The 60,948-nt window shown below is 40.8% G+C and overlaps 1 protein-coding gene across 1 annotated transcript; it reads right to left on the bottom strand.

Moving 5' to 3' along the window:
- Positions 1-29,167: 29,167 nt before the first annotated feature.
- NUF2 (NUF2 component of NDC80 kinetochore complex) lies at positions 29,168-59,702 on the bottom strand. The gene is made up of 14 exons (XM_083357557.1): positions 59,518-59,702; positions 52,405-52,528; positions 48,953-49,027; positions 47,770-47,846; positions 46,729-46,790; positions 45,855-45,952; positions 41,184-41,257; positions 39,527-39,623; positions 37,614-37,676; positions 34,019-34,156; positions 33,177-33,317; positions 31,823-31,998; positions 30,912-31,047; positions 29,168-30,080 (listed from the first exon to the last, which is right to left on the bottom strand). The coding sequence occupies exons 2-14, from the start codon at positions 52,525-52,527 to the stop codon at positions 29,961-29,963; spliced, it is 1,380 nt and encodes a 459-aa protein (XP_083213683.1). The 5' UTR covers position 52,528; positions 59,518-59,702; the 3' UTR covers positions 29,168-29,960.
- Between the last annotated feature and the right edge of the window lie 1,246 nt (positions 59,703-60,948).

The following is a 60,948-nucleotide window of genomic DNA, read 5'->3' on the forward strand; positions in this document are numbered from 1 at the left end:
TTTGAAAAATACAATTTTTTTCCTTCTCTCTGTGTATATGCTAATTTTTAATAACTCTTAGGCATGATAGCAATTACTGACAAGAGTCAGCCTCCATTTATAGTTTATCACAGTTCATCAGACAGCCTTTGTCAGAGAAAGCATTTTGACAAGTCTGAGGTTAATTAAAATCAAGGAGACAATAAAATACACATAATCAAACATTACAGGTACAGAAATCAATTTTCAGACTTGTGATTCTTTGTAATTTTCCATACAATGTGCTAAAATTCAAAGAAACTTGCCTCTATCTCCTCAAGAGAGTGTAATTGAATTTCTCATTGAAATTACCTTTCAATGGTAACATAATTTGGTAATTTACATATAATAAAAGTCTATAGAGGCCAAAAGAATTATACAAAAACCTACACACAGTCACACACAAAAAACACATGTACATGCAAAATATTTCCCTATTATCTCATATTTTCAAAAGAAGTTTGGAATCAATAGAATGGCAAGGAGTAGGTCAGATAGGGCTCAAGAGATATACATTCCTACAAGACCTGCACTGGGTTTAAAAAAGAAAAATCCTTGGAGGAATCATCTAATCACAGCAAGAATTCATCAACTGCCCTTACCTTAACCCTAGATCGATGAATTTGTAATCAGTTTTGATTACAAATTGATTGTGCATTGAAAACCCATCTCAAGATTGAAAATGTACTTTTTATACATAATGTAGTTTGTTTGAACTGACCTAATATTAATAGTGAACCAACCTGCTATAGTTTGTAAATGATTTGTGCTTATATGCATTGTGTGAACTAAATCTCTATAGCTTGTTCAACATGGCTTAGTGTGATTTCTGAACTTTTGAATGTACTCTTAATTTATACACTTTTAGATTAAGTCTTAGAAGATGAATGAATATCATATCATGGTTACTGAACTAACTGGAGTTTACATTATGAAATTTAAAAATATATTTTCTCAATCCTATTGAGAATGGATTGTTGGAATGTTCTCTTTGAAAACTTGCAAGACACAATCTGTTGGAAATTCATACAACCAAGTGCCATATTCAGTCCTGGAATGATGCCAATTATTCATATGAGAACTTGCAATAGTTTCCAAAGCACAAACCTCAGGCCAGTGCTTATTTTCTTAATATTCTATCTTAAGCTTCTTTGTTTGCTTAATTGTAGAACTCAAAGCTCTCCTTTAGTCTTCCATAACTAGTTAGAAATACACCATCACTTTGCTCCTCCACTAGCTTTAACATAACAACATTTTTAAATTATTCAGATTGCCCAGGTTTTCTCTGAGGTGTCTTCTCTGAGTTATGGCTACCATTTATTTGAGACAAATTTGGATTATTGGTGGATTCCAGATGCTCCTACCCATGAAATTCTCAGTGGCTCTTGTCTTTTCTTGAATTATTTTCTCAGCAGAAAAGGAAGAGAGTATAGAGCAAATAAGTATAGACTAAAAAAAAGTGTCAAGAAGTTCTGATTCAAATAACTGTCCTGTCTGAATAAAAATGTAATTATTTGGCCTGCATTAATAAAAGCGTTGCACATTGATCCTGTGAGATAATAGCTTTGTTGGTCAAGTGTCAGATAGGTTGCATTTGAAGTCCTGTGTCCAGTTCTGTGTATTGTCAATTAACAGGTATGAGGAAGAACTGAAAGTGGTTCTATAAGGAATGGTTAAAGGAACTCATCATGTTCACCTTGGAAAAAAAATCTCAAGGAAAGATATATTGGTGGTCTTCTTCTTGTTGTTGTTGTTAGCTGCGAAGTCGTGTCCGACCCATCGCAACCCTATGGACAACGTTCCTCCAGGCTTTCCTGTCCTCTACCATCTTCTGGAGTCCATTTAAGTTCACGCCTACTGCTTCAGTAACTCCATCCAGCCACCTCATTCTCTGCCCTCAATCTTTCCCAGCATTAGGCTCTTCTCCAGTGAGTCCTTCCTTCTCATTCGGTGGCCAAAGTATTTGAGTTTTAGCTTCAGGATCTGGCCTTCTAAAGAGCAGTCAGGGTTGATCTCCTCTAGGACTGACCGGTTTGATCGCCTTGCAGTCCAGCACCAGAATTCAAAGGCCTCAATTCTTTGGCGCTCAGCCTTTTTTATGGTCCAACTTTCACCGCCATACATTGCAACTGGGAAGACCATAGCCTTGACTATACGCACTTTTGTTGACAGGGTGATGTCTCTGCTTTTTAGTGTGCTGTCTAGATTTGCCATGGCTTTCCTCCCGAGGAGCAAGCGTCTTTTAATTAATTGGTAGTCTAGAAATAGCCAAAGAGCTACCATATGCATGGGGGAGGTACAATCACTTAGCGGTTAAAGATGTTGAGCTTTTCAAGCCTGGCTCCGAGACCCAAGTGCCACATGACGGGGTGAGCTTCCTTTACTTGCCCAAGCTCCTGCCCACCTAGCAGTTTGAAAGCATGCAAGTGTGAGTAAATAAGTAGATATCACTTTAGTAGTAAAGTAAGACATTCTGGGCACCTTGGCGTATAGTCATGCTGGTCACGTGACCGTAGAGGTATCTTCAGACAGCACTGGCTCCTTCAGCTAAGAAATGAAGATGAGCACCACCGCCCATCAAGACTGACTCGCACTTTCACCTACATTTTGCTTTTCCCGCAGCTTGACAGTAAAAGGGAGGGGGGTGGAATGGAATGCAAGGATAAGGGGAATGAGATTCAAGCAACTGTTGGCTTTTGTGAGACATTGTTTCCATCTCACCGACACGCCGAGCAAATGTCCCAGCGTGGCTTGCTCCCATAACAAAATGAACAGATGTGATTGGTGGACATAATGGACTGTGGGTGGCCTGTAGGAAAAGGGAAAATTAACTATGCTTGTTTTTGCATGGGAAACCCAGAGCTGGTTTTGCTTCTTCTGTGCCAATGTGGTTTATTCAGTAAAGTTTTATACTCTTGGTAAAATAATGTCCCAGGAGTTTATTTTTCTGAATTCACCAACTGCACAGTTGACACCACCCCTTAGAGTCAGACACGACTGGACAGGTCAAACCTTTACCTTTATGCAAGAGGGAATGACCTGCTCTCTGTTGAAATTTAACTGGAAAGAAGGACTAAGTTGTTGAAATTAAAAGAAAGAAAATTGGGGGTAATAATTAGGAGGAATGTCTTGTTGATAAAAGCTTTTAAGCTGGTGACCAGTCTGCCTAAAACAATGCTAGATTCCCCTTTGCTGGAGGTTTGCATGTAGTGACTGGATAGGTACTTTTTGAGAGGTTTCAATGCATTCCTATACCGAGCTGGGCATGGACAAAATGATCTGGAAGGGCCCTTTCATCTCAAATATTCTATGATTCTATAGTTTTAAAAATAGCTTAATCCATTCAAAAAATATTTTGAAATGTGATTACATAAGCGGCATACTGATAATCCTCAACTTACAACTATTTGTTTAAAGACGGTTCAAAGTTATGAAGGACTCAGCAAAAGCGACTTATGACCTATTCTCCAAGTTAACAATGGCTGCTCCCTACCCATGGTTTACCTGATTGCAATTCAGGGGCTTGGCAATCAGCTTGCATTTGCAACAGTTGCAGCATCTTGGGGGATATATGATTGCGATTTGTAGCCTTCCCCATGGGCTTCCAACAAGCACTTAACAAGGGCATCACTTTGCAACCCAAATTCTAGTTCCAACTGTAGCTATACATTATAATTACCTGTATCTAGGCTCTAGTTTTATAGTTATTAGGGCTGAAATCTAAGAGTGAAACATAACAGCCAATTTATTTCACTTTACCTGCTTGGATTATCTTCTGGCAGTTCCAGTAGTCAGAAGAAACCTCCACACATACAAATGCCTTGCCATAGGTGTAACCAGTAACTGAAAAGTATTGTAACAAGTTTGGATGAGCCAGTGGAATTGGCTCCTCAAAGGGGGAAATAATAAATTTATGAAATCCAAATGCTTTTTTTTTGTTATTTTAACATTTTGGATAGGGGTTGAGTAATGTTTTTAAGTCCTTCTAAGAATTGGTATTTTCAGCATAAATGTCGTATTTTCATAACAGAATTGACTGCTTTGGAACCAATGACATAAGTGTAGTAGATGTGTATCATCTATTGTTTGCATCAGGCACAGATAAAAAGCAGAAAGAAAGTAATTTGAGGAAAGTCATTATTAGTTAATTTTCGACTAAAGCAACATTTTGAAATTAATTTAGAGGATCTTGTTTGAATGGAACTCCTTGAAACCTTAAACAATAATTGCTTGATTTCTGAGAAAAAGTGCTAAAACTTTGAGAGAAGTTGGAAATGTGTATCTGGGATGTTTGAATCTGATGAAATATGTCCTTTTCATCCAGTGATGAAAGAGACGTGCTTAAAACTTTGCATCTTTTGTAATTATCATCACAATTTGTTCATGTTCCTCAATAATGGAGTGAAAAAAACCTAAAAAGCTCACCTCTGTGCTCAAGAATGAGGTTTTTTTTAAAAAAAAAGTTTCCAAATGCTCTTCCCTTTTCTGCACTAAAATAGAAATTCATAATCTAACAATTCATAAATATTATTCCTGTCATTCACATGAAGAAAAGTGGAGATAGATTTTAAAAAAATGTTCCAAGGAACACAAGGAATACTGTTTGCATATCAGAAAAATTAATCTCTATAGAAAAATGTGAGACCCGGTAATTCAGAAAGCGAAGAATTAGGACAGTTCAGCAAAGAATAATTTTCTACCCAGTTAATTTAATTGCATAAATCATTTCTTTGTTAGCAATAGATATAATTAAAATGAGATCGCTTCTCTTTCCTATTCCCTGGAAACTAAAGAAATTGAACTTGGGGCACACATTTCTAAATATAGCTCTGCAAAATTACACATACTTTTTTTAGAATGGTTATTTTGTGTTTATGTTACAGAGAACTTCAATTAATTGTAGATCTTCCATATGATCTTAAAGAAATAATTTATTAAATGCCCATTAATACAAAGCTTGCAAATAGGCCTATATATCCTTCAGATAGACAATGCTGTGATTTTAAGGAACAAGTCAGAAAGTTTCACTGATAGGCAGGGCTTTTTTTTGTCATAGAACGCTCAGAACGGAGTTCCGGCACCTTTTTTGGATGGAACCTTGTAGGGTAGGCAAGGTGGGTTGTATGGCATGTGTGAGTTCTGGCACCTTTTTCTTTTACAAAAAAAGCACTGCTGATAGGTGTCATGAGAAATGTAAGATAACACAGCTGTTACAGAAGTGTGGTCTAGAACAGGGGTTACCAACCCCCAGGCCACGGCCTATTCAGAACTGGGGCGTGCATGTGGTGGGTGAGCGCCCGCACACAGCTCCACTTGCACAAGTGGCAGGTACTTGCGCTCAGGCATGAAGCTCCACTTGCACAAGCAGTGGGCATGCATACCCACCGCTTGTGAAAATGGAGCTGTATGTGCTCACATGTGTGCCTGCTGCTGGCATGCGCACCTGCTGCTCACATGGAACCATTCCCTCTCTCTTCCCACCCCCCAGCTGGGCCACTAAGCCAGAAAGATTGGGAACAGATAACCTTTTTGCTAATCAGTTAGCGAAGGTGTAAAGTAAGCACACTACAGTAGTAATGAGGGATTTAAAATCTACCCTGACATCAACTGAGAAACAAAGTCTGTACCAAGTGGGAGTTCAGACAAGTTCCTGAAAAATCTAGCTGACAACTTTGTCATCCAAAAGATAGTGGAACTAGAAAAATCATCTATAAAGGACTTAATTCTTACTAACAGAAATGAAATGGTAGAGGGGGTTGAAGTTGCAGGAACTTTGGGGAGAGTGACCATGTCATACTAGTATTCAACAGAGTGTAGGTACAAGTAATTGAACAAAGTCAGACTACTGTTTTAGACTTTAAGAGAGATGATTTCAACAAACTTTTCCTATCAATGAGAACAATTAATCAGTCAACCGGCTTGCCTCCGGAAGTTATGGGTCCTCCATCATTAGAGGGTTTTGAGAAGAGTGTCAAGCTAGGAAGAATGCTTATGCCGTTTCATCCATTACTGCTTCTTAGCTTGCCTAAAGATTGAGGGGGGAGGGGAGGGAAGAATGGAATGCATGCTTCAGGCATCAGACTGCCAAGCCAAGAGAACCAAGGTCATCCAAGAAACTGTTTACTCAGAACTAAAACACTTTCTCATAATAATTATCTCACGTTTTATGGGACAATGTGACCTGCAACATAAGGGGGGGGAAGGGAGACTCTATACTTTTAATATATTGATTTTGATGCCAATTAACCAGAGCTAGTTTTCCATTCATCTGTGTCAAAATGCTGTACTCAATAAAGTTTTGCATTAGAGCCTGGATCGTCTCAGCTGTGCTTGCTTTGTTGGGTTCATCAGTCGGAACATTGACAACCTCTGGAATGATATTATCGGGTCTCCTACTTGAGCAGAGGGTTGGATTAGAAGACTTTCAAGGTCCCTCCAATTCTGTCACATTAAGTTCTGTGTTCTTTTTCTATCCGTACTGTTTTATGCGTTTTGCTTTTAATTGCTTTATGTAACTTCATTCTTATTGTTACTTATATAAAAATCTCTAATAAAAATTATATTTAAAAAGTGTGGGGCTTTCTCTGTTATGGCATCCCATTTTTGAAAGATGGAGCGCAAACCAGAGAAGCTTTTGAACTGGGCATTTGAACCTTAATAGCCAGAGTCATGCCATTGACTCTTGTGGAAATCTCTGCCTCCTTATTACTTTATTTTGATGGTAACTGTTTCAGTGTTTTCTTTTTGCTTCCTTGTGATACTTTCTTTCTTTTTTTTGTACAAGTTTTATTAATTTTTTAATTTTACATTCAGGTATTTATGAAGCAATACGGTGGTTGGGTAGTCAAAAGTAAACAATAGCAAATAACAAAATCATTTGTAAATAGCTCAAGTTATGTCATCAAAGATTCCCTCTCCGATTCCCTTAGTTATAACATAATCAAATTAATACATTTCTAATTGTGACATAATCAATTAGAAGAATTTTCAATATATTTTCACTTATACATATCCATGTCCTGTTTTTAAGCTTTACCTAATTGCAACAGAATATTCCAGAATAGCCTATAATACATAAAAGAAAGCTTAATTTTCTGGTAACCCACATTTCTCTATTTCATTAAAAAGTAATTACCCTGTCTACAATACTTACATTGTTCATTTCAATACATTCTTATTTTTTGCAAGTAAATTCTATTTACCTTGTGATATTTTCTGCATTTTATGGATTATAACCTACTCTGAGATTTTTTTAGAATAGTAGGTACATATATTAATATACTTTAATAAGCAAATAAATGTATTATTGAAAATTGACACTTAAGCAGTAGAACAGCTTGCCTTCCTTCAGAGGTTGTGGGTCTTTAACCACTGGAGGTTTTTAAGAAGAGACTGGACAGCCACTTGTCTGAAATGGTATAGGTTCTCCTGCTTGAGCAGGGGGTTGGACTAGATGACCTCCAAGGTCCCTTCCAGCTCTATTCTGATTGATAAAGAAGCAGTTACCAAGTCTTGGGTTTGAGGGGATTTTTTTTTTAAATGAATGGAGGCAGCCAGTAAGTTCTGCCATGAAAGCTGCATTAGGTCCTTTATTTCTCGTTAAATTCATAAATGATCTGTAATTAAGAGATGGGCAAAGGGGAAATTAGATTTGTTAAAGTAAATAAAAGGGAAGTATAAAAACCTCCATCCTGGGCAATACAACAACTTGCAAATAGAATCAGCATAAACTGATAGAGAGGAGGGCAAATTAATATAAGCTTCACATATACATATGAGACATGTGTTGACTGACTAGGAAAGAGAATTTGAGGTGATTAATAACTCAGAGAGATATATTGACAATTAAGAAAAGGAAGTCTAGTAGGCTATAGTTCATTAGAAAGGAGAATTCAAATAAAACCAGCTATATTATGTTACCTTACAATAAATAAGTGGGACCCCACTTAGGATACTGTTTTTATTTCTAGTTGCCACTTCAGAAAAAAATGATATTAAACAGTTAGGCCAAGGGCACAGAAGTAAACAGATTACTGCAGTAGCCAGTAAAAAGTTTTGACAGTGTAATTCTGTTACCATACTATTAATAAAATTTGAGAATCAAGATGTGTTCACTCTTGTTATCCACATTAGATTACATTAGATTAGACCCGCTCAAAAACATTTATCATTTTTGAAATGTATTATAATGTGCTCTTCACTTTTGTAATAAACAGTTACATGTAAAAACTAGTTGTGTTTACTTATTTGATATTAAATTTTATTTTGTATAATGCAAGCTATTATTTCCAACATAGTGTATTTTATTACACTTCAATTGCATTACACCATTGTTCAAGAGGCAATTGGAGGAATAAATAAATAGTATTTATTAGTTGGAAATAATAAATAATGTCACAAGTTCTATTTCTTTTACTAGAAAATATGTATTTCTAAGAAAAGAAATAGAAACGAGAACATTATTTTGTTGCATAATAATAAGCTATTTTCAGTGTAATGTTTATTTGTTTTTTTATTTATTTTTCACATTTTTGAACCTGGTTCAAACCTCACATTACCTCACATTATCCTGATTTTCTTTCAAGAACTTCTCATCCTGAGCACTTTATCTTAAAAGTATACTATATGTCTTAATTGTATCCTTTTCTTGTACTGAAACTCAGGCCTATGGATTCAGAGAAAACTCACTCCTAGCTGTTCTCACCCCTGGCCAACTTTCCAGAGATGCTGAGTATGCTTTCAGCTGTTTTCCTTTTTTAAAAAAAATATATATTTTATTATTTTTTACAATAACAATCTTTAGTGCCAGGTAAACAACGTGTTGTCTGGGTTAATATTTTTAACAATATTCAATAATAGTTAATTTCGATGATTTCACAATCAACATACGAACTAGTAATACATTTCCTTGATCTTCTCTTCTTCCAATAATATTTTCCTTTTGCCAACATTAACTACAATTCTTAGCACTTTTGATACATACAAAGTTGAATGTAAACATTTTTCTAGTGTTTATACAAATAACATTAACAACAGTGTATAACAACTTTTCTAGTCAGCTTATGTTTCAGTTGTATTTGCAAAGAGTCGTTTTATTAAATCACTATAGGTCCTGTTTTCAAAGTTCTTTTTTATAGGTTTTATTAATTTTTAAAAATTACAATCTTTAGAGCTTAGTAAACAACATGTTGTCTGGGTTCACATATTTAACATTAACTTCTTCAATATAAATCTATTCAGTACTGCACAGTCCAGTATTTTTTCCTTGATCTTCCTTTCTTCCCCATATTTTTTCCTTTTCGCCTCATTAAACAATTACAATTCTTAGTACTATTGATGTATACTAAATTAGCTATAGACAACTTCATCATATTTTACTAATATTGTAGAAATAACAATAATATCGATTCATAAGTCAATATCTCGTTTTTCGTGCTCTTATTAAAGTTTGATTTCCATCAATATTTAAAGTATCTTTGTCAGTTATGATTTTCTCAATATTAATTACATTTATATAACTGAAAAATTTTATTCATGCCAATCTTCCTCTTATTTTCAAATTTCCCATATCAAAAGCAGAAAAAAATGCTATTTTAATTCTAAATCATATCTTCCCTTATAAAAATCTAGTTATATCCAGGGCTTTCTTTGTCATAGAACGCTCAGAACGGAATTCCGGCACCTTCTTTGGATGGAACCTTGTAGGGTAGGCAAGGCGGGTTGTATGACATGTGTGAGTTCCGGCACCTTTTTCTTTTACAAAAAAAGCACTGTTTATATCTAAGGGTCATCCGTTCTTTTAATCTATTCAAACAGGTATATTAAACAGATAGTGCCCCCTCTGATAGATCAAATCCTCTGTTTTTAAGTCTAACTCTCGCTTGCTTTCTTTGCCAAGCAGCTTTCCAGGCCAAGGCAATTAAATCGCCCAAGAATATTCTTTCTATTTTTGTGAAAGCTGCTTGGCATGAGAAGGACAATTTAGGTAGAGTATTTGGGGGGAGGAACTTTGCCCATCCACATTCCCTAAACATTTCCACTGCCTGCTCTATGTTCCATTTTCTAGAATCTTCTTCCTTGTCATCAGGTATAATTTGGAGAAAGGAGTAAAGGGTCTTTTGTATTTTCATTGTTATAGGTGGGTCTTGCAATATTTTATTTGTGTATGGCAGTCCATATTTCCCTTCTCCTATCTCCTCCATCTCTAGGTCTATTTTTTCTGCTTCACCCTCTGATTTCTGGTTTATTTGTTCATACTTTGTAGTCGTTGTCTGGGAGCTTTCCAGTTATAGCTTCAATTTGTAGATTTGGTCCTTTATATCATCTAGGTTATTTTTAGTCTCATTATGGTTTCTTTTTATGTCCTCTTTATGTGCAAGAATTGTTTGATAAATTTGCTGTAGCATAAAGAGTATTTCCTTCTGAAAGGTATTTGCTTTTTCTCGAGGCATTGTTCCTAGAAATCCTCTAGTTAGTATCACCAGTCTCAGTATTTTCTTGTGTTTTCTGGTCTTTATATGTAGCCTTTATAATCCAGTCCAAATAGCAATATTTTATAGTAATCCTTTGTCTCAAGTATCCTGAAAATTATCAGTCAGGCAAGGTTGTAATCCACAATGTTTTCAGTGTTCAAAATGTTCAACCTCCCTGCAGCCAGATGTACTCAAAAGTCATTTTTTTTCTTTCTCTCTCACTAATTCTTTAGATTAAAAGTCCAAGCTCAGTAGATATTTATAGTCCATGAAGGTCAGGATGATAAATATGCCAAAATATTTTCCTTTATTGCCAGCTGTTCTCCCTTAAGCTGAAAGTCACCAAGCATCCAAGGAGCTAGTTATAATACTGTACTCAAATCCACCACTAGATGTCATTCAAAGTCCATTTTTATTTATTTATTTATTTATTTATTTTATTTAATTAAATTTTTATACCGCCCTTCTCCCGAAGGACTCAGGGCGGTGAACAGGGCATATCATAAAACTACAAAAATACAAAAGTTAAAAAAGAATTAAATTATTGCCCACAATAAAAACAATAAAAATATATATAAATATTAAAACCCTAAGTAATTCCCCATCAGGCCAGGCCAGCTTGTTCTGTTGTGACTCAGGGCCAGCCTGTGGGCCCGACAGCCGGGTCCGATGTATCGGAGGACTCAGATGTGGGGGAGGAGGGAAACGAACCGGCTGATGATGATTTGGAGACTTTGCAGAGTCCTCAGCCGGGAACCTCTTCTCAGCTGTGTGAGCCCGAGAGTGCGGAGGATGATGACCCACAGCTGGCCCTGTTCAAGGACGCCCGACGCAGGAGGCAGACGAGCAGGGACAAACAAAGGAAGGCTATGGGACTCCTCGGGAGGAGGCACAGGGAGACCACGCCCTGAGCTCTCTATAAAAGAAGTGTTTGGGGAGGGGCTAGTTGCTGAAAGCAACTTTTTCTTTGAGAAGTCAAGCTCTTGTATTTTTGTAACAGTGTAATTAAAACTTGGCAGAAGCCTTTTGATCTTGGACGCTTTCCAGACTCTTCCTTTGATTAGGGGTGTGAGAAGAGGGCTGGTTTAGAACAGTTTGCTTTCAGCCACCCACCCCTTAATACTACGATGGAGCAGCTTCTTGCCGAGAATGTCCAGCTCAACCAGCAACTCACCTTGCTGGCCACTCAGGTGGCACAACTGCAGGCTCAGGTACATGCTGCCCCCCCACCCAGGAGGAAATGTCAGATAGCTATGCCGGATAAATTCGCTGGTAATCCAGAACTGTTTCCTGCCTTCCTGGGACAATGCCAGCTTTATATCAGCGTGAAAGCAGCTGATTTCCCCACTGACCGAGATAAGGTGGGATTCGTGTTGAGCCTTCTGTCGGGAGATGCAGCTCGTTGGGGCACGCCTCTGTTGGCACAGCCTAGCCCTTTGTTGGATAACTTTGGGGGGTTTTGTGACCATATGCGCCTCATGTACGAGGACCCGATTAAGGCACAGACGGCCACCCGACGCCTGAAAGCTTTGAGGCAGGGTCAGCGCCCTCTACAGGCCTATATCAGCGATTTCCGGCTGCTTAGCCAGGATTCCGCCTGGAATGAGGCTGCGCTCGTGGATGCCTTTCAGGATGGCTTGTCAGAGGAGATGTTGGATGAGCTGGCCCGCGTGGACATTCCCTCAGACCTGAATGGGCTGATCCATCTTTGTCTGCGGATCGATGCCCGGCTGCAGCAGCGTAAGAGTCGCCGTGCCACCCCACAGACCCCTGCCGCCCCTGTTGTGCGTGAGCCCCCGGTCCAGAGGGAGGAGCCAATGGAGCTGGGTGCCGCCAGGTCCCGTCTATCGGTGACGGAAATGGACAGACGACGATCGGAGGGGTTGTGTTTTTACTGTGGGGACCCTGGACATTTGGCTGCTTCTTGCCCGAAGAAGCGTCAGCGGGCGTCAGTGACCAAGCCTGCCCTGAGAAAGTCCCCTGCTTTGTTATCGGGAAACGGCCCGAGCCCGATCTAGACGGTGTGAAAGATCGGGCGACCCACAACATCCACTCCGAGCGACGCCGTTCCAACGGTGCCTGTGAACCTCCACGGCATTTGATTTTGGAGGCACGTCTGATCCTCCCTGGCAAGTCAGAGGGGATTCCAGTCCATGCCTTAATTGACTCTGGGGCTACCACTAACTTTATGGATTCGGCCTTTGTGGCCAAATGGGCTGTTCCCCAGTGTCCAGTGGATCCGCCCATGCTTGTGGAGACCATCGATGGTCGAGTGCTCCTGTCCGGGCCTATCACGGCCGCCACGCAACCCGTGTGTATGGCCATCAGTACCCATGTGGAGGCCATTCAGTTCTACGTCACTTCGGATCTGCACTTCCCCGTGGTCTTGGGACTGGCGTGGCTCCGGGCGCATGATCCACAGATCTATTGGTCTCAGAACTTGGTCACCTTCCCAAGTTTGCAGTGCGTGGACCACACCCGCCATATCTGTGCCGGCCAGGTGGAGGGTTCCTCAGGGGTTTCCTTGCCTCCCGAACTGTCCGACTTTGCTGACGTGTTCAGCGAGTCAGAGGCGGACCAATTACCCCCGCACAGGCCCTACGACTGCTCCATTGACCTAGTCCCTGATGCGCCTCTCCCAGTGGGGCGTTTGTACTCCATGTCGGAGCCCGAGTTGGCTGCATTGCGGGACTTCCTGACGAAGAACTTGGCTCGTGGTTTCATCCGGCCCTCGTCCTCGCCAGTGTCTGCGCCCGTGCTCTTCGTCAAAAAGAAGTCGGGCGAGTTACGGCTTTGCTGTGACTACCGGAAACTCAACGCTATCACGGTGCGTAACCGCTACCCGCTGCCCCTCATCCCCGAGCTCTTGGACCGACTCCGGGAGGCTAAGATCTTCACGAAACTGGACCTGCGTGGAGCTTACAACCTCGTCAGGGTTCGGCCGGGTGATGAGTGGAAGACGGCGTTTGGTACTCGCTATGGACATTTCGAGTACACGGTGATGCCGTTTGGCCTGACCAACGCCCCCGCTGTGTTTCAGCATTCTATGAATGACGTCTTTCGGGATCTGTTGGACCAGTTTGTTGTGATTTACCTGGACGACATCCTGATTTACTCCCCGTCGCGTGAAGCGCATCATCAGCATCTCCGTCAGGTCCTGCAGCGCCTCCGGAATCATCGGCTGTTTGCCAAGTTGGAGAAGTGCCAGTTCTACCAGGTGACCATTGATTTCCTGGGTCACCGCATTTCTCCTGAGGGCATCGCCATGGAACCGAGTAAAGTTGAGTCATTGCAGAGTTGGCAACCCCCGCGTCGCGTGAAGGATATTCAGCGACTTCTTGGATTTGCCAACTACTATCGGACATTCATCCCTGGCTTTGCTGCCTTGACAGCCCCCCTCACCCGGCTCCTGCAGAAGAAGACTCGGTTCCAGTGGAACGCCCCCGAACAACAGGCGTTCCAAGCTCTGAAGGACGCCTTCATGAAGGAGCCCATCTTGAAGCATCCTGACCCGCAACGGCCATTTGTCGTGGAGGCGGACGCCTCCGACATTGCCATTGGGGCCGTGTTACTTCAGGCAGCGACGCCCAACGGTACCCTTTTCCCTTGCGCGTATCACTCACGGAAATTGAATCCCTCGGAGCGCAACTATACCATCTGGGAGAAGGAGCTGCTGGCCATCAAGGCGGCGTTCGAGGCTTGGAGGCATCATCTGGAGGGGGCGCGGCATCAAATCGAGGTCCGGACGGACCACAAGAATCTGGAAAGCCTGCAGACCGCTCGGAATTTGAACCAACGCCAGATCTGGTGGTCCCTCTTCTTTGCGAGGTTTGACTTCCGGGTGCGGTACATACCAAGCGGGCACAACCAGAGAGCGGATGCTCTGTCCAGGAAGCCCGAGTACACCCGAGTGGAAGACAAGCTTCCGCCCAGGACCGTGATCCCCGTCGAGTCTTTTGCTGCGGTGCGGGAGCCGGTGGATATACGGGCTCGGATCCGGGAGGCGCAGCAGCAGGAGGCGTGGGTGGCTCAGCGGAAGGAAGAGGTGGGGCCAGATTCGCCTTGGTCGGTCACGGATGGACTCCTGTATTATCGTGACCGGCTCTATGTTCCAGGAGGGCCACTCAGGGGACTCGTCCTCAGCCAATGTCATGATAACCCGGCTGCGGGGCATTTTGGCCTGTTCAAGACTCTGAACCTGGTCTCCCGTACATTCTGGTGGCCCCGAGTCCGACACGATGTCCAGTCTTATGTCACCTCCTGCGTCCCATGCAGGCAGGCCAAGTCAGCGACAGGGGCCCCGCCTGGTTTACTGCAGCCTTTGCCAACGCCCAAGAGACCCTGGGGGGCTGTGTCCATGGACTTTCTGACGGATCTACCCCCATCCTCCGGCTTCACGACAGTGTTTGTGGTGGTGGACATGTTGACCAAGATGGCGCACTTCATCCCCTGTCGCGGCTTACCGTCAGCTCGCGCCACTAGTCGCATGTTCATCCAACAGGTGTTCCGGCTGCACGGCCTTCCCGATAGAGTCGTCTCCGATAGGGGGGCCCAGTTTACAGCCCGCTTCTGGCAGGAGTTGATGCGGGCGTTGGACATTAAGGTTTGCCTCTCGTCCGCGCATCATCCTCAGACCGACGGGGGTACCGAGAAGGTCATCGGCATTTTGGAGCAGTATCTGCGCTGCTACGTTAACCTGCAGCAGGACAATTGGGTGGACTATTTGGCCATAGCCGAGTTTGCCTTTAACAACTCGCAGCACACCTCCACGCAGATGACACCGTTCTTGGCCAATGTGGGTTATCACCCTCGGTTTTTCCCCCTTTCTCCCGTGGACTCACCGGAGCCGGCAGCGAACGAATTCATGGCGGAGTTACAGGCGATCCATCGGTTGGTGCGACGGCAGCTGGAGAAGGCCAAGGCCGACTACAAGAGGTTCGCCGATCGGTCGAGAAGGGATACGCCTCCATTATCGGTGGGGGATCGGGTCTGGCTGTCCACCAGGAACCTACCATCCACTCGGCCGGCGAGGAAGCTGGACCACCGTTACCTTGGACCGTTCCCAGTCGAGGCCGTCATCAACCCGGTCGCCTATCGTTTAACTCTGCCACGTTCCCTGCGCGTGCACCCCGTCTTCCATCGGTCCTTGTTGGTCCCCGAACAACCGGCTTGTCCACTTCGCCAAGCGGAACCTCCCCCATCAGGACCTCGTGATGGCGACAGCACCCCCGAGTACGAGGTCGCCAGCATCAGGGATTCCCGCTGGCTGAAAGGTCGCTTCCAGTACCTGATCGAGTGGAAAGGGTACGGGCCGGAGGACTTCACATGGGAAGACGCGACCGCCGTTCATGCCCCTGCGTTGGTGACTGCTTTTCACGAACAGTTCCCATCCCGACCGCATCCGGATCGGCAGACCCGGGGGAAGGGCCCTGCGGTGCGGGATAGTGTTGTGACTCAGGGCCAGCCTGTGGGCCCGACAGCCGGGTCCGATGTATCGGAGGACTCAGATGTGGGGGAGGAGGGAAACGAACCGGCTGATGATGATTTGGAGACTTTGCAGAGTCCTCAGCCGGGAACCTCTTCTCAGCTGTGTGAGCCCGAGAGTGCGGAGGATGATGACCCACAGCTGGCCCTGTTCAAGGACGCCCGACGCAGGAGGCAGACGAGCAGGGACAAACAAAGGAAGGCTATGGGACTCCTCGGGAGGAGGCACAGGGAGACCACGCCCTGAGCTCTCTATAAAAGAAGTGTTTGGGGAGGGGCTAGTTGCTGAAAGCAACTTTTTCTTTGAGAAGTCAAGCTCTTGTATTTTTGTAACAGTGTAATTAAAACTTGGCAGAAGCCTTTTGATCTTGGACGCTTTCCAGACTCTTCCTTTGATTAGGGGTGCGAGAAGAGGGCTGGTTTAGAACATGTTCAAATAAATGGGTCTTTAACCCACGCCGGAAGGAGCGGAGATCCGGTGCCATCCGGAGCTCAACCGGCAGCTGATTCCACAAAGCCGGAGCGCCCACAGAGAAGGCCCTCCCCCTGGGGGCCACCAGCCAACATTCTCTGACTGGAGGCACCCTGAGGAGGCCCTCTCTGTGGGAACGCACGGGGCGGAGGGGAGTCGACGCCGGCAGCAGGTGGTCCCCGAGGTATTCCGGACCGAGGTATTCTGGACTCACTCTTAAAACAAAGGATTGATTTCTTATATTTCTTATATTTCATCTCAATAGGTTTTTTTCAAAGATAAAATCTTAACAATTATCTCAGTTCTCAGACTTATCAAAACTTTAACTTTATATTACTTTCATTTCAGTATTGCATGTTTCTGTCCCCCATAAAAAATCTAAAACACCACTTCCATTCACATCCGGAGGTTTTAAACTTCTTGGGAGCCTTTCCCATGAAATTCAGTTGTAAAATAGTAAAGAAAGGATCAACATTCTCACCAGTCCAAACATGGTGTTTATGATGTGCTAATTAAAGTTTTTGTTCTTCGGTTGTCAGCAGCTAATGGCCGGCTGCAGAGATGCGGCCAATCTTTCCTCTGCCTGTTTAGAGGGCTTTTCTTGGATCCAGCGGACAAACTGCCATCTTTCCATGATTGACAAGGCACCATTCCTTCTTCATCGCCTCTTCAGGGCAACTTTAGGCCCTTTTCAGGGCCCCTAGGAAGGTGAAATCAGGCACGGAACGCAGAGCTATGCCTTCCTGTGTACTGTCTCGCCATGAAGCAAAACCGGAAGTCCTGTTTTCAAAGTTCTTACTTAAGCTTAATTTCCCCTCAGTATTCAAAACATTCTTGTCAATTATAATTTTCTCAAAATTAATTACATTTAAATGTCCAGATATTTCACTCAAATAAGTCATCCCAGCTTTTTACATTTCTCATATCATAAAAAAAACACTAGATGGATCCGTAACTGGCTGGCAAACCATACTCAATGAGTAGTCCTCAATGGCACTATATCCACATGGAGAGAAATAAGCAGTGGGGCACAACAAGGTTCCGTCTTAGGCCCAGTACAGTGAGGACAATCAACCAGTGGAAAAGCTTGCCTCTAGATATCGTGGGAACTCCATCAATGGAGATTTTTAAGAAGAGACTAGATAATCACCTGTCTGGTATAGATTCTCCTGCTTGAGCAGGGGGCTGGACTAGAAGACCTCCAAGGTCCCTTCCAGCTCCTATTCTATTCTATTCTATTCTATTCTATTCTATTCTATTCTATTCTATTCTATTCTATTCTATTCTATTCTATTCTATTCTATTCTATTCTATTCTCAATCAGCCAAAATTTGCAATCCAAAATGTTCAACCACCTAGGAGCAATTCAGGAGCTTCTCCCCTAAGAAGAATAGCCAAAAGTCAAGGATTTTCTTTTTCTGCAAACAATTCTTGAGCCTAAAAATCACAGCACAGTAAGTGTTTATAATCCAATATAATACAATTATAACAATTGTAGTTCTCACTCTTTAGTAGATAGCCCAATGTATTTTCTCTCCTCTGTTCCCAGCTGTTCTCTGTTTAGATGAGAGTCACTGAGGATCAAAGGGACAGGTTGTTATCTGTTTCTGGGCATCTTGCCAGTTTCTGAGCCAAAGCAGCTATAATTTTATACCCTAGTCTACCACTAGATGATTTTCATCCATGGGATCCTTCCTAGGTTCTCTCTGAGTTTGTTAAAGTCAGCTCTTTTGAAGTTGGATTGTTTTCTGTTCCTAGTGTTTGTGTTTTATTAAATTCCATTATAACGTGGTTGCTTTCGCCCAAGGTTCTGGTAATTTCAACTCCCTCTATCACTTCTTTTCTATTAGTAAAAATTAAGTCCAGTATGGCTTTATGTCTAGTTTCCTTTTGGATGACAAAGTTGTTGGTTAGGTTGGTTAGGAAGCTGCTTGAGCTCTCACTTGCTGCAGAGTTTGTCTCCCAGTTGATATCTGGATAGTTGAAGTCACCTATTACTATTGTGGTATGCTTCCTACATACATTTTTTAACTGGTTGGCAAAGAGTCCATCTATTTCTTCTGATTGGTTGGGTGATCTGTAATACACCTATGGTAATGTCACATTTTTTTCTTTTATATTGACCCATATGCATTCTGGAGAGATTTTATCTTTGATCATGTGTGTTTCTGTAGATGTGTAGTGTTCTCTTATATATAGTGCAACTCCCCTTCATCTTTTTGTAGACCTGTTTCTTTTGAACAATTTGTATCCATCCATCAGTCTATTCCATTCATGGGTTTCATCCCACCAGGTTTCTGTAATGCCAACTATTTCATACCCTCCCTCGTGTACTACTGCTTCTACTTCACCCTGTTTATTTCCCAAGACTTGAGCATGTGTATATAAGCATTTAAGGCTTTTGTGCCTGTCTGTGGGTATTTTTCCTGCATCTCTTGAATGTTGTTTGAGTTTTTCTTTTTTTCTCATCTCTGCCCACCTCGTTGTTTGATTTGTTTTCTTGGGATATATGATTGGGTTTGGGTTCTAGAGATTCTGAAGATTGGCCACTCTTCCCCCCCCCCCCAGTTTTAGTTTAAAGCCCTCCTGATGAGTTGGGCCAGTCTTTTTCCAAGTACATGTTTGCCTGTTTTCGTGAAGTGCAGCCCATCCATTGCCAAGAGTCCTTCATGAAGGAAATGCAGTCCATGATCCAGGAAACCAAAGTTTTCTTGGCGACACCAATCCTTTAGCCAAACATTATTTCTCTTCTTGCTAATTATCATTGTGTTGGGCATTGCAAAGGGCGGGGGAGTGGAGGAAAAGCACTATAAAATTTGGCTTTTACACTGCTCTCTCATGAGTTGAATTCTGGACAATCTTCCATTTGTTCATTCACCCATCTGTAAAGCAAAGGAAAGCTGAAGTAAAATCATAAGCAGATGCAGTCAATTTTTCACTTAGCAACCATTTCACCTAATAGCCAAGTTGCTATTCACCTACTAGCCAATTGTGATCACTAAATGAGGACTACCTGCTTACCTCTGCTTGCTTTTTTCTGGAAGCAAAGTTTTGATAATTGTGATAAATATTGGAAATCAGGAAGCTTGAGATTATTCCTAAAATAGGAAGACAATTATATTCTTATGTAACAAAGATTCCTCAAGAAGCTCCAAATTCAGAATCCACTCTACACAAATCCATTGGAGCAAGCACAAGTAAGTCAGTTCTATCAGAATTTACTGATATCTAGGGAAAAATTGACCACAGACTTTCACTTAGGAATCAATGGACAACAGAATATGTTGTTTTTATAGCAATTGTTATGTCTTTCATGTTCAAAGCTGGTTAAATTATCAAGGGGCAGATTCATCTTTGTCCTGACAATTCTATGGCCAAAAATAATTATATATTCAACATTAAAAGTAAATATTTGATAGTGCAATAGTGCCACCTAGTGGGCAAACATCTTATAGGGTTTCTTTTTTAGCAAATATACTTAACTTCTATGACTGAAAGAACCAGTGGAAGATATTATAAATATCTACAATAGCTGGCTGACATTGCAAAAAATGTGATAATGTATTACAAATAATTAATACAAGCAAAGCATTTCTCATTTTTCATATCACTAGGCCAATCTGATCACTTCTGAATACAATTACATCTTTGTTAAAAAATAGTTCGATTAAATCCAATTTTTCATAAGGGTATTATTAAGATCTGGATTTAACTGGAAAAGGGCAACACTACGAAAACTTTCTATCACAGTGCTGTTGTGAAGGCAAATAGAAAAGAGCACTATGGATATTGCCTTGAGTTCTTTAATGCAAGACGGAATATAAAACTAAAACATAAACAGCTAATAATACAACCAAGTATTTTGGACATACAGTGGAGATTCTTAATGTATTTAAAACTCTTGATGCATTTGATGCTAGATCAAAAATCAGTCTTTAAATTTAAATCTGGAACTGAGTCTTGAAAGTGCTAAAAGACCAGCTTTAAAACTCCAAGTGTCAAGCTACAAACCCTCCCGTCTTAGGACCCCTACATGCTTCTAACTTGCCAACAGTGCAGGAGGGAGAGAGGGGAGAATTTTGAATCCACAGGTCCTTATCAATGTGAGAGCCAGAGCTGTTGAAAAGTTGTTTTGGCAACTAAAGTTTCTTCTCATAATAATTACTGAATGATGTATTGGACAATGTGACCCGAATCTTTCAGAGAGTAAGAGGGAAAGCTCCATCCTTTTAATTAACTGCTTCCTGCCATTTACTCAGAGCTAGCTTTCCTTTAACCCTGCTGGTTTGTATTTGCTCAATAAAGTATACATTAGAGAACGCAATGGCTCTGCTGTTTTGCTTTGGTTCAGCTTTTCAGCCAGAGGTTCACACTAAGCTAGCTCTCTAAACAATTTAATTCCATTGAGGGGTCCTGAGCCCCTGCACCCCACTGGAAGCCTCCAGGGGGGTGGTGAAGACTCAGGAGGAGATGCCTGAAATGGAGAAGCCAGCTGGAACCAGCTTGGGGTCAATCAGTGGAACTCAAGCTGGAGCTGAGTTCTGGTAACTCCACCAGCCTCAACCTGACCCAAGGAGCAAGTTGAATGGAGGGAGCCAACCCCAGAGTAGATGGGGGAAGTGGTGACATTCAACTGGCCTGATTTGGAGAGGTGGAGAGAGGAATTGCGAAGGGCCATTGAAGTTGAGTTCTGATTGTACTGCCTCCAGCCTGAAGGAACCAAGGGGTTGGAGTGGTAGAAATACCCAGGGAGCACCATCTACCAAGGTGCAGCAGCCAGTGGAGCACCTGAGGCAGCAGTGCAGAAGACTGGAGGTCCATGGAGGAGGGTCAGTCCCACAACTGAATACCGGACCTTAATGCCAATCCCTTCATCCCAGAACTTGGTGGGAGTGGCAGCTGCGATGATGGTGGGGAACAGTTAGCCTGCTGCCCAGGCTGCCTTCCCCACTGGGACTCAGTCTGGGATGGAGTGCCTGCATCCCACCACCAGCGCCTGCTCCTCAGCTTGGGGGAGTGGGGTGGCAACCCTTGCTGAAGCACAGTATGGAGCACAGCCAGGGATGTACCCAGACCACAGAGCAAAGGGGCAGTGGCCACAACTGGAGCCGGCACCCAGGTCACCTCCACCCCCATCACTGAGAGCAACATTCAATGGGAGACCAGAAAAGCTGGCATTTTTCCTCAATCAAGTATGGACCCACCTAAATCAGCACAGAGATGATTACCCTGACAATGTGGCCCAGGTGGATGTCATCGTGGCTAACCACAAAGGGGAGGCAGCAGAGTGGGTGACCATCCTCCATGATGAATGTGCCCCTCAGCTGGTAGATCCAGACACTTTCCTCTGTGGACTCAGAGCCCGGTTTGGGGACCCCACACAGACCCAGCAGGTGGAGCTGGAAATCTGGAGGGTGAATCAGAAAATGAGACCCATGGTTGAGTATATTCGAGAGTTCAGACAGATCACGGGATGGCTGAGACACTGGCCAGAATAGCTCCTGACTCACTACTTTTGAGAGTGATTAAGCCAAGACCTATTCCATATGTGTCTAGCCCAAAGGATCCTGAATCGGCCTAGTGACTGGTACCAACTAGTTACTACCATGGAGCTGGACCTGACAGAGTATAGGGGCAGTGGGAGTGTCAGCCCATATCTGAAGAAGGTCCAGGAAAAGACAGCCTTGGGGAGAAAACAATCGGCCGCAGCAACCCCGACACTGGTCAAATTGTCCAAGTGCATACCCATCATGTGCTTTCGAGTTGGTCAAGAAGGCCACCGAGCCACAATGTGCCCAGTGCTGACACCCCAAATGGCTCCCATGACACCGACCCTTTCAAAGCCAAAGAAGCCACCCCAAAAGGGGAAGAAGTCACAGGCTGCAACTCAGGTAATTGAGCATTCCCCTCAATGGAACTCCGACTGAAGAGGAACTGATGGTCCTTTTTAACAGCGAGAGCGGGAAGAAGATGACCCAATGATGAGTAGACCAGTTAACCACCTTGAGGTTAGCATGAGCATCAAGGCATCCCATTCAGAGATGAGGTGAGCGGTTAAAGCCGTCGTGGACTCAAGTTGCCTAATTAGTGAGGCAGTGGTGCAGAAGTTGGGGTTGCATGTGAGGAAGCTTAACAAACCTGTGAAGTTCGAACAGTTTGATGGCTCTCTGATAGGGGGCAGGGCCAGTTCCCATCTGACTGAGACGCTGCAAGTGGAATTAGGGGAGCAATAGGAAACCATTCACTTCATGGTCACCCCAAACCGCCCTGAGTCCTACGGGAATAGGGCGGTATATAAATGTAAATGTAATAAATAAATAAAGATGGCAGTGGACATGAACCTGGGCCTAGCTTAGCTAGTCAAGTGGGGGCCCTGAATCTATTGTGAGAGAGGCATGAGGCAGATGATCATGGGGAAGCAGGTCCCAAGCCCCCAACAAAAAAAGAGATCAGCCCAAGAAGGTGGGAGGGGGGGAAGAGAACTCCTGAGTGCAGCAAGCGACCATCAGAGTAAGGGGAGGGATTGCAATCCAAGAACTTCTGGAAGCATTCAGCGAGAAGGAATGTGACATTATGCCCCCCCATCACCGCACGGATTGTGCCATAGAGATCCTGCCTGGGGCAAAAGTCCCCAAACCAAAGATGTATTCCATGACTCCAAAGGAGATGAAGGAGCTGAGGGAGCACATTGACAAGAACTTAGCGAGGCGGTTTATTCAAGCTGCAAAATCTCAAGTCGTGGCCCCAGTACTCTTTAAAGAAAAGAAAGATGGGTCACTTAGATTGACCATGGATTTTTGTTGAATTAACAGAGATGCATGGAGAATATGTACCCTCTCCCCCTCATGAAGGACATGCTAGGCCACATGCTAGACCTGAGGGAGGAGTACTACTGAGTGAAAATTAGAGAAGGTGATGAGTGGAAGATGGCTTTCAATTGCCCCCTGGGAGCTACCAGTTCAACGTGATGCCATTTGGACTATAGCCCTCCCCCCCCCGCAGTCTTCATGCAACTCTTAAACGAGGTGTTGCATGAGCATCTTTACAAGGAGATCTTAGTGTACCTTGGCAACATCCTCATTTACACTGAGACCACAAATGAGCAGCAGGTGCTAAAAAAGCTATTGGATGTTAAGCTATATGCCAAGCTGTCAAAATGCAAATTTCACAAATCTAAACTGGACTACTTGGGCTACCGTGTGTCGTGTGATGGAATAGAGATGCACTCTGGGAAGGTGAAATCTGTCTTGGAGTGGCAAGCCCCTCGCACCCACAAAGTTTCCTGGGTTTTGCAAACTTCTACTATTTATCCCCTCTTTTGCCAAGATTGCTGTGCTGATCACTGACCTGTTAAAGACTGGGAAGTCGGAGGGAGCAAAGCCTCGGCTGAATCAGCCCTTGAACTGGACAATGGAATGCCAAGCAGCATTTGAAAAATTGAAGGGGCTATTCGCCACTGAACCAGTGCTAAAGCACCCTAACCCACAGGAACCTTTTGTGATTCAGGCAGATGCCAGCGATGTGGCTGTGGGAGCCATCCTCCCCCAGCGCATGAGGGGAGGACTTGCAGCTGTGCGCATACACCTCCCGAAAGCTTAACGAAACAGAGCAGAGATGGGCGGTGTGGGAGAAAGAGGCTATTACCCTGTGGTGGGTGCTACTAACCTGGAAGCAATTCTTGGAAGGGAGCAAAACCCCCTTTGAAGTGTGGACTGATCACAAAAACTTAGAGGCCCTGAAACACCCCCCCCACAGGTTTTCTCCTAAGTAGGTCAGGTGGGCGCACTATTTCAAGAGGTTTGACTTTGAACTGAAATACATCCCCAGAGGAAAGAATTTCCTGGCTGGTGCCCTGTCCCACATGCCCCAGTACAAAAGCACTCAGCAAGAGATGGTGAGTTCCGTAGTTCCTGATAGGCAGCAAGCAGTGCAAGCCACAACCCGGTGACAGGTGAGAAAAAGCTTGCTCTCCACTGATGCATTTGCCCAGCAACTGAAGCAGGAGCTGCAAACTGACACGTGGTTTGGGGATCATCAGGCCGAATTGACCATGAGGGAAGGGTTGGCATGGAAGGGGGACAACCTGTATGTCCCAGACTGCCTGCAGCTTCAGGTCCTACAATGCAGCCATGATGCCAAGCAGGCAGGTCACTTTAATTTCTTGAAAACACTACACCTGGTAAATCATCAGTTCTGGTGGCCAAAGATGAAGGACATTGAGAATTACGTGGGGAGCTGTGCTGTTTGCTGCTAGCAAAAGACTGGCAGGGAAAAGTCCGGGACTTCTACAGCGGGTGGCTGACCCAGCTAGACTGTGAGAGGAGAACCATGGTGTCATGGTTCCAATAGATGAAACCAGTAAAAGAACTTCAAGGCAAGAATTCTTCCTTAAAGAACATTTTATTTGGAATAAAAATATCGGCACTCACATAGTTGAACCCAAAACTGAGATTCCCTGCCCCCAGATACAAAGTAATAAGTTGCAATTCCCATCCCACAAATGCTGTCATAAGTCACATTCCCCAATTAATGCAAAACGCAGGCTTTTCTCACAGGCCTCTCAGCCTGCCAAATCTTATGAGACCATGTCCTTGAGTTCCCACACTTCTACCTTGTTATGGCTAGCTAAACCCTCAAGCATTCATCCCATCCCCCTTCTACATCTGAAGGCACATTACAAGCAAAAGTAAAAATGGCTGCTGATTCTCATGTGTCAGAGCGATGACATCCATTGTCACAGTGTTGACACATGGACTTTATAATAGAGCTACCAGAGAGTGATAGACCTGTTTTCCAAGCAAGCCGTTTTCATCACCTGTACCCGTCTCCCCTCAGCCCAGAAGCTGGCGAAGATGTTCTTGCAACACATCTACCGATTGCACGGAGCTCCGAGGTGAATCATTTCAGATCAGGAGGTCCAGTTTACAGCCAAGTTCTGGAGAGTGTTTGTGAGGATGATTGGATCCTACCAGGGGCTCAGTTCTGCATTTCATCCGAGTATGAATGGATCTGCAGAAAGAGCCAATGGTATAGTGGAGCAGTACCTGCGTTGCTGCCAACTACCAGCAAACTGTGATGAGTTGTTGCCATTTGAGGAAGTGGTATATAATAATGCAGTGCACAGTAGCACTGGGTTCACCCCTTTTAAGTTAGCATCAGGGCAGATTTCATGCCAATATACCGGAGTGCCCACAGGAGCCTCCCTCCTCAAGTACCCTGAGTGATTGGGTAGGTTCGTTCCAGCAAGTGTGGAGTGATGAGAAGAAAGCTTTAGTCAGAGCAGCCAAGAGTCAGAAAAGAAAGGCAGATAAGAATGTAGGGGATAAAGTGTATTTGTCTACAAAGTATCTTAAGCTGAGACAAAGTTGAAAGAAGTTAAAGCCAAATTATATAGGCCCTTTCCCCATAGTGAACGTCATTAATCCGGTGACAGTAGAACTAAAATTGTCATGGTGACTGCGTAAAGTGCACCAGGTGTTCCATTGTAGCTTATTGAAGCCATACAACGAATCCACACTGAGGCCACTAGGTACAGCAGCTCCCACCCCAATAGTGGTAGAAGGGAAGACACATTACAAAGTGAAGCGAATCCTCAATTCCAGAATCCACAAGGGGATGTTGCAGTACTTAATCCAATGGGAGGGTTATCTGATGTCGGAATCTAGGTGGGTGAAAGCAGAAGATGTAAGCACAGATTGTTTGGTAAAACAGTTCCACAAAAAGTACCCCCGGAAACCAGGACAGGCAAAGGGAAAGATTAGTAAGCATTAATGTGTATTCTTTCTGTTTTTCAGGTTCCCTTTCCTTCCTGGGGGGGGGGGGGGCGACCTGACAAGCTACGAATCCAAGTCTTTAGGACCACTACATGCTTCTAACTTGCCAACAGTGCAGGTTAGTGGGGGGGGGGGAGAATTTTGAATCCACAGGTGTCCTTATCAGTGTGAGAGCTGGAGCTGTTGTAGAGTTGTTTTGGCAAACTAAAGTTTCTTCTCATAATAATTACTGAATGATGTATTGGACAATGTGACCTGAACCTGTCAGAGAGTGGAGGGAAAGTTCCATCCTTTTAATTAACTGCTTCCTGCCATTTCCTCAGTGCTAGCTTTAACCCTGCCGGTTTGTACTCAATAAAGTATACAATTTTATTTTATTTTTTTTAATTTTAATTCCATTTATATCCCGCCCTTCTCCGAAGACTCAGGGCGGCTTACAAGCTTAGCAGTAGCCTTCATTCTATGTATATGCCTGCTTATTAGGGCTTTCACACACACCCCAAGCGGCATTATTACAAAGTCAGCTTAATTGCCCCCAACAATCTGGGTCCTCATTTTACCTACCTCGGAAGGACGGAAGGCTGAGTCAACCTTGAGCCTGGTGGGACTCGAACCTGCACTAATTGCAGGCAGCTGGTGTTACTTAAGGAGGCATTAGCCCACTGCTCCACCAAGGCTCTAAATGACTCTGGTGTTTTGTTTTCTTTGGGCTTTTCAGCTGGAGGTTGATACCAAGGTTTCAAATTTTTTCTACTTGCCACAAAGAAGAGGGGCTGCCACAAAGAAGAGGGAGTCAAGCTATTCTCCAAAGCACCTGAAAGCAGGACAAGAAGCAACGGATGGAAACTAGTCAAGGAGAGAAGCAACCTAGAACTAAGGAGAAACTTCCTGACAGTTAGAATAATTAACCAGTGGAACAACCTGCCTCCAGAAGCTGTGAATGCTCCAACACTGGAAGTTTTTAAGAAGAGACTGGCCAGCCATGTGTCTGAAATGGTATAGGGTTTCCTGCCTGAGCAGGGGGTTGGACTAGATGACCTCCAAAGTCCCTTCCAACTTCTTCTTCTTCTTCTTCTTCTTCTTCTTCTTCTTCTTCTTCTTCTTCTTCTTCTTCTTCTTCTTCTTCTTCTTCTTCTTCTTATTATTATTATTATTATTATTATTATTATTATTATTATTATCCCAGAAAGTGCTATGAAAGGAGGATTATGAGCAGATTAAGAGCAGATTATGTCCTGGAGAAGTTCCCCTCCTACTGAAGCAGCCTAACTGAATTTAATAAATTCGGAGAAATTCTTAATAGGATTTAGTGGCTAGATATACTAATAGGAAAAGAAGTTCAAGATAAATCAGAGTTCCTATAAAAGCATTGCTAGACATTACACCCAGGGTACCTTGCTGATGAAATGTCAGAATCTTTATCTTTCATCTTTTAAAAAAAAATCTTGAAAATGAATAACATGCATGGGAATGAAAGTAGCTATATGTGCTTCAGAAAGTTTCTGGGAAATTCAAGCCAGATCTGAATACCAGAGAAAAAAGATTAGTAGTTTGTGTGAGGCAGAGGAAATCAGGAACCAGGGTTGTTCAAATGAGTACAAGTTTATTCCATGCTATCACTCTAGATTGTCCAACAGAGGGTGCAGAAGTCTTCTTCATAAGTCTAGCAATGTTTGATGTACTCATTTTTCAGCCAACAGTCTTAGAGTAAAATCCAAAATGTAAAAAGGAGCCAGCTGCTTTAGGCCAAATCCACCTCCAGTCGAATCTCCAATGTAAAGTGTTCACTGTCTCCAAATAGTTCATTTAGTTATAGCCAAAGTCAACAAATATAGTTATGAGAAGTCTTTTCCCTTGTAGACTCACGCCAAGGCACTTTGTTTATAGCAGGTGTTGTTCAAGGTCAAATATTTCCAAAGATTTTTTTTAGTGTTAGTACTGTCGTTTCTTATTTCGCCAATAGATGTCCTCATACACTCATTTATCCATGTCTGATTTTAGAAAATTTTCACAAGGTTTTTCTTCTAAAGTTCTTTATAGGTTATTTACCCTTAAGTTTATATATAAAAGATTTTCACCTCTGTAGATTAAATAGTCAGTCCTTCTTTGAATCAATCTAAATTAAAATTTTTAAGTTTTTCTTATAATCCTTAAGTATTTTCCCCTTTTGTAGTTGCTCTCCGCTTTAGGATTTAATCCTTCTGGGGTCTTTGCTTTTTAGCTCTTCCCCATCAGGGGCTCAACGTCTTATAATCCAAGAGGAAAAGGAAAAAGCACTGGCTCATCCAGCTTCAGTACGCTGTTGACAATAAGCTGTTTAGCGGAGCGCTGCGGATCCTCGCTTTCCTTCTAGCTGAGGACTTGGGCTGCTTTGGCTCACCCGGCAGCCTTTCCTCCATCCTTTCAGAGGATTTCTTCAGTCTGCTTCGATCGACTGCCACCTGATCCGAGCTCCTGGAGTGTCCCTCCTTCTTTGTTGCTCCTCCAGGGCAACTTTCCAACCCTTTAAGGGTCTCTGGGCAAAGCAAAATTGGACTGGGAAGCCGGAGCCCCAGCTTCTTCCATCCGTCTCGTCGGCCACCAAATGACACACCTTGAATAATCTCCTAATTTTAATGTACATGTGATGTATGATTTAGAATACAGCAGGAAATATGTAGGAGGCAGTTAGAGTGTAACCTCACAGCACCTCAGCCAATGGGGAAAGAGGGATGTGGCGGCTGAGATAGGATTGTATAAAGAGAATATTTTGGGTTCAAATTTTGGAGACAGCCAAGTTTTGATAGCTTCTCTCCCCACTTATTGTAATAAACAAAACAAAAGGCCTTCACTGTGTCTTGGCTGGTTATTGGTCAGGCAAGCTTGAAAAGGAAAGTAGCCAGGAGCATATAACATGCGGAATGTGGGGTTGCCAATTAATATTGAGCTAAAGATTCCTTTAGATACAATTAACAATTTTTAAAGAAAATTTTATCCATGTTATGTTTCTCATCAATACATCACCATTAATGCATCACAACAAGATTATGAAATTTGGATTTTATTATGTAGAAAAATGAAACATGTAGGTTAGTGATTCTTAATTTTTTTCTTTTTAGCAGAGTTCTAAATCATCATATGTAAGCCCACAATCAGAAACATGATGCCAGTGAACACCTTGGCTCATGCAAGTCATTCAGAGGACGTTCATAGGACCCCAAATCTCAAGATTAAAATTCTTAGCAAAGCATGGTGTGCTCGCTCAAATGTTTACAAGATTTCCTGCAAGGAAGCCAGTATCTTGGTAATCTTGAGATTTGGGCTGTTAAAATAATTGGTACCACAGAAACTATCTACAATAGTATGCATAAGATCTCAAAATTTTAAAAAATTAAATGGCCAATATTTGTTGCTGAAAATTTAAGTGATATTTTACAATTTGATTAAAAAGAACCAATCTAACAGAGAAAATGTTGGGTTATGGTTTATAAACTTTTATATTCAGAAATCTTTATGACTAAAGAAAATTTATAAATATATGTCCATTTGTAAGTTACTATTATTATCTGATGAAAGCAAATTCAAGTTTGCATCTCTCAATTCTATTCAGGTAAGGAAATATTAAAATAATGGAAAGCAGAAAATAGTCATTTGACAATTCTTCAACAGAGATTTGTAAGCTCTACTACAGTTCTTGCAATTAGCAGGCTACTCCATATTTTTAGATCAAGAAAATGATGTAAAATAATTAGAATTACAATATCAAAAAAGTCCAGTTAATTGAGCAATTTTTTCTTCTCTGGATGATATGTAGCTGTTCACTGTCCTGACCATATTTTCATGGTATTTCTCCAAACCAACCCTCAGGCTGAGGTAGATCTCCTTAAAGAGGCAGAAGAAAAGATCAGCAGACATTATTTTTTTATAAGAGACATGAGATCTAGGCATATTAATATACATTCCCTTAAGTGATGTATTTTTCATTTTTAAGAAGTATAAAGAAAAGACATTTGCTAAACCTATTAAACCTCTTTTATTTTTTTTTTTAAAAAACATTTTGGATGAAAGTGTTCAGAGTCTCTTACCCTTACAACTTCTCAAGAGCCGAGCTGTTTAATTTCTTTAGGCTTAAGAGTTCAACCTTATCAAGGACAACTATACCCAGGGTACATTTTGGCTAGGGGCTACCAAAGAGTTTTAAGTGGCAAAATGGGTTTGATAAGCAATTCCAAGTCATACTGCACATATTTGCTCCTTTCAAACTTTCACAGCTACATAAAAAATGCAAAAAGAACTGTGCCCCAAGTGTTTGACTCCTATTTTATCTGTGCCTCCAGGGCAAAGAAATGGAATGCTGGTGCCACATGAAGTCTTGTGCAACACTTTATCTTTGTTCTAGAGCCATTTAAGGGCTGGCTGTACATGTATTGTGAAACTTTAAAAACACCAGCCATTCGAGCATTATGCTATGCTAAGCACTCAGCAAATGAATGCCCGGATAAGGCTGGCCAATGTTACTCAGATGATACTTGCCCCCTGGAAGGATTGGCGCACTCAGTCTTGATGTCTGCAGAGAGTGAAGCCAATGAATATACAGCCCTATGCATAAAGGCTTTCCTCCCTGCAGATGACATTAGCAGGCTGGATGACATCATGCCTGGAGGAGCTTTAACAAAAGCCACGTCAGCATGAGTGTCTGCTGCATTCACTCACCTTCTCTTTTACCTTCTCTTTCCCAACTTTGTCACTGAGCTGTTGAATTAAACCTTTGAGTTGCATGATTTCTGTCTCTGTTGTTGTCAGTTTTTCACAGACAGCTCCTCTTTTCTCTTGAAATTTATTGCAGTATCTAGAAAATAATATTTTTACTATTTAAAAGCATCACCCGCAAATTAAGATTTAATTAATCTTTTCTATGCAGAAAAAAGTAGGTCATAAACATTAAAAAAACTGGGATCCTATGGTTTATTATTTAATGGTTAAAGGCAATCCTAGTAAGTTCCATTTCTTCTATGAAATTTGGGATAGGAAAACATCAACCAGCCCTAATTCTCAAAAGTAGACAGGACTGGAAAATGGTCCGAGTTCCTTCCACTTCACTCTGTACAGTAGGGTGAGTGGAACAAAAAAAGAGAGAATGGTACCAAATATTTCTGGATAACAAATCTGTATCTTACTGATCAACTCCTTGAAGTATCAATGGCAATAAAGGATAGCTTTTCAGTCTCTTAGGAATGTTATCTGAATACAGTACTATCTTCTGTTGTAAATATTGTCATGTGCCTCTATTAATGGCAAAACTATCTAGGATCAAGCATAATTTTCCATTTGTTTGCATTCCTTTGGGATCCAAATCCTAATTTTGAGTTTTTTGATGAGAAAAACTACAGTGGAATTGTGAATGATTCGGAAATGACAAATGGATTTTACTAAAGTCGTTGCCATTATTAGTTACTTTTCCCAGGGAGCTAAAGGACAGAAAAGCAGCATGAAGTTCTTCAAGAATATACCTATTTTCCAGAAAGCAGTATATTTTAGTATGTTCTTTCCAGATTGCTAATTTTGAACTGCATTGAAGATGCTAGCAAAATAAGCAGAATTAAACAATCTAACAATATTCATACTCAGTTATTGCCTGTTTCTGCAGTTCAGTATTCTCATATATCTTTTTAAGTTTGATTTCAACAGCAGCAAGTTTTTCACGTTTAACTGTGACTAATCTCTTCAATGACATTTCTTCCGTCTTAGCATTCTTGAATCCACTTGTGCTATTCTCAATCTGATCCTCTAACGTTCTGATCTGAAAAACAAGTTTTAGAATGCAAGTAGTAGACATATCACTAATTAGCGAAAATACTACTTCAAATGCTAAACAAGAGCTAAACAAATGCAACATCTGAGCAAGCCACATTTAGTAAACCAGTTTATTTTGCAAGAAGAGCTTTTGAAAGAGGTGTAATATTTACATATTCTTGCAAAGAGAAAAAAATAGACTAAACAGAGATATACGCTATTGTTTTCCCAAGGTTTCAAAGACTGATTTTCAAATGTTTTTAAAGTTTTTCTATTATGGGTTCATAAAGAATGTGCTGTTCTGCTCAGAGTAGATTGGCTCGACATTAAATGAGCTTTTTACGCAATATGAAAATTCATGACAATGTGGAAAACTTGTTAGCAGTTTGTTTGCATAAGTTGCTGCTAGTAAAATTGGGGGTCTCAGGCAAAATCTGTGAAAAACCCCTTCAATGATTCTTTTCACTTTCTAGTGGGAGGTTTTCCTCTGCTGAGAGGGGGGCTTGTGGCAGTACTTCCTCTGCTTTGTTCTTCAACTTTGATGTGTATCTTTGTGTGAAAAGGAGAATGGAATGTGCCAGGGTCCATATGCCTTATCTCCAGCCCTTTGTGAAATCTGGAGAAGCACCTGGGAACCACCCCTTATCAGCTCTGGTTCCCATTACAACTTTGCATCTGTGGATTGGCTGGATGCAACTGGGCAGTTGGGCTCTGGGGTGGAGTTTTGTGAAACAAGTTTTAATGTAGCAATTAGCGCAGGAAAACTTTAGATCTTGCTTTGCTCTCTTGCTATCACTATCTCTCAATAAAAGTTCCTTTTGAAACAATTCCTGTTTCAAGAGTTCTGCTTTCTTGGGTGTAGTCGAGCCAGAACCTTACAAAATCTTACTCTGCCTCAATGTATCTTAAATATAATTTTGCCTTCCAATCCATTTCCTGCAGGAATATAATTTTCCCAGTTCAAACTTAATATAAATTGAGAAAAATGGGGCTAGGTAATGGGTTTCCATTACTTTCCTCTAATTTGAAGAGGAATTGGCAAACTTCAGTAAAGAATATGTGTCTTTATGAGCTCTCTGCTAACGCTGTGCTGAATCCATGATTTATTTTGGACTACATTCTACCAAGAATAAGTACCTCAAAATATTTTATCAACAATAGATATTATATTTGAATAGCACAAACCTGGGCCAATATATTTGATAGCTTATCCATATTTGCTCCTTGTGTTTGCATTTTCTTTCGGTACAATTGGACCTCCAGTTGACATGATGGAAACATCTCTACCAAGTCTCTATAAGCTTCATACTTCTCAATTACTTCTTGCTTTATAATTAAAAAAATCAGAATTGAGATGGTGTGGGTGAAGCTGCAACATTCATAATATACCTATATCCACATGAAACTGTCTAATTAGTCTTGTGTTCTAAATCTGAAATACTATTGCTGTCAGCAATTCCTTTCTTTCAATCTTTTATTTTGTAATTTAGTTTTCTACTGTGTTACAGATTATCTTACATTTGATATAATAAATTTTCAGATACCAAACAATATTTCACATCTCAATAATTGATATTTTATAATCCTTTTTTCAATTTAGTTAGGATAAAAATGGTCTGGGGAAAAACACCAGATTTTTCCTGTGTTTTTCTCTATAGATTCACTAATATCTGAGCTGGAAATAAATTGATTCAAGTAATGAAGAGCTAAATATTTGGAACCATGGTTAGGGAACAATACTAATCCTGAAGTACAGCTGAGTGATGGGGAGGACATGGATTTAAATATTTTTGTAGACATAGAAAAGGTAGAACAGTTGAGACACTTGTCAAATTTTGCAGTTCTGATACATATTAACTGGCTTTCATTATTACAACATATATGTAAGATACAGTTAACTGTATTAATTTTGAAAAATGTACGTATATTCTTATGAAGCTATGGGAGGCAAATCTGACAAATACTGACTTTATCAATTTTAATTGCTATGATAAGGCAACTAAAGTGCCTTTAATATTAAGATTCACCTTGTCTTTTTTAATCTTCTGCAGTGTCTGCTTCATCCGTTCCCTGCAAGTAGTGAGTTTCTCTGGAGACTCTGTAATCCTGGACTTCAACTGCTCTTGTTCTTGTTTTAGGTAACAGATTGTCAGTTTCAGATCGTTCTGTTTATTGAGAATACATTTTTTTTAATCCTAATGCTTTCAGAAGTTTAAAATCATTTGATTATCAAATAAATCTTAAGCAGCTAAATTTTCAGTGTTAGTGTATACATTTTGGAGAAAAAGAATAAGAGCATAACACATAGTCCATTTCTTTTAACATGAATGAATTGCAGGACTGGTAATTTTCCTATAAGAAATACACAAAAAACATACATAAAATAGATAGCAAGGCATTCTTAAATATAAAGTTCTCTATTTGACCAGATTTAAGATTGCATTTCACTGTTTAATACTTAAGATATTTTGTCAATAAATATTTTCTCTCCAGATTTAGAGGCTGGAAAATGTTGTTGCCAAAATCAGTTACTTATTTATCCTTGTACTCTGCATCATTGCAGTTTCCTGTATCTTTTTGTTAATGGACTTGGAGATTGCAGCACACATTCCCAAATGCATAAAAGATTCTATTGAGATTGGCCTCCAAGAAATGGATTAGGCAACTGTAAGGACAGTTGCAATATTCTATGATGCTGCTGTCAATAGTATATTTTGTCTGTAATGGTTTGACGTGTTTGCTGCAGGTTTTATTTCTTTCAAGGGTTACAGGAAGATTTGTTGTTGGCTGAAAGAATATGAATTTGATTCTGCTCATGATTACTCTTTTTCTGATATGTATACTAAATAGTAGTTACAATAAAGTTAATTTACATTTAGGAAAAATGTGGTTCCTAAGGCAAGTTACTCAGTCTGATAGAACGTAAATAGCTTTTTTTGACAGTCACCCCAGCATCAGGCTGCTGAAAAGGAAAAGAAAGCAACCCATTTCTTTCAATACAGGGGTAGATGTTTGAAAGAACATGATTCCTCTCCAGTGATCATTAGATGGCACCAAAGAGACAGGATATTTTGTTATGTCTTTGCTGGGGATCTCTGGGAATTTTGCAGTTTCAAAATTCTGCTGTTGCAATATCCGGGACTTCCAAAACTCTTCTGGAAAACATGGAAGAGACAGTAATGGATACTGCTCTATTTCAAAACCAGTAAGTTCGAGGTCAGGACAAATACGTTGACCCTGCCCCTCCCTGTCATACGCAGAGAATAAGTGAGGCTATGCATACTGATTTAGGAATAAGACCCACTAAAGTTACTTCAGAGTAAGAGCATGTATATTAATTCTGTCAATATTAAATGTTTTTGTCCTTGCCTTGCACTTCTTTGTTCTTACACATGGAGGGGGTGGGGGGTGAAATGCAGTTTGGTTACTCCAACTCACAAGACAGGGAAACCAGGCAACAGTCAGAATAAACTTGCTTCTCATTCATTTTCATGATGGGGAAGGAAATATCATTTTACATTCAGAGCTGACTTCATTTCTGATAAATGCCATACTGGGGGTCTTTTTGTTGAAAATTTTAGGCCAAGTCTGGATGATACTGGTGGGCTTCATGTATCACTGCCATTTTTAATACAATGTAGCTTGTGTTGAAAGAGTACTGTTTCCATACCTGGTGTGGAATTACAGACCATGCTATTTATAAAGCACACCAATACTAATATAGTATGCAGTGTATAACATCCCTCATCACAAAGAGGAAAAAATGCCTACATTAGAACAAATCAAGTCTATCAGTGATGTAAATGAAGATGACAGATTTTATCACAACTTAAAAGTCCTTTTTTATCAGCATTGCACTGCTGGTCTTTTTCTTGTGTTTGGTCTAGGACTGTCAATAGATTGAAATTGATTGATGGCAGATAAAATAGAACAAAAAAAGATAGATGGAAAGGAAATTGGTCTACCTCTGTCCATGCACTATTTTTGAACTGTGCATTATGCAGAGGGAGAAGTTATTTTTCAAAAGATTAAAACACTTCCGCACGCTTATTAAAAAGATGTGCAGTAATTTCAATTCAAAGGGGGTTCTTAGGATCATACAGGGATGTACATGTTAGTACATGTCAGCAAATTGTTAAACCAAATACATATCTTCCCAAGAATGCAAAGCAGCTGCATGATCTTGACCGTTTCAAAAAGTTGCAAACTGGTATTACATGCACACCCGTACATGCTTTCAACTATCTTTTTGCCTTTGAATCCAAAGTGCTGATTTCTGATGTATGACTCAAAGAGCTGATGTGTTCCAATCTTCAAAAAGCAAAAAAAAGTGTTTTGCTTGATGCACAATGCAAATCCATTCTATCTGGAAGCTTACGTGGACCACTTTAGAGAGGACACAGTCTCACTTATGCAAAATGGGTGGAAATAGGTTTCAATCAAGAAAAATAAAAGGTGGCTTAAGGGATAAATAGGGCAATGCTGGTATAACATGTTTTTCCCCTCCTTCTCCCCATCTCTAGATAGCTAGCTTTCCTTCCCTCTGACCCTAAAATACCTCTGTTACAACAGACTCTGGGCCTGAGACCAGCTTGCACATCCCTAATGTAAAAAAAATCTCACTTCAAAAGTAATAAACATAAAGTGATATAAAATTTGACAGCCTTGAGCACTGGGCCCTAGCTAACAAAATGCAGTTCAGTGGTAGGAAAAGTAAGATCCTGCAAAGAGGCAGGAAAAAGTCAAATGCACAGGTATAGAATAGGTTGTACCTGGTTCAACAATAGGGCGGTATACAAATCAAATCAAATAAATAAATAAATAATAGTAACTATGAGAGGTATCTAGGTGTCCTAGTGGATCATCACTTAAGTATCAACCAGCAGTAATCAAAAAAGTCAATATAGTCTTGGGCTGCATCAACAGAGGGGTATCATCAAGTTCACAAGAAGTGATAGTACTGCTTTATACTGCATTACTAAGGCCATGCTTGGAATATTGCATCCAGTTCTGGTCACCACAAAACACAAAAAGATGCTAAGACTTAGAAAGAGTGCAGAGAACAGCAACACAAATATCAAAGGGTTTGGAGGCTAAACTGTAAGATGAATGGTTAAGGGAACTAGGTATGTCTAGCCTATTGAAGAAAAGGACCAGGGATGAACATGATAGTTGTCTTCCAGTGCTTGAGGGACTGTCACAGAAAAGAGGGCTTGACTTATTCTCCAAAGCTGAGGACAGGACAAGAAGTAATGGATAGAAGATCATTAAAGAGAGATCCAAACTGGAACCAAAAAGAAATGTTTTGATAGTGTGAACAATTAACCAATGGAACAGTTTGCCTCTCATAATTGTGGGTGAACCATCACTGGAGGTTTCAAGAAAAGATTGGACAATCATTTATCTGGGATGATATAAGGTCTCCTGCTATGGGCAGGGGGTTGAACTAGAAGACCTCCAAAGTCCCTTCCAGCCCTTTGATTCTATGATTTTAAAATAAAGCATCTCTGAAATATTTTTCAAAGATACTCACATTATACAGTATGTAAACTATTATGGATAAGCATACTGAATCTTACCAGTTTTTGTACAATTACTGAACTTTGCATGAATGCTACTTACTAAATTTTTATTCTTTTCTGCAATTTCCATTCTTTTTTGGTGGATCACTTCTTGCAAAACATTCTACAAAAAAATTGCATAACAATTAAGAAAACCTATTTCCAATGCTTATAATTTGTCCCAATCCCAGAAGATTTTAAGTGGCAAATAGCAATACACAAAATAAAAATATTGAATTATAACATCAAAACTTTAAATATAAAGGATAAATACTCCGATGATCTATGGACCAAAAGGTTGCTAAAACAATATAACCTCAGCTTGCTTACAGAATATTAACAAGGTATAATGTGGAAAGACAGAATTTCAGAAAATGTGGCTGCTACGGGCATGGAAAATCTAGATGACTCAAATGAATGGACAGTTTCAATCCTGCTAAAGTATTGTATAATATGTCATGGTGCTACACCATATACATCTTTAACGATAATGACCACTACATGGTCATAAAATGGGTCAGTCACATGACCAACACAATTTTACCATTTTTTTGGACCAGCCATTAATAGAAACACCACAAGTCATTAAGCAAACCAATGGTTCACTAGGGCAGGGCTTTTCAACCTTTTCATAGATTGTACCACTTTTAAGACATGACAATATTTGAGTACCGCCAGTGCTTAGGTGTCAAAAACTTGATGACTAAAAAAAAGGGGGGGATTTTGGGTTTTACTGATTCATTTGTTGTTATAGAAATGGCTAGTTTATAATATTATGGAAAAGTAAACAGTTGAAGTTCAATGTTAATGCTTCTTTCTACTGCTACAGAGGAAATCTGTTCTTTTTCCCTTCTCCCCCTCACTTTTCCCTTTTTCCTCCCCACTGTGTTCTACTATTTGCTTTTATATTTTTGCATTTTATTCTATAATCTAATAAAATATTACAAACTGTAGAAAAAAAGGAAAAAAGTACCAGTTTTAATTTCTTCGGTGGCGGTTCCTTTGCTGAATCACTTTCCTTTTGCACTGACAAATTGTACACTGAATTTATCCATGTTTATTAATACACACCACTACTTGGCACTTTTAAGACTTGTGGACTTCAATTCCCAAAATTCCTCAGCCATCATGGCTGGTTAATTCTGGGACTTGAAGTCCTCAGATCTTAAAGTTGTTAACCCACCTCATTTCTGACATGCTTGTCTGCTGGCTTTTCATTTCATCAGCACTGATTGCATTCTCCTGGCTGGAAAAAATGAACCAGGGGGTCTTTTCTTCCAGCAACAGCTGCTTCTTCTTCCCTCTTTCCTCCCAGCCTGCTGAGCTCTCCTTCTCTTTCCTTGTTGTCTTTTTTTCCCTTTTCCGCTCAAACCTTTTTTCTTCAGTTCAACTCCAGCTCCGCACTGCTTCCACAAGCGCCAATGAGCTGGAACCAATGAGCTGGAGCCCTGCTGGCTCCTGGGGCTTCTGCCAAGCCCAGACAGTCCTGCAGCTGCAGCTGCCTCTCCCTCAGGCTTGGGTCACTTCGGCTCATTCCCCTCCTTCACTACACTTCTCTAGACAGTCGCATACCACCTGCCACATGCCAAAGTACCACAAAAGGTACATGTACCACCAGTTGAAAAGCCCTGCACTAGGGTCATAGTTTTGTTGAAAACCAAAAGTAAATGTCAAATTTTGGCAAAAGCTTTGTGGCCACAAAACGCTACAAACGACTATAAATGCAATCAGGGTGTGTGTGTGTGTATGTGGGGGGGAGTTGCAACCATTGCTACTTCGAATCCAGGTCATAAGTAGCCCCCTGGTAGGTCCGACATCATTTCCAATAGTCTTGTCATAAGTCCAATAGACTTGTCATAAGTCAAGGTCTACCTGTATATATTTTACAACTTCCCTTAAGCTGTTGTGTAATGGACAGCTAAACACAGCATAGCTTGTGGACATCACATGAACTTTAGTAAGAAGAACACATACTGTTTTCTGCTGATATTCTTGACTGAGTTTATTCTGTAGTTCTTGAATTTCTTGAGACAGCTCCTTGAACTCTACTTGTTGGTCTAAAGGAATAATACTGAGTATATAGAAATAGTGCTCAGTTTAGAGAAAAATGAATTTGACATATAAATATAACATACAAAAAAGCTGCTTCTTTTTGATAAAGCTACTTGGCAATCTTAAGTTCTTCAATATATTTAATGTAAAATTTTAGATATGTATATAAAACATTTTTCTATAGATATTTGCTTAGACAATTTCAATTCAATACACAAGATTTTAAAAAATCTTAATTTGGAGAGGATGAAATTTAAAGCTCTTGCATGAAAATGGCACGGGAGGTAAACCAATATGATAGACACAAAGAAACACATGACCCCTTATCAATCCAAGCCACATCTAGGCAAGGAACTCAATTGTTATTTGCACCTAAAATGGTGACTGGAGCTCCAAGAACTTGGCCCAAGAAAAGCACAATCTCATTCCTTTTTTAACTGAAATCAAATCCTTGTAATGTTGAGGCTATATTATAGAAACGGAACCAATTTGGTTCCAATAAGCCATTGGGAGAATGTGTCCTTCCAAAAACATTTCAACCATGCTTTCCATTGGGAATCAAACACACACACACACACACACACACACACACACAAAATAAGCTATTTTTTTCCTTATCCATTAAGAGGCATGAGCAAAAGAGGATAGGTATATGTAATGGAAAAACTGGAGGAGAAGGAATCTTAGTGACTTTCTCCTTGGGAGAAATAAGCTAAATTTGAGAAAACATAGAAAGAAATCACTATTTCCTTCCTCTGACCGTGTCCTGACTCGTCATGTCATGGAGGCTTTAATTTCATATTATAACACTTACTCCCATAAGTGACAAGAAGTAATAAAGAACAAACCTATTGAAGGACTGTCCCCAAAATTTCCTTATGAGACATACTTCAAAAGAGCACCCTTGCAGCACCTGTTTATCAACAGTCTTAAGCACTGAACATCCAGAGCCAGTTTACAACTCCCAGTAACAACGTGCTATGGCAAATCTTTGATTCAAATGCCATTAACAAGAGAATCCATGGGAAAATTTAATTTAATTTAATTTAATTTATTAATATTTCTATACCGCCCTTCTCCCGAAGGACTCAGGGCGGTGTACAGGGCAAGAATAAAACACAAAGCTACAAAAATTAAAAAGTAATTAAATACATGCCCATAAAAAACAATAAATACATTAATAAAACCCCAATAAAATGATAGTAAAAACCCCACCAATCCCCCCCTCAGGTCAGGCCGGCTTGTTCGAACAGGTATGTTTTCAGATCGCGGCGAAAGGAGCGAAGATCGGGCGCCGTCCGGAGCTCAACCGGTAACTGGTTCCATAGCTCCGGGGCGCCCACAGAGAAAGACCTCCCCCTGGGGGCCACCAATCTACATTCTCTGACCGGTGGCACCATGAGGAGGCCCTCTCTGTGGGAACGCACAGGGCGGAGGGAAGTTGACGCATGTTAAGCGGAATTCAGACATGCATTCTTCAAAATATTGCTACAAATTCTATGCCCAGTAGAAGGTTCTTCAGTCCTATGAACTGATTCTTAATAATTTTAATAGGGGGAACTTATTGAAGTTATCTTACTCCATCTTTTCCAGCTTCCGTGTTGCCTCCTGGATTGCCACCTGAAGTTGTTGCTCTTTATCCATTGATGTTTTCTTTGAAAAAGAATTTACATTACATGCAATTCAACATATTATAGAAAAATTGCAACTGACTATAAAGTGAAATTATACTGGTCAGAGTATACAGTTGCAAGAAAAAGTATGTGAACCCTTTGGGATTATGTGGTTTTTTGCATGAATTGGCCATAAAATGCGCTCTAAACGTCATGTAAGTCAGAACAATAGAAAAACACAATCTCCTTAAAATAATAGTACACAAACATTAGCTGTTGTCATGTTTTAATTGAAGATAAGATGGAAACATTCACAGTGCAGGATGGAAAAAGTATGTGAACCTTTGGACTTAATAACTGGTTGACTCTCCTTTGGCAGCAATAACCTCAAGCAAACGTTTCCTGTAGTTGCAGATCAGACCTGCACAACGATCTGGAGTAATTTTGGACCACTCCTCTGCACAAAACTGTTTGTGTAGCAATATTCTTGGGATGTCTGGTGTGAATCGCTCTCTTAAGGTCATGCCACAGCATTTCAATCGGGTTGAGGTCGGGGACTCTGACTGGGCCACTCCAGAACGTGTATTCTGTTCTGTTGAAGCCATTGTTTTGTTGAATTACTTGTATGCTTTGGGTCATTGTCCTGTTGCATCACCCATCCTCTGCGGAGCTCCAGTGGCGGACAGATGGTCGTATGTTTTCCTGCAAAATGTCCTGATAAACTCTGGAATATATTTTCCCATCAATGACAACAATCCGTCCAGGCCCTGAGGCAGCAAAGCAGCCCCAAACCATGATGCTCCCTCCGCCATGTTTTACTTTGGGGATGAGGTTTTGATGTTGCTGTGCTGTGCCATTTTTTCTCCACACATAGTGTTGTGTGTTTTTCCCAGACAACTCAATTTTGGTTTCATCTGTCCATGTTTGAAGTTTGCAAAAGAGCACCTGGATGTTCCACAGCATTACTGGCAAAATATACTGTGGACAAATGAAACCAAAAGTGAGTTGTCTGGGAAAAACACACAACACTATGTGTGGAGAAAAAATGGCACAGCACAGCAACATCAAAACCTCATCCCCAAAGTAAAACATGGCGGAGGGAGCATCATGGTTTGGGGCTGCTTTGCTGCCTCAGGGCCTGGACGGATTGTTGTCATTGATGGGAAAATGTATTCCAGAGTTTATCAGGACATTTTGCAGGAAAACGTACGACCATCTGTCCGCCACTGGAGCTCCGCAGAGGATGGGTGATGCAACAGGACAATGACCCAAAGCATACAAGTAATTCAACAAAACAATGGCTTCAACAGAACAGAATACACGTTCTGGAGTGGCCCAGTCAGAGTCCCCGACCTCAACCCGATTGAAATGCTGTGGCATGACTTTAAGAGAGCGATTCACACCAGACATCCCAAGAATATTGCTACACTGAAACAGTTTTGTGCAGAGGAGTGGTCCAAAATTACTCCAGATCGTTGTGCAGGTCTGATCTGCAACTACAAGAAACGTTTGGTTGAGGTTATTGCTGCCAAAGGAGAGTCAACCAGTTATTAAGTCCAAAGGTTCACATACTTTTTCCATCCTGCACTGTGAATGTTTCCATCTTATCTTCAATTAAAACATGACAACAGCTAATGTTTGTGTACTATTATTTTAAGGAGACTGTGTTTTTCTATTGTTGTGACTTACATGACGTTTAGAGCGCATTTTATGGCCAATTCATGCAAAAAACCACATAATCCAAAAGGGTTCACATACTTTTTCTTGCAACTGTATCCTTATTTAATACATTTATGCTGAGCTACAACTCAGGCAGTAAAAGCTCCAGGTTCTGCCACAAAGTTTGAACGGACAACATTGGCTACAGACACATGAAAGCAAGATATAGTGGCTCCATGATTAATTAAACTAGAGAGAAAAGGGAGAGAAATGTCACTTTCTTAACAGCAGCAGATCCACATCTCAAAAAGCTTTCTTTTTTCTTCAGCAGGTCAGAGTATTAAGCAGGTGAATGTTCTTTAAACCTAAGGATAGGAGGACTTTCAGCAAAGTAATTTAACTTTTAGAGAATATTTGTAGCTTAGGATTGAAGTGAGGGGTCCTTGATGCTCTTTCAGCTTGGTTGTTTTCTTGCAGACATTTCTTTACCCAAACTAGGTAATATCATCAGTGCCAGTAGGGAGTGGAGTTTGCTCTTGTTTTGTATTCTAGTGGCTTGCCCTGTCAGTACTGGTGAGTGGTCTTGATGGTTATTTTCTTGGGCTGTTTATTGTTAGCTTGTTTAGCAGTTCCTGGATTTGGGGTACTGATTGCTTCTTGATCATTAGTCTAATGCAGGGGTGTCCTTCGGGAGAAGGGCGGTATACAAATTAAATTATTAAATTATTAAACTCAATTTCATTGAGGGCCGCATCAGCATTGCGGTTGCCCTCAGGGGGCCAGGTGGGTATGGCCAGGGTAGGCGTGGCCTACTGGGTGGGCGTGGCTAGAGTGCGTATGGCCTACTGGGTGGGCGTGGCCAGCTCTACATCGTTCGCATCATGGGGGCCTATGGGGGCCTGGGCAGGAGTGGGACAGATCTGAGGGTCTCTGGGCCAGGGCCAAGGCAGTGGGGGCCGTTCCCTCACTGTTTCCAGGATGGCTTTGCGGGCCACATGAAAACACTTCATGGGCCGGATCTGGCCCCCGGGCCTTGTGTTTGACATGTCTGGTCTAATGTTAATCTTGGTGTTCTCTATTCCTCTGGATGTTGATTCCTGGTGAGAAGAAATGTTTTGGTCTTTTTGTTCCCTTTTTCTCTCATTGTCTCTTTTGAATGGTATATGAATAATTCTTCTAAAAAGTGGTATTATCTTTGCTTGCGTACCTGATGCCTAGATGATTGATGAATTCCAAGTGGTAATCTAGTTGAGGAGTCCTTGGTGGTCTCTAAGCTTGCTTGTTTTCATGCAGATATTTCATTACCCCTTACAAGGTAACATCATCAGTGCTACTAAGGAATGCTGTTTGCTGTCAGTTTATATTCTGGTGTCTTGCCTGTCTGTGTGGGTGAGGGCAGTCTTAGGGATTTTTTTTGGTTGGGCTGTTTACTAATGGCTCTTTGGCAGTTTCTTGCTTGGGGTATTGCTTATTTGATTGTTGGTCTGAAGATGACCTTGGAGTTAATCTGTGCTGATCTGAGTGCTGATTACAGGTGGAGAAGTGCTGGAATCTTTTTTTCTCTTTTGGGCTGGTTAATGGTCTATTTTGCATAGCCTATTAGATGTTGTTAATGTCTATATGTCTATTGATGGCTGATTTGTCAGAGTGCCAGGCTTCTACATATTCCCTAGCATGTTTGGATTTGGCCTAGTCAAGGTCAAGTAAGCAATACCCCAATCAAGAAACTGCCCAAGAGCCATTAGTAAACAGCCCAATCAAAAAATCCCTAAGACCACCCCCACTCACACAGATAGGCAAGACACCAGAATATGAACTGACAGCAACAGCACCCCTTACTAGCACTAATAATGTTACCTAGTTAGGGTAATGAAACATCTTGAAGAAAACAAGCAAGCTCAGAGAGCATCAAGAACCCCTCTTTTCAACCCTAAGCTACAAATGGTTCTCCTTCATTAATAATCTAGTTATACAATTTTTTAGTTTTAAGAATAAACATAACTGATATTATAGGCAACATGAGACAGCAGCAGCTTTGCAATGTAAGATAGTGTTACTACTGAGAAAAAAAGGAATGGATCCAGATTTTGCTTAGCCCTTTTTCTTGCAGATTTATATATCCTTTCACCAAAAAGCTGCATAAGACTCTTCTACTTTCTTTTGCAATTTTATCTGTCAGGAAGGTTGCAGAACAAGTGAAAGGTTAGCTCAAGATCATCAAATAAGTTTAACATTATTTAGGTAAAGGTAAAGGTTCCCCCGCACATGCGTGCTAGTTGTTTCCGACTCTAAGGGCCGGTGCTCATCTCCATTTCAAAGCCAAAGAGCCAGTGCTTGGCCGGCATGACTAGACGCGAAAGGCGCATGGAACGCTGTTACCTTCCCACCGTAGTGGTCCCTATTTTTCTACTTGCATTTTTACGTGCTTTCGAACTGCTAGGTTAGCAGAAGCTGGGACGAGTAACAGGCGCTCACTCTGCTACACGGCAGTTGGGATTCGACCCGCCAAACTGCCGACCTTCTGATCGACAAGCTCAGCATCCTAACCCACTGAGCCACTGCATCCCTAGTAACATTATTTAGAATTTGACAAATACTAAAATTTGGCTTTTTGTTGAACTGGCTGAATTTGTAAAAAGCCCAACTAGTACCGGTATATATTGTTTCTTTTAAAAAATACTATTAAAGTTTTTATTTAATATAATAAAAACTAATAGAAATGAAACTAGAAGCAAAAGGTAATCTCATGCACATTCTAGACAAGGGTAGCTAAACTGTTTACTAAAGTGGCACCAAAAAAAATCATTAAATGCATTTAATCACACATGATGTGTAACAGATTAACATCTAGAAAGGTAACAATGTGAAACAAAAGATGCAAGAAACTGGAAGAAACTTTCTGCAATACACTATTCTCAATTTGTCAGAATTATCATTTCTGAAGATCTGACAAGGAAAAAAACAAAAATTAATCTTACATGTGCACTCTGGATTTCCAAGTAGACTTCACGCCGTGAGTTACAGAATAATAGAAAATTAAGAATACCACTCAACAACCAGCTTGTCCTCTTTGCTTCTACAAAATGAAACAGTTAAAAGACACCCATAGTTTAATAATTTTTTCAGAGAATTATAAGATTTAAACTCTTATCTGTCTGAGAACAAATTAACCAAGAGATGACATCTGGCAACTAAGGAATCAATGAAAATGTTGAGTGTTTATTGAACTGTGTACCAGAAATGTACTTTAAATTATTTCAGATAAGTTGTATTGGGAGCTGATCACATCTGAATGCAAGTCTCATGCATATGAACAAAGGCAGGTACTGCAGAATGCTGACATTCTTCTTTGGTATTCATAATGAAACATATAATTGAATTTGTAACCTTTGCATTTAAAAATCCATTCCAGATTTCTATTTTTATATCTAATTTAATACTTTAAGACTTTTTAAAGAGGAAGGTGGCTTGAGTGGCTATTATACAATTAAGGATCTAATTCATTATCAAACCACTGCAAAACATCCAGATGTTTACAGCAAAGAATCTCATTCAAATCTATTTTGGAATTCATTTCTAAGAACAGTTGTTTCCAATTCTGAAATTGAACATGGGTGAGGCTAGGATTCTGAAAGTTTCATACAAGTGTTTGTTCTGATATTTTATACAAATTAGAAACTTTGTCAACTCTTTCATATGATTTTACTAACCATTGCTCTTGAGAAAATTAATACTGAAATGTAAACCTAACTATAAAAAATAAAATCTAGCGAGCCAGTTTCGGGTAAGTAAAAATATATGACCCTTTGAGCTATGAAGCATACACAAACCAAAAAATTTTGTAATGCTTACTTGGATTTATAATGTCTGAAATCTGGAAGTCTTTGATAAGACAGATCGGGAAAAACCGCTCCCTGTCAAAAAATTTACATATTCTTTAATTAGATTAGTTACACTATTTACTTCACCACTATAATTCACAATGTAGTTGTTTCCTTGGTATTATATTTTATAGGAAAATAATAAAGGAAACAACTATAACCAGAGTTTTAAATGTTACAGAATAGTGCTGCAGAGTCCTACTATTTTAATATTCCCTTTGAATTACCGTATTTATCGGAGTATAACACGCACTTTTTCTTCCTGAAAATAGGGGGCAAATGATGTGTGCGTGTTATACGCCGATATAATGTTAATGACCCATTATCCGAAGCTGCAGCTGAAATTTCCTTTTTAAAATGAGGTGCGTGTTATACGCCGGTGCGTGTTATACGCCGATAAATACGGTAAATGAGTTAGATTCATTTTTTTAAATTTTTAAAAGCAGAAAGTCTAGGAAAAATATGTTAATTACACTGTAATACTACATGACAACTTACATGTTAAAAATATAGATTCTTTTTCTGTTAGTACTTATATTTATTGAAGTCTTCCATCAGTTCTCAGGTGTTTGCTTGAACAAAGTTACCTTTGCAAAGCAGTACAGCACCAAAAAGAATATGAATCTTTGGAGTCATTAAGTTCTATCAGTATGTATAATTACATAACAGAAAGGCAATGCTGCATTTCAGACCAGTTAAAACAATCACATGATTCCAAAAATATTCATTTGGTTTAAGGTGTACCAGGGAAATACCGTTGCATAATCTGGGATACATTTTTACTTTAAAATCTAAAGCAGTATAGTATATACTATATAGCTCCAAAAATAATATAATCAATTTCACTGAACACAAAATGAATTCTTTATACTTTTATTGCCACAATAAAAGAACCATCTAATCTAGTTAAGTTTTTTAATAGCAGAGAAACACACTCCCAAATTCAAATTCATACAAACGAAACTAAGCCACAAAGAAAACCAAATATAAAACATGATTTCAGGATACTTACATATTAATAAATAGATTTCCTATGGGTAGAAAGCCTTCAAAAATCTGAGGATATACTGTTTCAAATGTCACTGGCATCTAATTGAAGAAAATCAATGAGGAGTAACTAATGAAATATATATTTTTTTCATCCAGTTCCTCTGATAATATAACATTCATTTATAGCAAGCTATCCATATATAGTGGGGTATCACAGTCCACATTTTCACAGGACTGTGTACCCCTCCAATAAGCTTCAGGACTATACATTTAATTCCAGAACACTGTAATTTTACAATAATCAACTGCATAGGTACTGCTTTAATCCATCTTCAGAAGGGTATAAAACTAGAGTTTGATCATTATTCCGTTTCTAGTAAATTATGATACAAATCTTCACCTAGTCATGAGGAATCTAAAAAGTCACCACATTGTCTAGATTCTTCATTTATATGTTAACTATATATCTATAGATTAATTAGATATCCCTATATTAACTGGTGAACATTCTATGCTCTAAATATAAAATTTTAACAGACAAAATTATATGTAGAAACAGCATATTCTTAAAGGAACCAAACTTTGGAAAACACTCTGGAAAAATTCTGGGAAGTTGTTACTAGTCAGGAAATACACCTACTCATGCTTTTTATTTGCTTTCAGTTTAGTGTCATGTATAAACTAGATTACAACAATGGGCTTAAAACCATCTTTAAGAAATTCTTGGGTTCCTGTGATGTTTAAACCCAGCATAAAGCTGTCATTACTCCAGAACAGCATGCAAAACAATTTCATGTTGAATAATCCAATGAAGTGCTTTAGCTCTCTCATTTACTATGAAAAAAAGAACCATCAGGCAGAGAGAAGGCACATGGAACCACATTTATCTTGGATAACTAAGCCAGGGAAAACTTGTATAATTATTTGCCAGCCATCTTGTGACTTAGGAGACCATATGTTTTTTCCCATCTCCACAAACTGTAAAGATCATGATTGCCAGATATGGAGCTATTAATTTATTGCAATAAACAAAATTCATGGTAGCAGCTTAAAGACCAAAGATTTTGTGTACTGTCAATCTTAAGACAATAAATATAATAAATCTGTTAGTCTTCAAAGGCAAAGTAAAACAATATAGGGAACTACTAAAATTCCACCTCATTCCAGTTTCAATGCATTCCCCCCATGACTTAATATATTCTTACCATGTAAAAATGTTCCACACGGATTCCATACACACTTCGCAAAACTCTTATGAAAATCATATGCAATATCTCAGGCTAAAAAGAGAAGTACAATTTAACACAATTTACAATAATATATGAATTTTATTTTACATAGAACCTATTTAATTTGCTTACACTACCAGAGTGAGAACTCTGCAAAGTTCAAGATAAGTTCAAGGCAAAAATTTAAAATATATTAATGTATATTAAGAGTGCATTTTTATATCATTCCTGGTTACAAAATTAACCCTGTGGGCAAATAAAATATTCCTAAATCTTCTTCACGTCTAATTGTGTAGCTGATGAAAAAAATACTTAAATTTACAGCAAATGTAAATATAACATTCCACATTTTTTTAACAGATTGGAATATGCTTTCACTTAAAGAGGCTGAAAATTACTTGTCTACAGTAGTGGCCAAAATTGTGAAAACCTTTTGGGAAAAGTGTACAGTGGAAATGCTACCTTTGGTTAAGTTTCCACCAATTTTTCTTCTAATTTCTTTATAACTGTAGCCTTGTTCACTTAATAATACTATTTTACATCGCTTTCTGGGCAACCAGTCAACTCTTTGCATCATTACTTTAATTTTATTACGTTTTACAAGCTCACTAAATGAAAGAACACAAAAAACCCCAACCATCTTAACAGCAATCACATAACACACTGATAAATGTCCTCCTCTCAGCTTCAATACATGACATCAATAACTGAATCCTACTGTGATCTGATTGGCTCGCTGCCAAACCAAGATGACACATGATTGGCTCTCTAAACACTCATGCTCATTGGCCACAATCAGATGAAGGAAAGCTACCTGATATCAACCTAAGCAAGTTGTGCTTCCTTTTTCTGGTTATGTGGCTGTAACTTTTCATAGAATATAGTACAGATAATTGAACAGACTTTGTCGCATTACATGCCATTGATATATAATTTTATGGAACTACTCCAAAAAAAAGTGGTATTAGCCATCAAACCTCAAAAATACACTTTTCCCAAAAGGTTTCCACAATTTTGGCCATTACTGCATCAAGTCAAGTTTACTGTATTTAGAATGTAAGACATAGCATTGTGAAGACCCATTCAAAGCCATCCCTCAATATTGCAAGCTCAGTTGATGACTTAAGCCCAGTCATTCTTAGTTCAACCTACTGCACAAGATTATTGTTGTGAGAAATGCCATTTTAACACAAGGAAGAAAGGAGAATGTCTGGCAACTCTACTTTCTAAGGTTCAACTGTTCAGGATAGAAAGGGCATATTCTAAATAACTGCTGATTGCCCACTGCAAGTCACTGAGTAACTGTTTTCTATAATTAGAAAATTAATTAGTAAAAATTAATTATTTTTAATAACATTCCTCCTACAGGCAGGTTCCAGAGAGTGGGCTCATTGGACAAAAGAACATGGAGAACAAAAGGATGTTTGCCAATGAAGTTTGGTAAAGGAATTCTCTAGCAAATTTTCCTTCTAAGTGAAGAGTATGGATTTCTGAGAAGTGAACAAGAAAAAATTAAAGCTTTGATTGCTAGAGCCAATGAAGAAAAGTAAGATCATTGGAGAGAAATCTATAGTCATAATATGTCACACTTGTGATTCTTGGAGGGAAAAACTGATGACTCATTAGCAGCACTTCATTAATGAAAGATGAAGATTTACCACATCAAAAAAGGAGGTAGTACTAAAAAGCGTACAGAGGAAGCAACTGGCTATAAGTATACAAAAAAAGAGCAAATACAGTAAATGGAACTGACAATCAAATGCAAGAGATGTAGAATTCTGTACTCAAAACTGAGGAAAAGTTTTCAAGCCTTTGTGACAAAAACAGGTTTTGACTGTCCACAAGAAAAGACATTGCAAAAAAAGGAGATAAAGTAGAGTCATGAAGAGCAGAGGGGATGACAAAGAAAACTTACATTGGATCCAGTAGCCTAAACTCCCTTTTCATCTCATATAATCATAACTCCTATCAAGTTTTAACATCTGGTGGCTAGACTGTTAAAACTGATGAATAATGCAGTTCTCTGGCACTGTCCTCCACCGCAGGTAGACAGGATCTATTAGATTGGTCCACCCCAGGCAACTGATGTACACCTTTGGGCTCCAGAGTAAGCTTGGGATTGTGTCTGAGGATATGCTGCTAAATCCAACTGAGGACCCGGGGTCTACCTGGAATGAGAGGGTTGCAGAATATCTTGATTGGATCACACCTGGGGCCTCCCCTAACTCAAGGATCTTGGAAGTCTTCCTGACTTATAGAATAGTTGGGGGAGATGAAGCAGGTGAAGCAAAGCCTGAATTGCTGGAGATGATGCAGTGCGAATCTTACTGAACATCTGTTAAGGACTATGTTATGGTGATAAAGCAGAAATCGTTCAACCCAACGGATGTAAAAAAAAATGTCCTTTTTCCTTGTGACCAAAAGGCTTCTGATTTTTTAAATCCACTGACAGCTACCCCTTTCTAATGATCCATATGAAAATAAAGGGATAATTGTCACTGGACCTAAAGAGTCAGACCTAAGTTTCCCAGTGATTCTTTAGAAATGCATGGTGTATGGGAAGAAGCAGGAAGTGAAAGTTTTAATGCAGGAGGGAAAGGTTGACTCAGCCTTCCATCCTTCCGAGGTAGGTAAAATGAGGACGCAGATTGTTGGGGGCAATAAGCTGACTTTGTAATAATGCCGCTTGGGGTGTATGGAAGCCCTAATAAGCAGGCATATACATAGAATGAAGGCTACTGCTAAGTTTGTAAAGCCGCCCTGAGTCTTCGGAGAAGGGCGGGATATAAATGGAATTAAAATAAATAAAATAAATAAAAATAAATATGATTTAAGTCACTGAAATTTGGTGGGTTGAAATGCAAGACTAGCATGCAAGGATTGAAGGGTATAACAAATAGACCAGACATAGGGGAAATATGGTGATATATGTGAAATACATGCACATGTTTAAAGATCCAGGAATCTTAACACAATGGTTCAATGAAGAGCATTTGGATAAGAAAGAGAAATAAAAATTCTATTACTAGGGGTGACGTAGGAAAATTACAGAATGCTAAACCAAGATTTGTTAATAGATACCATTCCCTCCTAAATTAGATTGTAGAACTTTCTTGGAGACAGCATTAATGAGAGATTTCATTAATATCTGTTAACACATCTGTTGAATCTCAAAAATTAGTCTTTCTAATGTTTCATTTCTCCAGAAGATTGAAGAAACAAGACCATAAGTTTTAGACACAAAGCCAAGAGGGCCAGTCTCTTTCTCTCATCCTAGGCAGCAGGCAATGGCAAACAAACCCCCAAAAACCTTGCCAATAAAACTTCAGGGACTAGTCTAGGCAGTTGTCATAAGTCAAAAACTGACTTGAAGACATAAAAAAACCCCTTACATGAGTTCCAATTCCACTGAATATAAAAACTCTTACCTTCACGTTTGGAAATAAATCACTTTTTGAAAAGTTTTTAGCCTCATTTCCACTCAGTAAAGAGTTGCGAATGTGTGCCACAATGTCATTGTCACTGTATCTTGGAAAAGTACAATTATCCATCCTGCAAAACATTAAATTATGTAAATGTAAAAATTTGCATAAGCAAACAAATCCTTGTGTGTAGCAGCACTTGGCCAATCTTGCCTGAAAAACAAAAGGGACAAGTACAAAAAATGGAAAGAGGGACACATAACTAAGGCAGAGTATCAGCAGATAGCCCAAATCTGCAAAGATGAAGTCAGGAAAGCAAAGGCTCAGTATGAAAGAAGCTTGCAATAAAAGTCAAAGATACTTGGGAAAAGATTTGGGTGAGAAATGTAAAATTTACACAGGCCCAAAATTTAAGAGAGAACTTTTACAAAATGTTTTATAGGTGGCATTTAGATCCTAAAAAATTAGCAAGTATGTATCCGAACTGCCAGCCCAAATGTTGGAGGTGTGGTTGTGAGGATGCAACGTATTTTCATATATAGTGGACTTGTAAAAAGGTTAAAGCTTTTTCGATTAAAATTTGGTGGAATATGCAAAAGATATTCAAGAAAAGGATAAAGTTTTCTCCGCAATTGTTTTTATTGGGTATTATCACAGATACCACCGTTGTAGATATTAAATTGATGTTGAATTTAATTATGGCAGCAAGACTTTTAGTAGCGCAATATTGGAAGAAGGAAGACCTGCCGACTATAGAAGAATGGACTTTAAAAGTTTCCAACTTGGCGGAGATGGCAAAGATTTCAGCGTATTTGAAAGAATAATCGCAACAGAGATATACCGTGGAGTGGAAGAGATGGATAGATTATATTCAGAATATGGGACTAAAAAGTTTCACTTAGCATTTGAATAAGTAGCGGATTTATATGATGTATAGTTAGCTTGTAGTTATTTTATTAAGAGTTAAAGTGTGATAGAATTTAATATCTTATTGTTGTTTGCATATTTTAGATTATGTTTGTTTGTATTTTTATACCCTGTATTTAGCTCTGGGAAGTCGGGGAGGGGGGAGGGGGAGGGGAGGGGAGAGTTGGGGAGGTTTGGGGAGAGGGAGGGGAGGGGTTTTGTATTCAAAAATGTACTGTAAAACTTTTCAATAAAAAAAATCAAAGATAATAAAAAAATTAGTTAAGCAGTTCTGCTTTCTCTCTGCTGCCTGTTACTTCCTTACCATCTTCTCTCTTAAGTGGACTTACTGTTTCCTTGACTTTTTTTGTTATTTATATTATTTCAACATATAAATAATAGGCAGCAGAGAGAAAGCAGAACTGCTTAACTCATTCTTTGCATCAATCTTCATGCAGAAACTATAGCCCAACCTACCAAAAACCTAACTGTAAAAGACAGACTAGAAATAAAAATTAAAATAAACAAGAAAATGGTTAGAGAATACCTATCTGATCTTAATGAATATAAATCGCCAGGACCTGGTGGATTACATCCCAAAGTTCTGAAGGAGCTGGCAGATGTTATCTCAGAAGTCAGAACCATTGTACCATATCTTTTAAAAATCCTGGAATACCAGGGAATTACCTGAGGATTGGAAAAGAGCTGATGTGGTTCCCATTGTCAAAAAAAGAGAAAAAAAAGAGACCCAAGAAACTACAGACCAATCAGCCTAACATCAATACCTGGGAAGATACTGGAAAATAAAACTAAAAACAGATCTGCAAACACGTAGAAATAAATAAATGTTATAACTAAAAGCCAGTACAGATTTGTTAAAAACAAATCATGCCAAACCAACGTCATTTCATTCTTTGTCAAAGTAACTGTATTAGTAGATCAGCAAAATAGTGTGAAAATAGTATACTTAGACGCAGTGGCGTAGCGTGGGGGGTGCAGGGGGGGCCGGCCGCACCGGGCGCAACATCTGGGGGGGCGTGCTCGCACTCGCAGCTCTCTGCCCCTGCCTGGCTCACTCACTCTCTCTCACTGCAGTGCTGGCTGTGCGAATCCGATCCGAGCCACCGGGTCGCCGCCCTCTGTGGAGGGGGGGGGTGCAAATTACTTGCCTTGCCCCGGGTGCTGACAACCCACGCTACGCCACTGCTTAGACGTCAGCAAGGCATGCAACAAAGTAGATCACAGCCTGCTTCTTGGTAAGCTAGAAAAATGTGGAATAGACAGCATAACCAACCAGACAGATTTGTAATTGGCTGACAAACCACACTCAAGAAGTCCTTAATGGTGCTATGTCTACATGAAGGGCAGTAAGCAGTGGCATACCACAAGATTCTATCTTAGGCCCAGTACTCTTCAATATCTTCATAATTTAGATGAGTTAGATGAGGGAATAGAAGGGGAACTCATCAAATTTGCAAATGACACTAAGCTGGCAGGAATAGCCAACACCCCAGAAGACAAGCTCAGGATCAAAAAAGACCTTGACAGACTTGAACAATGGATCCTATCCAACAACATGAAATTTAATCTAATTTAATTTAAGCACAAAGAAGAGCAACTAAGATAATTAAAGGCCTGGGGACTAAAACATATGAAGAACAGTTGCAGGATTTGTATTTGGCTAGCCTAGAAAAAAGGACTTAGGGTAGACATGATAGCAGTATTCCAATATTTGAGAGGTTGCCACAAAGAGTAACTTATTTTCCAAAGCACCAGAGGGCAAGACAAGAAACAATGAATGGAAACTAATCAAGGAGAAAAGGAACCTGGAATTAAGGAGAAACTTCATAACAGTGAGGACAATTAGCCAGCAGAGCAGCTTACCTTCAGAGGTTGTGAGTCCTTCATCACTGGAGGTTTTGAAGAAGAGACTAGACAGCCACTTGTGTGAAACAGTATAGGTCTCCTGCTTGAGCAGCAGGTTGGACTAGAACAGGACTTTTCAACCTGTGGTATGCAGCACCTGGCTGGTGGTACACGAGCCCTAGCTAATTGTTGTGGGGGCTACAGCTGATACAGCCACCCAGAAGCACGGATCAGCTGTAGCCCGGCACTGATCCTAGAGCAGGGGTGTCAAACTGCCGGCCCGTGGGCCGGAGCGTCACAGAGAAACCGGGCCCATCCGATTCTTGGCAATCGAAAAAAGTTCCGATACGTCGCAACTTTGACGTGCCTGTCCTAGAGCTTCAGTTAGCAAGCAGCATGTTTTCCAGAAGTGCAAGTGAGCTGGGCAGAAGCCCAGGATTGGTGTGTAGCTACAGCTGAGCCGCACTTCTGCGGAGCCGCCCAGAAGCACGGATCAGCTGTAGCTGCACACACCGATCCTGGGCTCCTGCCCAGCTCACTTGCTTACGGAAAACATGCTGCTTGCAAGTTGCACTGTCCTGGGAGGATCACGTGATCCCCTTTTGCAACCTTCTGAGAAGCAAAGTCAAGCCGGATTCAATTAAACAACTCTGGGACTAACAACTGCAGGGATTCACCGAACAAACATGGCAAGAGAAATTCATGAAATGGGGCAAAACGAGGCTGCGAGCATGCGCGCAAGGCTCTCAGCGATGGCGGCTTTTGTGTGAAGCTTGTGGTGCCGCCACTGCCAGGCTCGCGGTAATGCTACCACCAGCGCTAGGATCGTGCCATGGTCCGCAGCAATGTCGCCCAGGTGCAAGGATCGTGCCACTGCCCCCACGCAAGGATCACGCCGCAGCCCGCAGTGATACTGCCCCGGCAGGAGGCTCACACCACTGCCCCTGTGTGAGGATTGCTCCGCGGCCCACCTGCCGCTGACACCACCTGCACAAGGTTTGCAGCAATACTGCCACCCTTGTGATATTAGTGGCACTGTTGCCGCCCACACAACACTTGCAGCAACGATGGCACAACGGGTGAATACACATGCACATCCGCACTTCTGGGCGGCTGTATCAGCTGTAGCCCGGCACTGATCCTGGGCTCCTGCCCAGCTCACTTGCTTGCAGAAAACATGTTGCTCGCTAAGTGAAGCCCCAGGATCAGCGTCAGGCTATAACTGATCCTGGGGCATCACTTAGCAAACAGTATGTTTTCTGCAAGCAAGTGAGCTGGGCAGGAGCCTAGGATCAGTGCTGGGCTACAGCCACCCTTCTTTCCTTCCATCCCTCCCTCCCGCTGTCCTGCGCTACGCCACCCAGACCCCAGCCTGGTTTTGGCAGGCAGTGATGCATTCTCACCACATGGAGTGGCCAGGCGAAGTGAACCAAAGGCATCACGGCCCTGCCTGTGCGCGCACAGAGGAGAGCGCATGCTTGAAGGTGGCTGCGCGCGCACCCCTCCTTTGCCCGGGGTTGTCGCCCTAACATTAAGAAAACATCTCAATCAAATGCAATGCAGATTATACGGCTCCAGACAAAATAACAGATACTGTCAAATTTGTGTACCTTTTGAAGATATACATACAAGGGATTTCTATCAATCTAATTTATGAGCCAAAATAGAGGAATTAAATTGGAAAATCAGAATTCATGGAACGAGTCCACTATCTTTTATCGTGCAAAGTTACAAGAGTTGTGAGTTTTCTTGGGAAAAGATTTTGGAAATTGTTCTTAAATCAATTTAAATCCTGTAAGTTTTGTGGGAAGTCAGCCCCCAGAGAAGGAAATATTAAAAGGGCAGAAAAATATATTTCTTCAAAGGATCTTAAAGAGGCAGAAAAGCATGCCCAGTTTTTTCTTAATAGCCCCAAGACTTCCTCTCCCAAGCAGAAACCAGCTCTGTAGAAAAGCAGATGTAAACCATTCAGGAAGGTTGACGCTAGAAGATTAAGAAGACAAAGACACCTAAAATCTACATACCCCACCCAAACTCTAAGACAGGACACAATAGGATTAACCCACAGATGCCAAAGGGCACACTCAGACTCATGTCAAAATACATGACACAGGAAATACAAAGCCTCAAACAGGAACAGGAAACAACCTCAAGAGCCCCAGGGGGTATAAAAACCCACTCTCTACATGTGCTCTCTCTCTTTCTTCCAAAGCCATCTTTCTGTATGGCACTCTTCAATAAACTACAACCTTCTTTCTAAAGCAGTCTCCATGTTGTTTATTCCCAGCTTGGAATGAACCATGAAGAAGACTTTTCCTTCAACAGTTTACTTATAAGTTTAAATTACTAAGTAAAAAATTACTTTAACATTGTATAGATGCCATTTATTTCCGCCTACGAAGCCGCCAGTTGACATATTTGATGATATGAGAATGGAGAACATTATATTACTCCATGGAAAATGCTACTTTGAATTAGATGTAACGGCCAAGTAAATTCAAAGCTTTATTTCAAAGTTACTTATTTAAGCATTTTATGCTTTCCCCTTGGCTTTATGATGATTTCATAAAAAATAACCAACCCAGAATGCAATAGACTTAGAAAAGCCTATTTTGAAAAGACAATCCAAGTTTTATTACATTAAAAAAGAAAATTCAACATGCTATTCCTACTAATCGTAATCCCAATGCTATATCCCTGTATGCTGTATAACAGCTGCTTGATAATCACCAAAAGGTTACTCAGTTAGTAGAGGAAATTCTTAAGTTGCCTCAGCAAGTTCAGATAGCATTATCATCCCTCAGGAGTCTCAGGGGAAAAAAAATAGCATTGGGGCACAGGGGCTTGTTTCTAAAAACTTCAAAGCCTCTTGCAGTTCCTATGCCAGACAAAAAGAAACTAGAGCAGACATGTCAAACACAAGGCCCGGGGGCCGGATCCGGCCCGCGAAGTGGTTTCATGTGGCCCGCGAAGCCATCCTGGAAACAGTGAGGGAACGGCCCCCACTGCCTTGGCCGTGGCCCAGAAACCCTCCTTCTGCCAGAGACCCTCAGATCTGTCCCACTCCTGCCCAGGCCCCCATAGGCACCCTTGATGCGAACGATGTAGAGCTGGCCACGCCCACCCAGTAGGCCATACACACTCTAGCCACGCCCACCCAGTAGGCCACACCCACCCTGGCCATACCCACCAGGTGCCCTGAGGGCAACCGCAATGCTGATGCGGCCCTCAATGAAATTGAGTTTGACACCCCTGAACTAGAGAGTCAGTGTGGTGTAGTGGTGAAGCTGGACTAGAAAGCAGCAGATTGTGAGCTCCAGTCCTCCCTTGACCAAGAGAGTTGGCTGGGTGACTTTGCCGTAGTCATTGTCTCACCGTCAAACACACCTCAAAGGGTTGTTGTTACTGTTGTCACTGCAGTAGGCGAGAGTATTAAAGTATATTTGCCCCCTTGAATTATATATTACAAAGTTGAGGTGAAAAACCCACCTGTGAGGAAAATAGGAGGCAGAAGTATGTTTGCCACCTTGAGCTGTTCCAAATTAATATTACATTTAATAACGGCAGCTAGACTTTGGGTGGCGCAACATTGGAAGAAAGATGATTTACCTACAATAGAACAATGGACACTTAAAGTAATGGATGTGGCTGAAATGGCAAAAGTTTCAGCATATTTGAAAGAACAATCACAAGAAAAATATATTTTGGAATAGAAAAGATGGATTGATTATATTCAAAACAAATATGGGACTAAAAAATTTCAAATAGCTTATGAATATTTTTTAGCGATTATAGATGTGTTATTATAATTATCTTAGTTTTGTTATAAGGGAGTTAAAGAGTGGAAGGTTTGTTCATGTTTTAATAGATATTTAGCATACGTTTGCATAAGATTGTTATATATAATACCCTGTATTCTGCTTTGGGAAGTAGGGGAAGGGGGAGGAGGGGGGTTTATTATTAAATTTTGTAAAACTTTTCGATAAAAAAGGAAAAAAATAATAATAAAGGCGGGGTAAAAATTAAGTAAACAATAACAGTTGCGGGTTACGCGGTGGTCGAAAGAAAACGCGTATTTTGAGTTTACGTAAAAGAGCGACTTCTTCACTTTCCATCATCCACCAGACGACCCCCATCGTTAGAAGCGCTACTGCTTGTCCTCCACCAACCTCACACACACACACACACACACACCCCGCAACCCCAAGCCGGATCCTCCCAAGCAAGTTTAGGAAAATACAGCCATCCTCTTCAAGGCACGGACGCCCATTTGAAGGGCGAAGGCTGTTCTCTACCCCTTTTCGCAGGTCACGAAAGCCTGGCCTCCCTTGCCGGAGTTGCTCTTACGTGGAGGCAGCCTCTCTTCCTTCCCCGGAGAGAGCTACGCTGATGAAAACACGGACGACGGTTGAGCAGAAGGAGGAAGCTCTCAGCAATCCCCCCCGTTACCCCAGCAAACGGAATGCGCCGTTCGAATTTGGCGGGAGCTCCACCCCCTTCCCGTACGTAACTTTGCGTTGCGGCGAAAAGGCTCTTGGCTTTCGGCCATTTCGTTGGACTGACGAAGGCCTTACGCTACCGGGGAACGTGGAGGGAGCAGAAAGCCGCCTGTCGGCTCTTCTTCTTCTTAATGTATTGTTGTTGTGTCCGACAACGTTCCTCCTCTTAATGTATACCGACTGCTTTTCTTGAAGCGCGGAGCAAGGCTTGGATAGACGGCTTCCACCCACCCATGTAAAGCAAGAAGAAAATCGGCATAGTAACTTCCTATAGGCAATGGCTGAAGTCCAAAAATTGGAGAGCCGGAGATCTCTAATGTCCCCCCCACTATCCCGTAAATCAGGGGGTCTTCAAGCTGGGCCCTTTTGCGACTTGTGGACTCCAACTCCCAGAATTCCTCAGCCAGCGTGGCTGGCTGAGGAATTCTGGGAGTTGAAGTCCACAAGTCGCAAAAGGGCCAAATTTGAAGACCTGCGGTAAATCCTCCGTGTCTTCACATCCCAGGGCTGCTTCCAGCTTTGAGTTAGCAGCTGGGTGGTTCCCAGTGCCGCCACTTAATTTACCTCGACTCGTGTCTTCCACTTAACCCTGACATGTGAAAAAACTAGGGCTCTTAACCTGTGATGTTGCCTTTCTTGGAGATTAAAATGGGATCAATAAAAATGAATATATTTTTAAAAATATTAGCCCCCTTTTCTTATATTGTACAGGCAGATCACCAGACTTTTCAGCCTATCTTTTTCTCCTTGGAGAATAGGTCGGTCTTGTCAGAGATTTTAAAAAAACAGTTATTAGGAAAGAAAAGCAAAATCAGCTGGATAAAACCTTCTTAAAATTTATCCAAAACGCAAAACTAGAAGAGGCCACAAGATGGTGCTAATCTGCTACAAATAGAGAACCCTGCCCTAAAGTCTCTGTAACAATGAATAATTTTAAATATATTAATAAATGATTTCCATAAAGAAAAAAAATCTGGAATATGGTAGAACCTGAAATAGGAATTCAGCATTCAGTTTCATATACTGTATTATAAAAAAATATATACAGTAGAACATTGAACATTCAAGAATATCACCTAGGTTCATGACTAGACTTTTAGTAAAATTAACTATTAAAATTCCCATTAAACAGTTGTCCAATTATTTTGGCATCCCCGATTCCAGGCAAGTTCAAATTTTAAGTTTTAAATTCCAGTTTCCAATTTAGCCCAGTGCTTGCAACTCTAGTTCCCATTTTCTTCCTCTGTTTCCCGCTCCAATTCTGCTTTTATTTAAAATG

The sequence above is a fragment of the Vipera ursinii genome (genome assembly GCF_947247035.1).
Source record: "Vipera ursinii genome assembly, chromosome: 3".
NCBI classification, from domain to species: Eukaryota; Metazoa; Chordata; class Lepidosauria; order Squamata; family Viperidae; genus Vipera; species Vipera ursinii.

What these genes read in the sequence shown, in the direction of transcription:
- NUF2 (XM_083357557.1), bottom strand. Translation starts at nt 52,527, where the DNA reads ATGGATAATTGTACTTTTCCAAGATACAGTGACAATGACATTGTGGCA. An exon ending in ATTTATTTCCAAACGTGAAG is followed by an intron (nt 49,028 to 52,404) that starts GTAAGAGTTTTT and finishes TTCTCTTTTTAG; the next exon opens with CCTGAGATATTGCATATGAT. An exon ending in TGGAAATCCAGAGTGCACAT is followed by an intron (nt 41,258 to 45,854) that starts GTAAGATTAATT and finishes TCTTTTTCAAAG; the next exon opens with AAAACATCAATGGATAAAGA.